Here is a 72,089-nt window from a genome sequence, read left to right as displayed (position 1 = left end):
ATAGTAGCAAAATTAAATAAAATGCAAGTAAATAAATTCTAATTAATAAAATTAGCACTCTATTGCAACTCCCCGGCAACGGCGCCAAAAATTGATGGAGTGCAGAAGCTGGTGAATTAAAAATTTATTTAAATGGTTACGTTGCAAGTATAGTTCTTAACTCACCGAAAATCTGTCTATCAATTTAGAAATATGTCACAGAAAGTTTAAATTAAAATTACTGGGAGTTTTAAGTCCCAAGTCATCTCCCAACGAGTTGCAGAAAAGTGTGCTGTTTTATTAATCAGATATTCCAAAAAGTTGAGCTAAGTAAATTGGGATTTAAATTGAGGTATTTTAAATAATATAAATAAAAGCCTTGACTGGGAATTGATTGGTTAGAATCTCTATCATTGACAGAATGATTTCTAAGATTAATTTATAATTAATGGTTGCTCTGTTTGGTTATCCCTTACTAGGTAAGGGAAAGTCAAACAAGTGGGAATGCCAGATCTGTTCACAAGTTGCAACCCACTTAGTTCAAAGGGATTGGCGTCGGTGACAGAATAGCAATCCAACATTTAACCCAATTACAAATTTTTCCTTCAATCCTTCCAACTCAAGAGTTCCTTTTAATCAACTCCCCATCAAGTAATGAAACTACTCACGCATTGTAAATAAAGAATCCGTAGCACATGAAAGGGAATTAAAAGAAGACATGATTATTGGAATTGAAATTAAATTAAAAAGAAATAATCCTTGCATTAATTAATCATAAAAGTATCAGAATAACAAAATTGAACATAACAAAGAATATGGAAGAATAAAACCAAGTTAAGAGAACAAACTAGAGTGATGAAGTCTTGATGAGGAAATAACTCTTCTCAATGTTCCAATGCTAAGACCAATTGAAAATTAAAATTCTAAAAACTAGAGAGAAAAACCTAAGAGAGTGAAAAACTAGATCTAAAAACTACTGAATGAATGTGTCTCTGTTGTTTCTGCATATTCTCTGACTCTAGTCTGCTGTTCCGGGCCGAAAACTGGGCCGAAGTAGGATCCAAAATCGCTGGTTTCGGATTCTGCAGATTATGCAGATCGCGCATGTCACACGATCGCGTCGTCCATGCGGACGCGTCGCTTGCACTTTTCCTCTTCACGCGTTCGCATCGTCCACGCTACCGCGTTGCTTGTGCTTTCCAATCCGCGCGGCCGCGCAAGCCATGCGGCCGCGTCACTGCGAATTGCGCTCCTTCGCGCGGTCGCGTGAGCCATGCGACCGCGTCACTTTTCGCTGGTTATCTCCTCAAATTCTTGTGTTCCTTCCATTTTTGCTAGCTTCCTCTCCAATCTCCGTCTCATTCATGCCCTATAAAGCCTGAAACACTTGACACACAGATTACGGCATCGAATGGAATAAAGGAGAATTAAAATTAAATAATTAAAGTCTCTAGGAAGCAATTTTCAAACATGTAATAAATTCAGGAAGGAAATCTAAATGCATGCTAAATTGATGAATAAGTGGGTAAGGATCACGACAAAACCACACAATTAAACACAATATGAATTATAAAATAGTGGTTTATCAGGCGCCAGCTTAGGGACTTCTTGAATAGGTCAGGGCCTAGGATGTTGTATGTATATATATGTATATAGTTATTATCTAGCTATATCTAGAGGTGTTCTAACTAAAAGTCTATACTCTAATAAAGGCTGGATCACTAAATGTTGTTAACTGCTTGTAATTGATTTATGTGTGCTTGTTTATAACTGTTCTACCTGTTATTATTTGTGATTAATTATAAATGATTCTATTTATGAATCCAAACATTTTCAAAAAAAAAGTACCTCGCAAACTAACTACGCTTTTGACAACGAATTAGGCTCATATAATAAATAATAGATAATAATTAGGATGACAAATTGGTAGCGCTCAGTTTCTGGTATGTCCTAGGCGCACAGAAAATTGGGTTGTTACCCGTGGTTGCTGACAGCTCGTCAATTGGAGCTCCGGATCAAAAGTTATTTGAGATTGAATTTGGTACCAAGGGTTTGAACCCTTGCTTGCTCCTCCCCTCAAAGATTTCAACGTGTTTCATAATGAAAGGGGGAAGAGAGAGCTGAACCTCTTTTTTTCATTGGGCTGGGTTGGGCCTTGGGCCCAATACGCGCCCAGTCAACCCGTTCGGCCCAATCTTGGGCCAAATTCTATAAAATTAGTGTCAAAATTCTTATTTTAATTAGTTCTACCTCACTAAACCATAAAATTCTATTTTTTAATTTATTTGGTTAATAATTAATTAATTAACTAATTATTCACTAATTTCATGTATTTTATATCCAACCACTATTTTGTTCTGTCCCTCACAGCAAATGGGAAGAGCATGATCTTGTAGACATCCAAATTCATTTTGTTAGTCTTCACAGTGTAACAGATCTGCAAAAAGTTAGAGATAAACAAATTCGGGTTTTCCTACGGGAGTCCATAAAACTGGCAGTTTTATTGCACCAGAGTGATCAACTGTGTCTTCATCTTAAAATTATTAGCACCAATAGCAGGTACTGAAATACTGCGCCCATAAAAGTTAGGAGTAGGGGCAGTGTAGGAACTCAATGTCCTCCTAGCTTGTGCATTCGGATTCCCTCCATTAAGATCCATGGTGAGCTCTTCAGCTTCCTTCTCAAAAGTATCCCTGAGGTTCTTACCGGCTCTGCAGGGTCTAGCTTGTTGCAAACGCCGTCTCAAGGTCCTTTCAGGTTCAGGATCAAATTCAAGAAAGGGTTCTTTATCCCTGTTCTTACTCATAAACAAACAGAAGACACAGAAAAGTGAGGATTTCTATGTCAGAGTATAGAGAATTTCTCGTGAGATATCCTATGTAAAAGGAGATAAAATAAAAGAAAGCAAACATTAAACTAGAAATTTCGAAAACTACTAAGAGAAGGTAAACTAAAATTTTCGAAAATTAAACAATAAGAAATTTTGAAGTTTTTTAAAAAAAAAGAAAAATTACTAAAGAGACACCAAACTTAAAATAAAAAAATTAAGGAAAAATAAATAAAACTAAATTCAACAATTTAAAGGAAAATAGAATAAAAATAAACAAGTAAAACTAAGAAAAATACCAAATCTAAGCAACCAAACAACTGGTAGTTGTGAACTACGTCAGTCCCTGGCAACAGTACCAAAAACTTGGTGCAGAATTAGAATGTCCACAACTAAACCAGCAAGTGCACTGGGTCGTACCAAGTAATATTTCAGGTGAGTGAGGGTCGATCCCACAAGGACTGAGGAACTGAGCAACAATGGTCAACCGATTGGCTTAGTTAGGCAAATAGAAAAGTTGGTCTTGTGGGTTGTAAAAGCATTAAACAATGAAACCAGAATAAAGAAAGCAATTATGCGTTTGGTGTGAAAAGAGCGAGAGAAAACAGTTAAGGTATCAGAGATGTTTACTTTTTAGGATTAAAGTTTCTTACCAACTATTTTAATCGTGCAAGATTCATTTCATGACAAACTATAATTAACTAAACCCTAATCTCTTAGTGATTTAGTCTCCTCTAACTTTCATCAACCGCCAATCTCTTGGTCACTTGACTTCGATTAGAGGGTTAAGTGCAAATCTAGTTTATGGCTACAAAAACCTAATTACCCAAGGTTAATCAAGTTATATGTCACATATCTAGATAAGTCCATGTAATAAGCAGTTTAGGAGGAAATTACTTTCAAGCTGTTGTTCATGTGAGAGACCTCTCTCAAGGATCACATGAACGCATATAGAATAAAGGTCATACTCTTGTTCCACCCAAATTCAGAAAATTAAGAACGAAAGTAATCCTTGAGATTGAATCAATGCATTAATTAAAATAGAAATAAACAGAGCTCCTAACCTTAACCAAGAAGTTTAGTGGCTCATGACTTATTGAGAAACAAGGGTTCTGAAAAGTGCGAAAGAAGGAAAGATCTGAATGTCTGATCCCCCCTAAAGGGTGAATCTTTTTTCTTTTATATCTAACCTAATTTGATTTGAAAATAAAATAAAACAATAAATCTTAAAACTAAAAGATATTGTTTGTATATAAAAATTACAAAAGTAAAAGATACGATAACTAATAAAGGCTAAATCCAACTAGAGATGCTCCAAGAGTGGGCTTTGAACTCGGACTGCCTAGCGCTAAATGCCAGCTGGGCATTTAGCGCCCAAAAGGGAGCATAGACGTTACTCTTGTGAAGCTTGCTGGTGCTAAATGCCAGTTGGCGTTTATCCCCAAAAGGGGGGCAAGGACGTTACTGACGTCAGGATTTTTGCCAGTAAAGAATTTCATAAAAACAGTCGCGTTGTAGATATAGTCTCTAAACCGACAGAAATCCCTTCATACAAACGTTTTGGTTGTCACAAGTAACAAACCACTTTAAAAATTGTTAACCAAGTATTTAAACCTCGGGTCGTCTTCTCAAGGAATTGTAGGGAGGTATGTTCTTATTATTGGCTATGAAAAAGGTAAAATTGGGGTTTTGGAAGTAAGGGGGCAGTATGTTGCACAAAAAATAATAAGAAAAATAAATACATAACTATAAAATAAACTCTTGGCAAGGTATGGGAACTGGAGGTCCTATCCTGGTTATCCTGATCAATTTTAATGAGAATTGGATTTTTCTCCCACTTTGTTAACCTCTAACTATGAAGGTAAGTTAAGTGGATAAATTAATTCTGATTCCTCAGGTCCTAGTCTTTCCTTGGGAAAGGCTAGAGTTATTGGAATATGAATTAATGAAATGAAGAAATCCAATTTTCAATCAACAATGAGTTTGATAACTCTAGAGTCACCAATTATTTAACCAAAGCCAAAAGGGAAACTATCTAAATTAAATTAAAAAGCATTCATAAATAAAACAATCATAAACTGAAATACCTCAAATATCATTAAATAAAATATTCAAATCTTAACATGGAAAAGTTCATAAATTAAATTGGGATAAAAAAAAATAAAGAACCTGGGATTGAGAGTCACTCCTAAAACTAAGAGAAGTCCTAAATCCTAATCCTAAGAGAGATGAGAGAACCTTTCTCTCTGAAAACTACATCTAAAATAATAAAAAGAGAATTATGAATAGCCTCCTCTGAATGGATGCAATCCCTCTACTTTATAGCCTCTAATCTGAGTTTTCTGGGCCGAAAACTGGGTCGAAAACAGCCCAGAAATCGCTGGAGAAGAAATCTGCCACGCTGGTTTTTCGTCACTGCGATGCGGCCGCATGGAGCACGCGGTCGCGTCGCCTAGCGTCAGGGCCACTATAGCATATTATATATCAAATCGAAGCCCCGGACGTTAGCTTTCCAACGCAACTGAAACCGCATCATTTGGACCTCTGTAGCTCAAGTTATGGTCGTTTTAGTGCCAGAGGGTCAGGTTGACAGCTTTGCAGTTTCTCCAACTTCTTGTATTCCTTCCACTTTTGCATGCTTCCTTTCCATCCTCCAAGCCATTCCTGCCCTATAATATCTGAAAACACTTAACACACATATCAAGGCATCTAATGGTAATAAGAGAGGATTAAACATAGGGAATTTAAGGCCAAAGAAGCATGTTTTCAATCAAAGCACATAATTAGGAAGGCAAATGTAAAACCATGCAAATAGTATGAATAAGTGGGTAAAGAGTTGATAAAAACCACTCAATTGAGCACAAGATAAACCATGAAATAGTGGTTTATCAGTTACTCTTGTGAAGCTTGCTAGCACTAAATGCCAGCTTAGCGTTTAGTGCCCAGAAGGGATGCTTCAACTTTTCTCCTTTTAGCTCAAAACTCTACCAACTTGCTTCGAATTACACCTAAATTCATAAAAATACTAAAACAACTCAAAGTAGCATCCGAGGAGGATTTTTGCACTAAAATATCATGAAACTTAATAATTTCTAACTAAAAACAACTAGAAAATAAAGGAAAAAAAGGTACAAGATGCTCATGCATCACTGTGGCAAATCTCAAAACTAGCAATGGGAAGGGAATGTTGAAATTTTATTTCTGGTTCACCTTTCACATCGACTCATAAATCAAAGGTAACATAGCTATCTTCTTACCCTCTAGAATAGCCCAAATAAGCATAGTAACACAGAGTTGAATGTGGGTGGCATGGGTGCTAGGTAACATATAATCAACCACTATCTGCTGCCATATCCGTGCCTCGAGAGTAAGATCAGAGCATGCAATACAGATAGGGATAGCTTTTTTTCCCTGCACTATACTCCCAACAGTCCTCAGGATGGCCAATCTTCTCCAAAATAGGATCCAAAGGGATCTTGCCCTTAATCACATCTGCCTTAATCTTCTAATAGGTATCTCGACTAGGCGAGATGTGAGAAATCTTTAGGAGGGCTTCAAAAGCTTGATTGGATATATCCAATCGCTTCCCATAGAGGAATACCGTCTTCACTTCCCATGCCAAGAGATTTCCATAGAATTCCTTTACCATTGATTCATTGATTTCCATTGGTTGCTCAAGAAATCCCCACTGAAAGGAGGCAATTCGGTCATGGATAGCAACCGCATACTTTTTCTGTACATGGAGCTTTTGCTCCCAATGTATGGCTCTTTGCTCAAGCTTTCCATACAGAATGTTGGCCTTTTCATTTGCGAAAGTATCTGACTTATCACTCCAGAGATCAGAAGGACAAGGAAGAATGCCTCAAGGGGTCGAGGATGATGTAGTCGGCTCTTTGTTTTTGTGGTGCATCCTAAAAGGATCAAAAGAATAGAATTCAAGATCACAAGCTAAGTGGTACAAAAAGACAAATGAGGAAGCAAACACAATGTAATCAAGTAACAAACACTTAATTGAGGAAAATTGTATAAGTGTGTAGTTCAAGAAAAGACAATGTGTATCATAAATGTCCGCGCAATTAGAACACACATTAGTATGTTAAAATGGCAACCACACAATCAGAAAATAAAGCCCAAGTTTCTCAATTAAGTGGCTTAAGTTACAAGTCATATGATAAGAAAAGAGTGTAGCACAAGAAACCTTAAGCAAACACAACCAAAAGGGAATTGAATTCGTTGAGAAAAATGGATATTGAAATTATGCAATTAAATGCGCAAGATTATATAGGATAGCACAACAAACAATAACCAATTCAATCAAGGAAAAAAACCATTTATTTATCCCAAACAATAAAATAATCACATGAGCAAAGTAGTTAATTTGAAGCAAGTTAATTTTGGGTTAAGACCATGTCAAGTTGATTCAACAGCTTCAAAATATCAAGAACAAGCACTTTGTTATATGATTGTAATGATTTGAAAATCATGATGAATAAAGAAGTCAATTCAATTCATTAAGTTCAAATAATTTATTAAAATTACACCCACTATGCAACAAAATATGAATGTTTAACCATATTGGTGTTTGCAAGCCAAACCATTGAATAAATGCATTGCCAAATTCAATTTCAAACATCGTCAATATTACCTCGAAATTGCACAATTCACTAAAAATTTGCCAAATAAGAATAAAGTTCAAGACATATGGTGGCCACAACATATGAATCAAACATAAATTTCACTCAGGCAATATGACAAATAGTTGGCGTGTAGTGTGCTTATTCAACAAATTTGAGCCAAATTCATGTAACATACAACCCAATAATCAGCAAACAACACTTGCAACTCATATGACAAACTACCAATCTATCTAATCTAATATAGTTACTAAAATTAAATACTAAAATGCAATTTAAACTAAGAAAAAGAAATAGAATGGATAAAAATAGGAACCTGAGTGATTAAGAGATGCAGAATGGGGGGAGATATTGTAGTGGCACTAGGATATCGCCACTGCCAGAGTCACGTCGGGCTAAACTTTGCTGAAAAAAAGCCATGCAAATCTGGGTTGCTGAGGTTGGGAGCAGAGCTCGAACGTGAATGGAAGTGGAGGAAGAAAGAGAAGAATATAGGAAAGGAGAGAGAGAATGCGATGGTGGTCGCAGTGGTTGCCAGTGGCAACGGGGTTGCTGGACAGATATGGTGGAAGGGTGGGGTTTGGGTGTTGGGTAAGTTAGGCGAGGAAGAAGAGAGAAAAGGGAATAGGGGTATATGATGCGATAGAGTTTCTATTTGAATTCATGCCTTATTCGATGAGTGTGCGTACACACACAGGCCCGCGCATACGCATGTTAGGGGAAAATGCAGGGTGTGCGCACGCACAATTGTGTGCAGGGAGGCTGAAAACGGTGTTGTGTACGCACACTGAGGAGTTTTTTTTAGAAAAAAGGTCATGGGTGCGTACAAACAGATGTGTATGTGCGCACGCGGCAGGGAGGCCGAAAACGAGATCGCGTATGCAACCATGTATGCGTACGCGAAGATCAATGGAATTGGGGCATGTGAGCATACGCATAGGTGTGTACGTACGCACAAAACTCTGTTTTCACAAGATTTTAAAGGCTCTAAGGCACCAAACATGATATCCAACAAAGGTTTTCAACCCCAAAACATGTAGTACCTCAAAAACACATGATCGAAACTAAAATTCAATCAAACTAAACTTGAAATCAAACTAAACCTAAGCTAGCTAAGAGAAGAAAAATTCAACCAAACAAAAGCTACAAACAAAGAGAAGTTAGAAAGATGTTACCATGGTAGGGTGTCTCTGATAAACCACTATTTCATGGTTTATCTTGTGCTCAATTGAATGGTTTTTATCAACTCTTTACCCACTTATTCATACTATTTGCATGGTTTTACTTTTTCCTTCCGGATTTTGTGCTATAATTGAAAACATGCTTCTTTGGGCTTTAAATTTGCTATGTTTAATCCTCTCTTATTACTATTCGATGCCTTGATATGTGTGTTAAGTGATTTCAGGGAATACAGGGCAGGAATGGCTTAGAGGATGGAAAGGAAGCATGCAAAAGTAGAAGGAATACAAGAAGTTGAAGAAATTGCTAAGCTGTCCAGCCTGACCTCTTCGCACTCAAACGGTCATAACTTGAGCAACAGAGGTTCAAATGATGCGGTTCCAGTTGCGTTTGAAAGCTAACATCCGGGGCTTCGATTTGATATGTAATCCGCTATAGTGTTCGTATATCAAAACGACACACACACGTGAATCACGCGGATGCGTCGTTCTACAGAAAAATCAGCGACCTGCACGTGGCATAATTGATAAGGATAACTAGGATAGGACGTCCAGTTTTCATATCTTGTCAAGAGTTTTTCTAGTTATTAATTTATTTTTCCTGTAATTTATTTTCTCTGTTCAACCTTTCAAAAACCCAAAAATATTGTTCTCCATAACCAATAATAAATCATACTTCCCTGCAATTCCTTGAGAAGATGACCCGAGGTTTGAATACTTCGATTATAAATTTTATTGGGTTTTGTTACTTGTGACAACCAAACTTTTGTACGAAAGGATTCTCTGTTAGTTTAGAAACTATACTTACAACGCGATTATATTCTTGTGAATTTCTTTACCGATATTCGTCAAAATGGCGCCGTTGCCGGGAATTGCAAACGTTTGCCTTATTATTGGTTATTGTAAATATTTGCTTTTTGCTTATTTATTTGTTTTTTTTTTTTTGCTTTTGTTTTTAATTTTTATTAACTACTATGAATTCTCACCCCTCTGGCTTCATGTTTGATTCCAATGTTGTTGTAAGTAATGGAAGCTATAATGAGAACATGCATCAAGGTTAGAAGAATCAAAGATGGGAGGAGCCACAAGAATTTGATCAACCTTCTTGGCAACAACCCCCTCGAATGCGCTATCACCAACAACCATTCTATGATGCATACCAAGACAATAGTTATGGTGGACCTTCTCGTGACAACCAACCTCCACCAAATTACTATGGTCAATAGCCATTCCATGGTGTGTACCAAGATGATAAATATGGTGGATCCCCTTGTAGTTACCAACAAGCCCCACCATATGCCTATGAACCCCCTCTTCAACATAACTTTAGACCACCATACTCACAAGCCCCTTTCCACCAGTCACATCCACATGACCCTAATCCTTATCCACCATACCAACCACCATATGAGCCGTACTTGCAACCACCATCTCAATATACACCATCTCCATATCCTTCTCAAGAGAAACCACCTTCCTACCATGCACCCTTTCTCCAAAACAATGAACCCTCCTATCCATCCCAAACCTCCATGGAGAACACACTTACCTCTCTCATTGGTCTCACCTCTAAACTCCAAAATCTTATATCTCGTATGAACCAACCCTCTACCCCCAACAATCAACCCTCAAGCTCTAGTGCACTTCCTTTTCAACCACAGAATGATCTCTCCATCCCATCACTACCATTTATGGAAGAGCACCCACATCCATCAATCCAAGAGCAACACGATCCAAATTATGCTGTTGACATAGAACAAGAAAGAAGGGATCATCTTAGGGATGCAATGGATCGGTTGCACGCAGCCTTATTTCCAGAGGAGCAAGAGGAGACCCAAAAGGTAGAGATAATGAAGACCCTTGAAGATGAAGGAGTAGATGAAGGGATTTGTCATGGAAAGGTAATCATCAAGGAGGAGTATGATTTTATGCTAAAACAACTGGACAAAGCTGTAATAGTTAAAGAGGGTGTGGTTGAAGACTTAGGAGATGCAGAACCTCCAATTGAACCTTAAGTCATGGAGCCTCCTTCCAAGATGGTTGCATTTGATGTTGCGGATGGTGTACAACCTCCAAGGCATATCATGGTGGAAGACTTGGAAGAGGTTGATCAAGAGATGGAGGTTAAAGAAGAAGAAGCACAACCTCCCATACCCTTGGTGAGCAATGAAAAAGAGATTGAAGTGGAAGAAAGCTCCCAAGAGGAAGAGGTTGATATTAAAGAAGCTTGCAAAGAGGTGGAGACTATCAAAGAAGAGCACAAAGGAGTGGAGCTTGCAAGATCATTGGAAACACCTCTCCTAAGGCCATTACCATCCAATACAACGTTCAAGTGGGTAAAATCCTTATCCTTGACCTTTACTTTCCCACTTGAATATGGGCTACTGGAGACGGATGGTCAACTTAGAGCTCTTTGTGGCATTAAGAGTAAGAGGAAGATGGTTAGTGGTTGGAGTTGTCAAGCAAGGTTCAACATGGTTGTGTGCTCAAAGTTTAAACGCGAAGTTTGGTGTAAAGCTCAATTTAATGGGTCTAGGATGTTGTTTGGCTGCTTCAGTAAGAATTCAGACTACTTGCCACCCAGATGAAACAATATTGCTCAACAAGAAGACGGGTGCAAAAGCAAGATTTGGGACCCCGAAATTCAGTCTAGCAATTAATACTCTTGGGGCCTTGTCACTTGCTTTAACTTGCTTGAAGGCTTTATGCAACTAGTGTGAGATCTCGGAGGATATTGGAATTCCAAACGTTGGTGGGGATTCCTGGATGAGTTCAAGCACAAGCCTCCATGACAAGGAGCACACCAAATTTCCAACTTAAGGACTATAACTAAGAGTGCTAGGTGGGAGACAACACACCATGGTATATTCTTTCCTTTTTGTTCTTATCTTTATTTTATTTTATTTTCATTCGTGTTCATTCATAATTTCTACATAGTCATCTGCATTCTGTATTCTGCTATTTGCATACTACATAAAAAAAATTGCACGCGACGCGCGAGCATTGCTGACGCGTCCGCGTCATAGGTGCCTTGGACACGAGAAGAAAAGAAGCAGAGAGTCACGCGAAAGCGTGGCTGGACGCGTGCCTTAGGCACAAGCATGCCCACGCGAATGCGTCGCTGACGCACCCGCGTCATTTTGGAAAATAGCCTCTCCATGCGTGCGCGTCACCCACGCGCACGCATGACCCTGCAAAATCGACGTAAAGAGGTATATCGCAGCAAGTTATGATGGAGTGGGGCTGGAATGGTGCTGGAAGCACCAGCCCTACCACGCGAAAGCGCGCCCCACGCGGCCGCGTGGTTTCCAAAATATGGCCATTCACGCGTGCGCGTCACCCAAATTATTGGCAATGTGCGTTTAGAACAAAGACTTGTGCACGCGTAATGCTGCTTTCGCGCCAATAGCACAAATCAGATCATGCGTCCGCGTGACTCACACATTTAATCATGCATGCTAAGTGTTTGTGAAAAAGCCCATATGGCATTATGCATTTGTACTTACTCTATTCTCCTACTCTAATGCCTGTTTTTCACAAAACCCTTTCATTATTTTATTAATTGAATATAATTGTCAATACAAACAGATTGTTAGTTTGAAAGAGTTGATAATCAAACTTGGACATTTAATGCTTGATCTATGCTATTCATGCCTTTGCCAGCATGCCAATAAACATCTTGCATCTAATTGCCATAATATGCACTTGCTATATTTCCATTGATGAACTTATCACATGTAGTCGCAACCATGTGTTAACGACATCCTTCTTTACCGTGCATTGATTATCACTTGTCCCATCCTCTTCCTTGCTCTAACCCTTAGTTTTAAAGTTACTTACTTTTTCCCTTTTCAGGATGGCCACCAAGAAGGGTATAGAGAAAGCTACTCCCAAACCACCGGCAAGAAAAGGAACAAAAAGAGCACCAGCTGAGGAACTACAAGCCCCGTCCACTTGCACATCTTAGCATGCACCGAGGACGGTGTAATCTTTAATTGTGGGGAGGTCGATACCAACTTCCGTGGGTTAGTACCTTCTTGTCTCAATACCAATGTTTAAATTTTCTTTGTTAAATGAGTTGTTGAATTTGCATGTTTGTTTGATCTTTGTGCATATTTTACCACTTGGTTGAAGTAATCTTTTCTTTTTCAAGAAACTTTTTATAGCATTTCACTAATTTGAATTAAACTTTTCGAAAAATTTGTTTGAAGATATTTTAATTTGGAACATGGTTTTAGAGCTCGAACACACAAAACCAGTGAGATTTGAGCTTAATTGCATGGTTACATTATTTAACCATAATATTTTATTCTTGTGTGTTTCCTTCTCTATGATTGCAATCTTTGCTTTGTTCCATTCTATATGTCCAATGTTTAGTGTATTTAAATGTATGCATATGATTGAGGCCATTACTTGTTTAGCTCACTTATCCCAAATAAGCCTACCTTTTAAATTGCCCTTGTCAGCCACTTTGAGTCTTTTAAATCCCATTTGTTCTATATTTTACCACATCACTAGCCTTAAGCAGAAAAACAAATTAGTTATCCCAAATAGAATCTTTGGTTAGCTTAATATAGAGATTGTGTGTTAATTAAGTATGGAAAAACTGTAGGAACATGGGTTAATAAGGGAATGTGTTATGTTCTTAATTTAATAAAATATTAGAAATTTGGGTGCCTACTCATGTGAGACCAGAAAAATTAAAAATCTATGTGCATTGATAAGTTATATTTATTTTTCTATTTAAAAAAAATAAATAAATAAATAAATAAAAAATAAAAAAGAAAAAAAATCCAAAAAATATTCAATAAATAAGTAAATAAATAAGGGGACAAATTACCCCAATGCTAAGTTAAGTTAAGAAAAAGATCAATGCATATGTGATAAAAATTAAAAGAAAGGTTGATGCATGAGTATGAGATGAAAAAAATAGAAATTTTGGGTAGCTAGGCATGATTTTAGAGTTATATAGAGTATGTGTATGTTAGGTGAGAGCTTAGACTAGTCAAAGATTCAATTCATAGCTCACTTAGCCATATATATATCCTCACCTTTACCTTAGCCCCATTACAAACTTGAAAAGACCTCATGATGTTTGTATTGGTACATTAAATACTTGTTGATTGGTTAGATGAAGAACAAAATTTAGAAAGTATGACTAGAGAAGAGTAGAGTGATTAACCCTAGACACTTGAGAGAGTCAGAGTGATAAACACTACCAGTGAGGGTTCAACGCTTGATTCTATGTTCCCTGCTTTCATGAGCTATCTTCTTACAAGTTTACTTGTCTGTTATTGTGTGATTTAAATTAGTGGAATCTGATTTATATTTGTCTTGAAGAATTTATTTACTTTTAACCAAGTAGGTAGAAGCATTTCACATTTAGTTGCATTCATATAGATAGGATTGCATTTCATACATTTTACCATTCCTCTTCACTCCCTTATAGCTTCTCTTGAGCTTAGCATGAGGACATGTTGATGTTTAAGTGTGGGGAGGTTGATAAACCACTATTTCATGGTTTATTTTGTTCTCAATTGAGTGGTTTTTATCAACTCTTTACCCACTTATTCATACTATTTGCATGGTTTAACTTTTTCCTTCCAAATTTTGTGCTATGATTGAAAACATACTTCTTTGGGCTTTAAATTTGTTATGTTTAATCCTCTCTTATTACCATTCGATGCTTTGATATGTGTGTTAAGTGATTTCAGGGAATACAGGGTAGGAATGGCTTAGAGGATGGAAAGGAAGCATGCAAAAGTGGAAGGAATACAAGAAGCTGAAGAAATTACTAAGCTGTCCAGCCTGACCTCTTTGCACTCAAACGGTCATAACTTGAGCTACAAAGGTCCAAATGATGCGGTTTCAGTTGCGTTAGAAAGCTAACATCCGAGGCTTCAATTTGATATATAATCTACTATAGTAGCCGTACAGAAAAATGACACGCACATGTGAATCACGCGGATGCATCGTTCTACAGAAAAATCAGCGACCTGCACGTGGCAAAATTTGCCCCCAGCGATTTTGGGCCGCGTTCTGACCCAGTTTTTTGCCCAGAAAATACAGATTAGAGGCTATAAAGTAGGGGAAATACATCCATTCATTCACACAACATAAATAATTCATAATTTTAGGTTTTACATGTAGTTTCTAGAGAGAGATGCTCTCTTCTATCTCTCAGGATTTAGGATTTAGGATTTCTATTAGTTTTAGGATTATTCTTCTTCATTCCAGGTTCAATGTTACTTTAATTTATGTTTCTCTTCTACTTTTAGATACTCTAATACTTTTACTTGTATTCTTCTTCATTCCAGGTTCAATGTTACTCATGTTTCTCTTCTACTTTTAGTTTGATTGTGAGTGGTGTGGACTTTGTGGTTGGTATGATTGATGGTGGGGTTAAGGTGATTGATGGTAAGCTTGTTGGTTTTGGGATGGTTGATAATGATAAGCTTGTTGAGGTTGGAAAGGGTGATTTTGAGAAGGTTGTTGCCATCTTTGATTGGAGTTGTCTCTTCACCCTTGACCTTGGTTGCCTCCATATTAGTATGACCCTTGATTGCTTTGATTGAAATTGGACCTATGAGGATTAGGATTTGCCACCACCGATGTGTTATCTTCTTGAATTTGGGGACACTCATCTGTGTAGTGGCTATTGCAAGCACATATACCATAAGGTCTAAGGGTCCTTCAATCCTAGGAGGTTGAGGTTAAGCAAGTAACGTTGGTGGAATTTGTTGATTTTGGGAGATTTGTCCCAAGAAAACGGTCATTTCTCCGAGTGTCTTGGTCAAGATGGCATCACCGGAGGGAGAAACATCACTTAAAGACTTTGGTTGGGTGTTTCTTGCCCTCAATTGTTGTGTTAAATCCGCCAAATTCACAATGACTTCCCATGCTTCTTCCGCGGTCTTGTGCTTTGTGAGAGATCCTCCACTTGAGGCATCAATGAGAAGCTTATTTTGAGGGACTAAACCTTGGCAAAAGTAGCTAATGAGCATCAAATCATCAATGCGGTGGTGAGGACAAAACTCCAACAACTTCTTAAATCTTTTCCAATATTCATAAAGTGTCTCTCCATCTCTTTGCATAATGCATAAAATAACTTTTCTCAAGCGATTCATCTTTTGAGGTGTAAAGAACTTTTCAAGGAACTCTTTTCTCAACAATTCCCAATTAGTTATTACCTCATCCGATTGGGTGTAGAACCACTCCTTTGCTTTTCCCTCTAGAGAGAAAGGGAAAGCAAATACCATCACGGCTATTTCATCCGATCCATGTCTCCTTGCAGTTGAGCATACAACTTAAAAGTCTTTCAAGTGTTTGAGAAGATCTTCACCTGGTAACCTATAATATTTCGGAAGTAAGTTGATCAACCCCGTCTTAAGTTCAAAGTTTGCATATAGATTCGGGTAACAAACTTGTAATAGTTGTAAGGTGATGTTCGGAGCTCTCGCTTCCTTAAGAGTGACTCTCCGAGGTGATGCCGCCATGATCTTGTCACCTAATTCACTCACAGAAATTTTAGTACTTCCAAGAGAAGAATACAAGGTCCCCTCGTTAAAATGGAGAATGAAAATTGGTGCACGAAATTTGTGATCATCAACACTGGCGCGAATAGACTTGGATCTCTCAAACGTGAATCACACTTTGTCACAACTTCGCACAACTAACCAGCAAGTGCACTGGGTCGTCCAAGTAATACCTTACGTGAGTAAGGGTCGATCCCACGGAGATTGTTGGTATGGAGCAAGCTATGGTCATCTTGTAAATCTCAGTTAGGCGGATTCAAATGGTAATAATAGTTTTCGAAAATAAGGGTAAATAAAACTTAAAATAGAGATAGAGATACTTATGTAAATCATTGGTGGGAATTTTAGATAAGTGTATGGAGATGCTGTGTTCCTGTTGAATCTCCGCTTTCCTACTGTCTTCCTCCAATCATTCTTACTCCTTTCTATGGCAAGCTGTATGTAGGGCATCACCGTTGTCAATGGCTACTTCTCATCCTCTCAGTGAAAATGGTCTAAATGCTTTGTCACAGCATGGCTAATCATCTATCGGTTCTCGATCATGTCGGAATAGAATCCATTGATTCTTTTGCGTCTGCCACTACGCCCAATAATCGCGAGTTTGAAGCTCGTCACAGTCATTCAATCCCTGAATCCTACTCAGAATACCACAGACAAGGTTTAGACCTTTCGGATTCTCAAGAATGGCCGCCAATAATTCTAGCTTATACCACAAAGATTCTGATTAAGGAATCCAAGAGACATGTGCTCGATCTAAGGTAGAACGGAAGTGGTTGTCAGGCACGCGTTCATAGGTGAGAATGATGATGAGTGTCACGGATCATCACATTCATCATGTTGAAGTGCAACGGATATCTTAGAATATGAATAAGCTAAATTGAATTGAAAACATTAGTACTTTGCATTAAAACTCGAGGTACAGTAGAGCCCCACACCTTAATCTATGGTGTGTAGAAACTCCACCGTTGAAAATACATAAGTGATGGTCCAGGCATGGCCGAGAGACCAGCCTCCAAAACGTGATTAATAGTCTCCTAAGATGAACAATAGATTAAAACTGAGACCAAAGATGTCTAATACAATAGTAAAATGTCCTATTTATACTAGACTAGTTACTAGGTTTACAGAAATAAGTCTAAATGCAGAAATCCACTTCCGGGCCTACTTTGGTGTGTGCTTGGGCTGAGCTTGAGCTTTACACGTGCAGAGGCTTCTCTTGGAGTTAAACACCAAGTTGTAACGTCTTTTTGGCGTTTTACTTTGGTTTGTGACGTGTTTCTGGCGTTTTACTCCAGAATGCAGCATGGAACTGGTGTTGAACGCCAGTTTGCGTCATCTAAACTCGATGAACTATTATATATTTCTAGAAAGCTCTGGATATCTACTTTCCAACTTAGTTGAGAGCGCGCCATTTGGAGTTCTGTAGCTCTAGAAAATCCATTTCGAGTGCAGGGAGGTCAGAATCCAACAACAGCAGCAGTCATTTGTCAGCCTGAATTAGATTTTTGCTCAAGTCCCTCAATTTCAGCCAGAAAATACTTGAAATTACAGAAAAACACACAAACTCATAGTAAAGTCCAGAAATGTGAATTTTTCATAAAAACTAATGAAAACATCCCTAAAAGTAGCTAGATACTACTAAAAATAACCTAAAAACAATGCCAAAAAGCGTATAAATTATCCGCTCATTACAACACCAAACTTAAATTGTTGCTTGTTGGTGGATGAAATTGTGATCTATTGTCTTTGTACTTGTATGAAATTTAATAATTGGCTCTATTTGAATTCACAACTCCGTTCAACTAACCAGCAAGTGTACTGGGTCGTCCAAGTAATAAACCTTACGCGAGTAAGGGTCGATCCCACAGAGATTGTTGGTATGAAGCAAGCTATAGTCACCTTGTAAATCTCAGTTAGGCAGATTTAATGGTTATGGATTTCGAAAATTAATAATAAATAGAAAATAAAATAAGATAGAAATACTTATGTAAATCAATAGTGGGAATTTCAGATAGGTGTATGGAGATGCTGTGCTCCTCTTGAAACTCTACTTCACTACTCACTCTTCCAATCCTCCTTATTTCTTTCCATGGCAAGCTGTATGTAGGGCATCACCATCATCAATGGCTACTTTCAATCCTCTCGGGAAAATGGTCCTATGCGCTGTCACTGCACGGCTAATCGTCTGGAGGCATCACCCTTGTTGATAGCTACATCCCATCCTCTCAGTGAAAATGGTCCAAATGCTCTGTCACAGCACGGCTAATCATCTGTCGGTTCTCAATCAGGTTGGAATAGAATCCATTGATTCTTTTGCGTTTGCCACTAACGCCCAGCCTTCAGGAGTTTAAAGCTCGTCACAGTCATTCAATACCGGAATCCTACTCGGAATACCACAGACAAGGTTAAACTTTCCGGATCCTCATGAATGCCGCCATCTATCTAGCTTATACCACGAAGATTCTATTGGGGAATCTAAGAGATATGCGCCCGGCCTAGAGTAGAACGGAAGTGGTTGTCAATCACGCGCGTTCATAGGTGAGAATGATGATGGGTGTCACGGATCATCACATTCATCAAAGTGTTGTGCAATGTATATCTTGGAATAAGAATAAAAGAGAATTGAATAGAAAGTAATAGTAATTGTATTGAAACTTGAGGTACAGCAGAGCTCCACACCCTTAATCTATGGTGTGCAGAAACTCCACCGTTGAAAATACATAAGTGAAAGGTTCAGGCATGGCTGAATGGCCAGCCCCCAAAACGTGATCAATAGTCTCCTAAGATGAAGGATAAAACAAAACTGAGACCAAAGATGAAACGTGGTCAAAAGACATCTAATACAATAGTTAAATGTTCTATTTATAATAAACTAGCTCCTAGGGTTTACATGAGTAAGTAATTGATGCATAAATCCACTTCCGGGGCCCACTTGGTGTATGCTTGGGCTGAGCTTGATCTATCCACGAGCTGAGGCTTCTCTTGGAGTTGAACTCCAAGTTATGACGTGTTTTGGGCGTTCAACTCCGGATCATGACGTTTTTCTGGCGTTTAACTCCAGACAGCAGCATGTACTTGGCGTTCAACGCCAAGTTACGTCGTCAATTTCCGAATGAAGTATGGACTATTATATATTTCTGGAAAGCTCTGGATGTCTACTTTCTAACGCCGTTGAGAGCGCGCCAATTGGAGTTTTGTAGCTCCAGAAAATCCATTTCGAGTGCAGGGAGGTCAGATTCCAACAACATCAGCAGTCTTTTTGTCAGCCTTTTTCAGAGTTTTGCTCAGGTCCCTCAATTTCAGCCAGAAATTACCTGAAATCACAGAAAAACACACAAACTCATAGTAAAGTCCAGAAATGTGAATTTAACATAAAAACTAATGAAACATCCCTAAAAGTAGCTTGAACTTACTAAAAACTACCTAAAAACAATGCCAAAAAGCGTATAAATTATCCGCTCATCACAACACCAAACTTAAATTGTTGCTTGTCCCCAAGCAACTGAAAATCAAATAGGATAAAAAGAAGAGAATATACTATAAATTCCAGAATATCAATGAATATCAATTATAATTAGATGAGCGGGACTTGTAGCTTTTTGCTTCTGAATAGTTTTGGCATCTCACTTTTTCCTTTGAAGTTTAGAATGATTGGCTTCTCTAGGAACTTAGAATTTCGGATAGTGTTATTGACTTTCCTAGTTAAGCATGTTGATTCTTGAACACAGCTACTTATGAGTCTTGGCCGTGGCCCCAAGCACTTTGTTTTCCAGTATTACCACCGGATACATAAATGCCACAGACACATAACTGGGTGAACCTTTTCAGATTGTGACTCAACTTTGCTAAAGTCCCCAGTTAGAGGTGTCCATTACCCTTAAGCACACTCTTTTTGCTTTGGATCACGACTTTAACCACTCAGTCTCAAGCTTTTCACTTGGACCTGCATGACACAAGCACATGGTTAGGGACAGCTTGATTTAGCCGCTTAGGCCTGGATTTTATTTCCTTGGGCCCTCCTATCCATTGATGCTCAAAGCCTTGGATCCTTTTTACCCTTGCCTTTTGGTTTTAAGGGCTATTGGCTTTTTCTGCTTGCTTTTTCTTTTTCTTTGCTATTTTTTTCGCCATTATTTTTTTTCTATTTTTTTTCACAAGCTTTTGTTTTTCACTGCTTTTTCTTGCTTCAAGAATCAATTTCATGATTTTTTAGATCATCAATAACATTTCTCTTTGTTCATCATTCTTTCAAGAGCCAACAGTTTTAACATTCATAAACAACAAGATCAAAATTGTGCACTGTTCAAGCATTTATTCAGAAAACAAAAAGTATTGTCACCACATCAATATAATTAAACTAAATTCAAGGATAAATTCGAAATTCATGTACTTCTTGTTCTTTTGAATTAAAACATTTTTCTTTTAAGAGAGGTGAAGGATTAATGGATTTTATTCATAGCTTTAAGACATGGTTACATACTAATGATCATGAAGTAAAGACACAAAACATAGATAAACACAACATTAAAAACCGAAAACAGAAAGAAATAAAGAACAAGGAATGAATCCACCTTTAGTGGCGTCTTCTTCTTGAAGGACCAACAATGTCCTTAAGCTCTTCTATGTCCCTTCCTTGCCTTTGTTGCTCCTCCCTCATTGCTCTTTGATCTTCTCTTATTTCTTGGAGAATGATGGAGTGCTCATGATGTTCCACCCTTAGTTGTTCAACATTGTGGCTCAAATCTTCTAAGGAAGTATTGAGTTGTTCCCAATAGTTGTTGGGAGGAAAGTGCATCCCTTGAGGCATCTCAGGGATTTCTTGATGATGAGCTTCCTCATGCATCTCTTGAGAACCGTGAAGGGCCTCTCTTGCTTGCTCCATCCTTTTCTTTGTGATGGGCTTGTCCTCTTCAATGGAGATGTCTCCTTCTATGATAACTCCAGCTGAGTAACATAGATGGCAAATAAGGTGAGGAAAAGCTAGCCGTGCCATGGGTGAGGGCTTGTCGGCTATTTTGTAGATTTCATTGGAGATGACCTCATGAACTTCTACTTCCTCTCCAATCATGATGCCATGAATCATGATGGCCCGATCCACAGTAACTTCAGATCGGTTGCTAGTGGGAATGATGGAGCGTTGAATGAACTCCAACCATCCTCTAGCTATAGGCTTGAGATCCAGTCTTCTTAGTTGGACTGGCTTGCCTTTGGAGTCTCTCTTCCATTGAGCTCCTTCCACACATATGTCTATAAGGACTTGGTCCAACCTTTGATTAAAGTTGGCCCTTCTAGTGTAGGGGCGTTCATCTCCTTGCATCATGGGCAAGTGGAATGCCAACCTCACATTTTCCGGACTAAAATCTAAGTATTTCCCCCGAACCATTGTGAGATAATTCTTTGGACTCGGGTTCATACTTTGATCATGGTTTCTAGTGATCCATGCATTGGCATAGAACTCTTGAACCATTAAGATTCCGACTTGTTGCATGGGGTTGGTTAGGACTTCCCAACCTCTTCTTCGGACTTCATGTCGGATTTCCGGATACTCATTTTTCTTGAGCTTGAAAGGGACCTCAGGGATCACCTTCTTCTTTGCCACAACATCATAGAAGTGGTCTTGATGGCTCTTGGAGATGAATCTTTCCATCTCCCATGACTCGGAGGTGGAAGCTTTTGTCTTCCCTTTTCCTTTTCTAGAGGATACTCCGGCCTTAGGTGCCATTGATGGTAATGGAAAAACAAAAAGCTTATGCTTTTACCACACCAAACTTAAAATATTGCTCGCCCTCGAGCAATAGAAGAAAGAAGAGAAGAAGAAGAAGAAGAGAATATGGTAGAGAGGGAGAGATGTAGGTTCGGCCAAGTGGGAGAAGAGGGGTTTGTGTTGTGTGAAAATGAAGGAGAATGGAAGGGTATTTATAGGGAGAGGGGGTAGTGTGTATTCGGCCATGTAGGGTGGGAATGGGTGGGAAAATATTTTTGAATTTTTGAAGGTAGGTGGGGTTTATGGGGAAGAGTGGATGGATGTGAGTGGTGAGGGGTGTGATTGGGAAGAGGAATTGAGGTGATTGGTGAAGAGTGTTTGGGAAGTGTGACATGGGGAAGAGTAATCACAAAAACTAGGATTAGGAGGTAAGGTGGGAATATGGTAGGTGGGGATCCTGTGGGGTCCACAGATCCTGAAGTGATCCTGTGGGGTCCACAGGTCCTGAGGTGTCAAGGAATTCCATCCCTGCACCAAATAGGCATGTAAAATGCCTTTGCACACCATTCTGGCGTTTAAACGCCCATTGGTGCACATTCTGGGCGTTCAACGCCCATGTAAAGCATGTTTCTGGCGTTGAACGCCAGTTTCATGCTTGTTATTGGCGTTCAGCGCCAGCTTTTCTTCTCTGGGCACATTCCTGGCGTTCAGCGCCAGAATGTTGCTTGTTTCTGGCGTTCAGCGCCAGAATGATGCTCTGTTCTGGCGTTGAACGCCGGCCAGATGCATCTTACTGGCGTTGAACGCCAGCCTGTGCTTCCTCCAGGGTGCGATTTTTTTCTTCTGCTATTTTTGACTCTGTTTTTAATTTTTATGATTTTTTCGTGACTCCTCATGATCATGTACCTAATAAAACACAAAATAAAAATAAAATAAAAATTAGATAAATAAAATTGGGTTGCCTCCCAACAAGCACTTCTTTAATGTCAATAGCTTGACAGTGGCTCTCATGGAGCCACAAGGTGATCAGGTCAATGTTGTGTAGTCCCAACACCAAACTTAGAGTTTGGATATGGGATCTTAACACCAAACTTAGAGTTTGGTTGGGGCCTCACAACACCAAACTTAGAGTTTGACTGTGTGGGCTCTTCTTGACTCTGAACTGAGAGAAGCTCTTCATGCTTACTCTCTTTTGTCACAGAGGGATGACCATGTGCCTTAAACACAAGGTAGTCCCCATTCAATTGAAGGACTAATTCTCCTCTGTTGACATCTATCACAGCTCCTGCTGTGGCTAAGAAAGGTCTTCCAAGGATGATGCAATCATCCTCTTCCTTCCTAGTGTCTAAGATTATGAAATCAACAGGGATGTAAAGGCCTTCAACCTTAACTAACACGTCCTCTACTATTCCATAGGCTTGTCTCAATGACTTGTCTGCCAATTGTAATGAGAACAAGGCAGGTTGTACCTCAATGATCCCCAGCTTCTCCATTACAGAGAGTGGCATAAGATTTATCCCTGACCCCAGATCACACAGAGCTTTTTCAAAGGTCATGGTGCCTATGGTACAAGGTATCAAAAACTTGCCAGGATCTTGTTTCTTTTGAGGTAGAATTTGCTGAATCCAGGTATCCAGTTCACTAATGAGCAAGGGAGGTTCACTTTCCCAAGTCTCATTACCAAATAACTTGGCATTCAGCTTCATGATAGCTCCTAAGTATTGAGCAACTTGCTCTCCAGTCACATCTTCATCCTCTTCAGAGGAAGAATAGTCTTCAGAGCTCATGAATGGCAGAAGGAGATTTAATGGAATCTCTATGGTCTCTATATGAGCCTCAGATTCCTTTGGATCCTTAATAGGAAACTCCTTCTTGTTTGAGGGACGTCCCAGGAGGTCTTCCTCACTAGGATTTTCGTCCTCCTCCTCCCTTGTGCATTCGGCCATATTGACTATGTCAATGGCTTTGCACTCTCCTTTTGGATTTTCTTCTGTATTGCTTGGGAGAATACTGGGAGGAGTTTCAATAACTTTCTTACTCAGCTGGCCCACTTGTGCCTCCAGATTTCTAATGGAGGATCTTGTTTCACTCATGAAACTGAAAGTGGCCTTTGACAGATCAGAGACTAGATTGGCTAAATTAGAAGTGTTTTGTTCAGAATTCTCTGTCTGTTGCTGAGAAGATGATGGATATGGCTTGCTATTGCTCAGCCAGTTGCGTCCACCATTGTTAAAGCCTTGTTGAGGCTTTTGTTGATCCTTCCATGAGAAATTTGGATGATTTCTCCATGATGAGTTATAGGTGTTTCCATAAGGTTCACCCATGTAATTAACCTCTGCCATGGCAGGGTTCTCAGGATCATAAGCTTCTTCAGAAGCTGCCTCTCTAGTATTGTTGGATGCATGTTGCCATCCATTCAGATTTTGAGAGATCATGTTGACCTGTTGAGTCAACACTTTGTTCTGAGCCAATATGGCATTCAGAGCATCAATTTCAAGAACTCCCTTCCTCTGAGGTGTCCCATTATTCACAGAATTCCTCTCAGAAGTGTACATGAATTGGTTGTTTGCAACCATATCAATGAGTTCTTGAGCCTCTTCAGGCGTTTTCTTCAGGTGAATAGATCCACCTGCAGAATAGTCCAATGACATTTTCGAAAATTCAGAGAGACCATAATAGAATATATCTAATATGGTCCATTCTGAAAACATGTCAGATGGACATCTTTTGGTCAGCTGCTTGTATCTTTCCCAAGCTTCATAGAGGGATTCACCATCTTTTTGTTTGAAGGTTTGAACATCCACTCTCAGCTTGCTCAGCTCTTGAGGAGGAAAGAATTTGTCCAAGAAGGCTGTGACCAGCTTATCCCAGGAGTCCAGGCTATCCTTAGGCTGTGAATCCAACCATATTCTAGCTCTGTCTCTTACAGCAAAAGGGAAAAGCATGAGTCTGTAGACTTCAGGATCAACTCCATTCGTCTTTACAGTCTCACAGATCTGCAAGAACTCAGTTAAAAACTGATAAGGATCTTCAGATGGAAGTCCATAAAACTTGCAGTTTTGTTGCATTAAAGCAACTAGTTGAGGCTTAAGCTCAAAATTGTTGGCTCCAATGGCAGGAATGGAGATGCTTCTTCCATCAAATTTAGACGTTGGCTTTGTGAAGTCACCAAACATTCTCCTTGCATTATTATTATTTTCGGCTGCCATCTCCTTCTCTTGTTCGAAAATTTCTGAAAGGTTGTTTCTGGATTGTTGTAATTTAGTTTCTCTTAATTTTCTCTTCAGAGTCCTTTCAGGTTCAGGATCTATCTCAACAAGAGTTCCTTTTTCTCTGTTCCTGCTCATATGAAAGAGAAGAAAATAAGAAAAGAAAGAGGAATCCTCTATGTCACAGTATAGAGATTCCTTTACGTTAGTAGAAAAAGAAGGGGGGTAGAAGAATGAAGAAGAATGGATTCGAATTTTTGGATGAAGAGAGGTGAAGAGAAGTGTTAGTAATTAAATAATTAAATAGAAGAAGAGAAGAGAGAGAGAATTCGAAAATAATTTTAAAAAAAGTTAGTGATTTTCAAAAATTAGAGATAAAATGTAATTGAAATTAAAATTTAAAACAATTAATTAATTAAAAAGAATTTTTGAAAAAGAGAGAGGTATTTTCGAGAATTGAAGAAGGAAAAGTAGTTAGGTGGTTTTGAAAAAGATAAGAAACAAACAAAAAGTTAGTTAGTTGATTGAAAAAGATTTGAAATCAAAATTTAAAAAGATAAGAAGATAATAAGATATTTTGAAATCAAATTTTGAAAAAGATAAAATTTTTGAAAAAGATAAGATGAGAGATAAAAAGATTTTAATTTAAAAATTTGAAATTACTTACTTCACTAACAAGAAACTACAAGATAAGATTCTAGAACTTAAAGATTGAACCTTTCTTAACAAGAAAGTAACAAACTTCAAATTTTTGAATCAATCACATTAATTATTAGTGAATTTTTGAAAATATGATATAAAAGATAAGAAAAAGATTTTGAAAATATTTTGAAAAAAATATTTTTGAAATTTTTGAAAAATAGAAAAAAAAATGAAAAAGATATCATTTTTGAAAAAGATTTTGAAAAGATAAGATTTTTAAAATTGAAAATTTGACTTGACTTGTAAGAAACAACTAATTTTGAAAAATTTTTTGACTAAGTCAACTCAAATTTTCGAAAATTATGAGAAAAATAAGGAAAATATATTCTTTTGATTTTTGAATTTTTTAATTATGAGAGAGAAAAACAACAAAATTACTCAATGCATGAAATTTTTAGATCAAAACAATGAATGCATGCAAGAATGCTATGAATGTCAAGATGAACACCAAGAACACTTTGAAGATCATGATGAACATCAAGAACATAATTTTGAAAAATTTTTGATGCAAAGAAAACATGCAAGACACCAAACTTAGAAATTTTTAATGCTTGGAAAATATGAATGCAAAGATGCACATGAAAAACAAGAAAAGACACAAAACAAGAAAACATCAAGATCAAACAAGAAGACTTACCAAGAACATCTTGAAGATCATGAAGAACACTATGAATGCATGAATTTTCGAAAAATGCAAGAAAAATTTTTAAAAGCATGCACTTGACACCAAACTTAAAAATTGACTCAAGACTCAAACAGGAAACACAAAATATTTTTGATTTTTATGATTTTCTAATTTTTTTTTTGGATTTTTATTTATTTTCTTTTTTTTTCGAAAATAAAGTTTAGAAAAACGAAAAATAAAAGAAAAATTTTGAAAAAGTTTTTTGAAAAGAAAATTACCTAATCTGAGCAACAAGATGAACCGTCAGTTGTCCATACTCGAACAATCCCCGGCAACGGCGCCAAAAACTTGGTGGACGAAATTGTGATCTATTGTCTTTGTACTTGTATGAAATTTAATAATTGGCTCTATTTGAATTCACAACTCCGTTCAACTAACCAGCAAGTGTACTGGGTCGTCCAAGTAATAAACCTTACGCGAGTAAGGGTCGATCCCACAGAGATTGTTGGTATGAAGCAAGCTATAGTCACCTTGTAAATCTCAGTTAGGCAGATTTAATGGTTATGGATTTCGAAAATTAATAATAAATAGAAAATAAAATAAGATAGAAATACTTATGTAAATCAATAGTGGGAATTTCAGATAGGTGTATGGAGATGCTGTGCTCCTCTTGAAACTCTACTTCACTACTCACTCTTCCAATCCTCCTTATTTCTTTCCATGGCAAGCTGTATGTAGGGCATCACCATCATCAATGGCTACTTTCAATCCTCTCGGGAAAATGGTCTTATGCGCTGTCACTGCACGGCTAATCGTCTGGAGGCATCACCCTTGTTGATAGCTACATCTCATCCTCTCAGTGAAAATGGTCCAAATGCTCTGTCACAGCACGGTTAATCATCTGTCGGTTCTCAATCAGGTTGGAATAGAATCCATTGATTCTTTTGCGTTTGTCACTAACGCCCAGCCTTCAGGAGTTTGAAGCTCGTCACAGTCATTCAATACCGGAATCCTACTCGGAATACCACAGACAAGGTTAAACTTTTCGGATCCTCATGAATGCCGCCATCTATCTAGCTTATACCATGAAGATTCTGTTGGGGAATCTAAAAGATATGCGCCCGGCCTAGAGTAGAACGGAAGTGGTTGTCAATCACGCGCGTTCATAGGTGAGAATGATGATGGGTGTCACAGATCATCACATTCATCAAAGTGTTGTGCAACGTATATCTTGGAATAAGAATAAAAGAGAATTGAATAGAAAGTAATAGTAATTGTATTGAAACTTGAGGTACAGCAGAGCTCCACACCCTTAATCTATAGTGTGCAGAAACTCCACCGTTGAAAATACATAAGTGAAAGGTTCAGGCATGGCCGAATGGCCAGCCCCCAAAACGTGATCAATAGTCTCCTAAGATGAAGGATAAAACAAAACTGAGACCAAAGATGAAACGTGGTCAAAACACATCTAATACAATAGTTAAATGTTCTATTTATAATAAACTAGCTCCTAGGGTTTACATGAGTAAGTAATTGATGCATAAATCCACTTCCGGGGCCCACTTGGTGTATGCTTGGGCTGAGCTTGATCTATCCACGAGCTGAGGCTTCTCTTGGAGTTGAACTCCAAGTTATGACGTGTTTTGGGCGTTCAACTCCGGATCATGACGTTTTTCTGGCGTTTAACTCCAGACAGCAGCATGTACTTGGCGTTCAACGCCAAGTTACGTCGTCAATTTCCGAATGAAGTATGGACTATTATATATTGCTGGAAAGCTCTGGATGTCTACTTTCCAACGCCGTTGAGAGCGCGCCAATTGGAATTCTGTAGCTCCTTAAAATCCATTTCAAGTGTAGGGAGGTCAGATTCCAACAGCATCAGCAGTCCTTTTGTCAGCCTTTTTCAGAGTTTTGCTCAGGTCCCTCAATTTCAGCCAGAAATTACCTGAAATCACAGAAAAACACACAAACTCATAGTAAAGTCCAGAAATGTGAATTTAACATAAAAACTAATGAAAACATCCCTAAAAGTAGCTTGAACTTACTAAAAACTACCTAAAAACAATGCCAAAAAGCGTATAAATTATCCGCTCATCACTTGTCCCCAAGCAACTGAAAATCAAATAGGATAAAAAGAAGAGAATATACTATAAATCCCAAAATATCAATGAAGCTTAGTTCTAATTAGATGAACGGGACTAGTAGCTTTTTGCTTCTGAACAATTTTGGCATCTCACTTTATCCTTTGAAGTTTAGAATGATTGGCATTTATAGGAACTCAGAGTTCAGATAGTGTTATTGATTCTCCTAGTTAAGTATGTTGATTCTTGAACACAGCTACTTTTATGAGTCTTGGCCGTGGCCCTAAGCACTTTGTTTTCCAATATTACCACCGGATACATAAATGCCACAGACACATGACTGGGTGAACCTTTTCAGATTGTGACTCAACTTTGCTAAAGTCCCCAGTTAGAGGTGTCCAGAGCTCTTAAGCACACTCTTTTTGCTTTGGATCACGACTTTAACCACTCAGTCTCAAGCTTTTCACTTGGACCTGCATGCCACAAGCACATGGTTAGGGACAGCTTGGTTTAGCCGCTTAGGCCTGGATTTTATTTCCTTGGGCCTTCCTATCCATTGATGCTCAAAGTCTTGGATCCTTTTTACCCTTGCCTTTTGGTTTTAAGGGCTATTGGCTTTTTCTGCTTGCTTTTTCTTTTTCTTTCTTTAGATTTTTTTTTCGCCATTTTTTTTTTTCGCAAGCTTCTTCTTTTTCACTGCTTTTTCTTGCTTCAAGAATCAATTTCATGATTTTTCAGATTATCAATAACATTTCTCTTGTTCATCATTCTTTCAAGAGCCAATAATTTTAACATTCATAAACAACAAGATCAAAAATATGCACTGTTCAAGCATTCATTCAGAAAACAAAAAGTATTGTCACCACATCAATATACTTCTTTTTCTTTTGTTTTAGAAATATTTTTCATTTAAGAAAGGTGAAGGATTCATGGAATTATTCATAGCCTTAAGACATAGTTACTAAATACTAATGATCATGTAGTAAAGACACAAACATAGACAAACATGAAGTTCAAAAATTGAAAAACAGAGAAATAAGAACAAGGAAGTTAAGGAATGAGTCTACCTTAGTGATGGTGGCGCCTTCTCCTTGAAGGACCAATGGTGTTCTTGAGCTCATCTATGTCTCTTCCTTGCCTTTGTTGCTTGATCCCTAGTGATTTTGGTGCTCCTATCCTTAGTTGCTCCCAATAATTGTGCGGAGAAAAATGTATCCCCTGAGGTATCTCAGGGATTTCTTGATGAGAAAATTCCTCATGCTCTTGATGAGGTCCATGAGTGGGCTCTCTTGATGTGCATTCAAATGCTCTACTACTGAGCTATGGACCCTTGAGATGAATCTCTCCATCTCCCATGACTCGGAGGTAGAAGCTTTTGTCTTCCCTTTCCTCTTTCTAGAGGTTTCTCTGGCCTTAGGTACCATTAATAGTTATGGAAAAACAAAAAAGCTATACTTTTACCACACCAAACTTAGAATGTTGCTCGTCCTCGAGCAAAAGAAGAAAGAATAGAAGAAGATGAAGAATATATGGAGGAGAGGGAGAGAAGTGTGGTTTCGGCCAAATGGGTAAGAGAGGGTTGTGTTGTGTGAGAATGAAGAAGGAAGGAGGGGTTTATATAGTGGAGGGAGAGGGGTTTATGGTTCGGTCATGTAGGGTGGGTTTGGGTAGGAAAGAGATTTTGAATTTGAAGGTAGGTGGGGTTTATAGGGAAGAGTGGCAGGATGTGAGTGGTGAAGAGGTGATAGGGAAGAGTGTTATGAAAAGGTGTGAGAGAGAGGGAGAAGGTAGGTGAGGATCCTGTGGGGTCCACAGATCCTGAGGTGTTAAGGATTTCTCATCCATGCACCCTTTAGGCATGTAAAATGCCCTCTATATGCAATCCTAGCGTTTAATGCAAGACTTCAGCATGTTTCTGGCGTTAAACTCCACTTTCATGCTTGTTTTGGGCGTTCAACGCCAATCTGCAGCATGTTTCTGGCGTTGAACGCCACTTCCATGCTTGTTTCTGGCGTTCAACGCCAGCTTTCCTCAGGGTGCATTCCTGGCGTTTAAACGCCAGACTGCTACTTGTTTCTGACGCTAGCTTCATGCTCTGTTCTGGCGTTGAACGCCAGACAGATGCTCCTTACTGGCGTTTAAACGCCAGTAAGCTCTTCCTCCAGGGTGTGCTTTTTCTTCTGCTGTTTTTTATTCTGTTTTTAATTTTTGCAATTGTTTTGTGACTCCACATGATCATAAACCTAATAAAACATAAAAGAACAATAGAAATATAGATAATTAAAAATTGGGTTGCCTCCCAATAAGTGCTTCTTTAATATCAATAGCTTGACAGTGAACTCTCATGGAGCTTCACAGATGTTCAGAGCATTGTTGGGACCTCCCAACACCAAACTTAGAGTGTGAATGTGGGGGTTCAATACCAAACTTAGAGTTTGGTTGTGGCCTCCCAACACCAAACTTAGAGTTTGATTGTGGGGGCTTTGTTTGACTCTGTATTGAGAGAAGCTTTTCATACTTCCTCTCCATGGTTGGAGAGGAAGATCCTTGAACTTTAAACACAAGGTGGTCCCCATTCAATTGAAGGACTAGCTCTCCTCTATCAACATCAATCACAGCTCCTGCTATGGCTAGGAAGGGTCTTCCAAGAATGATGGATTCATTCTCATCCTTTCCAGTGTCCAAGATTATGAAATCAGCAGGGATGTAAAGGCCTTTAACATTCACTAACACGTCCTCTACCAATCCAAAATCTTGTTTTATTTACTTGTCTGCCATCTCTAATGAGATTCTTGCAGCTTGTACCTCAAAGATCCCCAGTTTCTCCATTACAGACAGTGGCATAAGATTTATACCTAACCCCAGGTCACACAAAGCCTTCTCAAAGGTCATAGTGCCTATGGTATAGGGTATTAAGAATTTACCAGGATCTTGTTTCTTTTGAGGTAAAGTTTGCTGAACCCATGTATTTAGTTCACTAATGAGCAAAGGAGGTTTATCTTCCCAAGTCTCATTACCAAACAACTTGGCATTCAGCTTCATGATGGCTCTTAGATATTGAGCAACTTGCTCTTCAGTTACATCCTCATCCTCTTCAGAGGAAGAATAGTTCTCAGAGCTCATGAATAGCAGAAGGAGGTTTAATGGAATCTCTATGGTTTCTATATGAACCTCAGATTCCTTTAGGTCCTCAATAGGGAACTCCTTTCTGTCTAGAGGACGTCCCATGAGGTCTTCCTCATTGGGATTCACGTCCTCCCCTTCTTCTTTGGATTCGTCCATTTTGATTATATCAATGGCCTTGCACTCTCTTTTTGGATTCTCTTCTGTATTGCTTGGGAGAGTACTAGGAGGAGTTTCAGTGATTTTCTTACTCAGCTGACCCACTTGTGCCTCCAAGTTTCTAATGGAGGACCTTGTTTCATTCATGAAACCTAAAGTGACCTTAGATAGATCAGAGACTATGTTTACTAAGCTAGAGGGGTTCTGCTCAGAATTCTCTGTCTGTTGCTGAGAAGATGATGGAAAAGGCTTGCTATTGCTAAGCATGTTTCTTCCAGCATTATTAAAGCCTTGTTGAGGCTTTTGTTGATCCTTCCATGAGAAATTTGGATGATTTCTCCATGAGGAATTATAGGTGTTCCCTCACCCATGTAATTCACCTCTGCCATTGCAGGGTTCTCAGGATCATAAGCTTCTTCTTCAGAAGATGCCTCTTTAGTACTGTTGGATGCATTTTGCCATCCATTTAGACTCTGAGAAATCATGTTGACTTGCTGAGTCAACATTTTGTTCTGAGCCAATATGGCATTCAGAGCATCAATTTCAAGAACTCCCCTCTTCTGAGGCGTCCCATTACTCACAGGATTCCTCTCAGAGGTGTACATGAATTGGTTATTTGCAACCATGTCAATGAGTTCTTGAGCTTCTGCATGCATTTTCTTTAGGTGAATGGATCCACCTGCAGAATGGTCCAGTGACATCTTAGAAAGCTCAGATAGACCATCATAGAATATATCTAAAATGGTCCACTCTGAAAGCATGCCAAAAGGACACTTTTTGGTCAATTGCTTGTATCTTTCCCAAGCTTCATAGAGGGATTCACCATCTTTTTGCTTGAAGGTCTGAACATCCACTCTAAGCTTGCTCAGCTTTTGAGGAGGAAAGAACTTGGCCAAGAAGGCCGTGACCAACTTATCCCAAGAGTCCAGGCTATCTTTAGGTTGTGAGTCCAACCATGTTCTAGCTCTGTCTCTCACAGCAAAAGGGAAAAGCATGAGCCTGTAGACTTCAGGATCTACTCCATTAATCTTAACAATATCACAGATCTGTAAGAACTCAGTTAAAAACTGATAGGGATCTTCTGATGGAAGTCCATGAAACTTGCAGTTCTGTTGTATTAGAGCAACTAGTTGAGGCTTCATCTCAAAATTGTTTGCTCCAATGGCAGGGATTGAGATGCTTCTTCCATAAAAATTGGAAGTAGGTGTAGTATAATCACCAAGCATCCTCCTTGCGTTATTGTTGTTGTTATTATTTTCGGCTGCCATCTCCTCTTCTTTTTCAAAAATTTCTGTAAGATTTTCTTTGGATTGTTGTATTTTAGCTTCTCTTAGTTTCTTCTTCAGAGTCCTTTCAGGTTCAGGATCTGCTTCAACAAGAATGTTCTTGTCCTTGCTCCTGCTCATATGAAAAAGAAGGGAACAGAAAATAATAATAGGGATCCTCTTTACCACAGTAGAGAGATTCCTTTATGTGAGTAGAAGAAATAAGAATAGAAGAATGAAGAAGAGAAAAATTTTGAACACAGAGGAGAAGAGAGGGTTCGAATTTTAAGATGAAGAGAAGAGTGTTAGTAATTAAATAAATAAATAGAAGAAGATGAGATAGAGAGAAATTCAAAAATTGTTTTTGAAAAATAGTTAGTGATTTTCGAAAATTGAGAGAAGAAATATAATTAAAATTAACATTTGAAATAATTAGTTAATTAAAAGAATTTTGAAAAAGAGGGAGGTAATTTTCGAAAATTAGAGAGAGAAAAGTAGTTAGGTGGTTTTGAAAAAGATAAGAAACAAACAAAAAGTTAATTAGTTAGTTGAAAAAGATTTGAAAATCAATTTTGAAAAGATAAGAAGTTAGAAAAGATTTTTGAATTGATTTTGAAAAATATATGATTGAAAAGATATGATTAGAATTTATTTTTGAAAAAGATTTGATTTTTAAAATTAAAATTGATTACTTGACTAACAAGAAACTAAAAGATATGATTCTAGAATTTAAAGATTGAACATTTCTTAACAAGAAAGTAACAAACTTCAAATTTTTGAATCAATCACATTAATTGTTAGTAAAGTTTTCAATTTTCAAATAAAGATAAGAAAAAGATTTTGAAAATGAAATTTAAAAAAAATTTCGAAAATAATAAAAAAATGAAAAAGATTTGATTTTTGAAAAAGTTTTAAAATGATAGGATTTTTAAAATTAAAAATTTGACTTGACTTATAAGAAATAGCTAAGTTTTAAAAATTTTTGATTAAGTCAACTCAAATTTTCGAAAATTATGAGTAAAATAAGGAAAAGATATTTTTTATTTTTCAATTTTTAGTGATGAGAGAGAAAAACACAAATATGACCCAAAACATGAAAATTTTGGATCAAAACCAATGATGCATGCAAGAACACTATGAATGTCAAGATGAACACTAAGAACACTTTGAAGATCAAGATGAACATCAAGACTTATTTTTGAAAAATTTTCAAGAAAAAAAAAACATGCAAGACACCAAACTTAGAAATTTTCAATGCTTAGACACTATGAATGCAAAAATACATATGGAAAACAACAAAAAACACAAAACAAGAAAATTTAAAGATCAAACAAGAAGACTTGTCAAGAACAACTTGATGATCATGAAGAACACATGCATGAATTTTCGAAAAATGCAAAAGTTTTTAAAACATGCAATTGACACCAAACTTAAAAATTGACACTAGACTCAAACAAGAAACACAGAATATTTTTGGTTTTTATGATTTTATTAATTTTTTGGTTTTTTTTTTCGAAAATTTATTTTTAGAAAAACGAAAACAAAGACAATTTTTTTTTGAAAAATTTTTTGAAAACTTTTTAAAAAGAAAATTACCTAATCTGAGCAACAAGATGAACCGTCAATTGTCCAAACTCGAACAATCCCCGGCAACGGCGCCAAAAACTTGGTGCACGAAATTTGTGATCATCAACAATGGCGCCAATAGACTTGGAGCTCTCAAACGTGAATCACACTTTGTCACAACTTTGCACAACTAACCAGCAAGTGCACTGGGTCGTCCAAGTAATACCTTACGTGAGTAAGGGTCGATCCCACGGAGATTATTGGTATGGAGCAAGCTATGGTCATCTTGTAATTCTCAGTTAGGCGGATTCATATGGTAATAATGGTTTTCGAAAATAAGGATAAATAAAACTTAAAATAGAGATAGAGATACTTATGTAAATCATTGGTGGGAATTTCAGATAAGTGTATGGAGATGCTGTGTTCCTGTTGAATCTCCGCTTTCCTACTGTCTTCCTCCAATCATTCTTACTCCTTTCTATGGCAAGCTGTATGTAGGACATCACCATTGTCAATCGCTACTTCCCATCCTCTCAGTGAAAATGGTCCAAATGCTCTGTCACAGCACGGCTAATCATCTGGCGGTTCTCGATCATGTCGGAATAGAATCCATTGATTCTTTTGCGTCTGTAACGACGCCCAACAATCGCGAGTTTGAAGCTCGTCACAGTCATTCAATCCCTGAATCCTACTCAAAATACCACAGACAAAGTTTAGACCTTCTGGATTCTCAAGAATGATCGCCAATAATTCTAGCTTATACCATGAAGATTCTGATTAAGGAATCCAAGAGATATGTGCTCGATCTAAGGTAGAACGGGAGTGGTTGTCAGGCACGCGTTCATAGGTGAGAATGATGATGAGTGTCACGGATCATCACATTCATCATGTTGAAGTGCAACGGATATCTTAGAATAAGAATAATCTGAATTGAATAGAAAATAGTAGTACTTTGCATTAAAACTCGAGGTACAGCAGAGCCCCACACCTTAATCTATGGTGTGTAGAAACTCCACCGTTGAAAATACATAAGTGATGGTCTAGGCATGGCCGAGAGGCCAGCCTCCAAAACGTGATCAATAGTCTCCTAAGATGAACAATAGATTAAAACTGAGACCAAAGATGTCTAATACAATAGTAAAATGTCCTATTTATACTAGACTAGTTACTAGGGTTTACAGAAATAAGTCTAAATACAGAAATCCACTTTCGGGGTCTACTTTGGTGTGTGCTTGGGCTGAGCTTGAGCTTTACACGTGCAGAGGCTTCTCTTAGAGTTAAACGCCAAGTTGTAACGTCTTTTTGGCATTTAACTTTGGTTTGTGACGTGTTTCTGGCGTTTTACTCCAGAATGCAGCATGGAACTGGAGTTGAATACCAGTTTGCGTCATTTAAACTCGAACAAAGTATGAACTATTATCTATTGCTGGAAAGCTCTGGATGTCTACTTTTCAACGCAGTTGAGAGAGCGCCATTTAGAGTTCTGTAGCTTCAGAAAATCCATTTTGAGTGCAGGGAGGTCAGAATCCAACAGCATCAGCAGTTCTTTGTCAGCCTGAATCAGATTTTTGCTCAGGTCCCTCAATTTTAGCCAGAAAATACCTGAAATCACAGAAAACACATAAACTCATAGTAAAGTCTAGAAATGTGAATTTTGCATAAAAACTAATGAAAACATCCCTAAAAGTAGCTAGATACTACTAAAAATAACCTAAAAATAATGCCAAAAAGCGTATAAATTATCCGCTCATCAAGAATCACGGTTAGAAAGTGCGGTGAATTGGGTTGCTCTTCAAGAGAATCTGATTCACTGTGCACAAATGTTAACCGGTGTCGAGCTTGCCTGAGATGAGTTAAAGTGTTTTCAATCTCAGCATCAAAAGGGGCTAAGCTTGGGTCTGGAAGCGACCGTGTCATTCAACAGGAAAATCATAGAAATCATGCAATTATCAAAACCAAACAAGAGTAAAAAAGTAATCAAAAAGCAAGCTAACAATTAACAACTACCAAAAACTACCAAAACAAAGGAACTAGCTACCAATTAGTGTCAAATGGCAAACAAAAAGAAAATATTCACACTATTTATATATTCACAACAACAAAAAATTTGGCACTCAATTGCATAAGTTATTCAGAAACGGTGCCAAAAACTTGACAATAGCCGGATCATCGATTAGGAATTTCTTAAGGATAAAAATCGCGTTACAAGTATATTCCCAACCGTCAAAGTAACTTCCGGTAAAAGTCTAGAATAAAGAGTGTCACAATTCAATTCAAATAACTGGGAGTTTTACCTCTTGGGTCGTCTTTTCACAGAACTAGCAATTACGAGTGCACAAGTTTGGTTGTGAAATTGGGGGTTTCCAAGCATAGAGCAAAAATTAAAGGAATTAAAGAATCAATAGCTAAAACAATGAATTAATAAGAATAAAAAATAACAAGCAAGTAAGTGAATAATAGTAACGTATCAATAATAGCGCAATAATGAACTAATAAGGAATCAAAGAATAATTAATGCTAAATAGGAGAGAACAAGGTCAAAACTAGTGAAAATGTGGTTCAATGCATAGGAGGAACCTTGGCTTGGGGTTGGGGATTAAGGAATCCTTTCCTTGTCATAATCACAACTATGGCAATTACAATGAGTTAATCCTACTTAGTTAACTCTTAACATCGAGAGTAAGTCAAGTGAGTATAATTGTTCTTAATCCACAAATTCTAGCTAACTTACTAATTTACTTAGTAAAAAGCTAGCGTTAGTGGAAACAAGAGCAACTAACAATCCAAAATTACCATTAAATGTCAGACATTATGACTCTAATATCCTATGTATCTATTTTCCAAGCCAAGGAGTGAAAATCTATTCCATATTCAAAATTGACATTTTCACAAACATTTAGTGGGCATAATGACCAAACATGATAAAATTGCAAAAATACTTAAAACTATAACCAACCATAAAATACTTAAAACACTAATATAAACCTTAATTAAACCCTAAGAAGGTTGAGAGAAAATCTTAAGAAAAATGCCTCGTGTTATACTGTTGAATAACAAGCCCTCAATTATCTAGTTAGAGAGAATTCGTGTGCTTGGGAGTCCCTGATAATTAAAAAGAAACCAAGATTTTAAAACTAAACTAAAACTTCCTAAAAACTATCTAATATTGTGTATGTATGATATGGTATGTTGTCCCCTTATTAGCTCTTCTATTTCAGCTTCAGACCTTGTAAAATTGGGCCAAAGGCCCCCAAAATCGTGAGTCACATGACTTTTTAATGAAGTCACGCGGCAGGACTTGTGCGTACGCACAGGGTTGTGTGCATACACACACTGGCTGAATCTCATCTTGTGCGTATGCACAGGAAGGTGTGCACATTGGTGTGCTCTTCTTCTTTGTTTCTTCATGTGTTCTCCCATTTTGCATGCTTTTCTTCCATTTTTCCCAAGCCATTCTTACCTATTGAACCTGAAATCACTCAACAAAATATATCAAGACATCGAATGAAATAAAAGTAGTATTAAATTGATCAATTAAGGCACAAAAAAGCATGTTTTTACATTTAGGTGTAATTTAGAGAGAAATCACAAAAGTATGCGATTTAAGTGAATAATTGTGAGTTTATATGATGAAATCCACTCAATTCAAGCTAAAATTTACCATCAAATATGGACTCATCACTTATTTCTGTAAATATTTATAGACTTTATTATTTATACTAACAGCCCCGACTCACAAGAGTCATCGGACACACCTGTGATCTTACTGCTTGCTTGTCCTAATGCGGAGAACTCAAAGATGATCACGCTAGTTCCCATCTACAGAATAAGAGAAAGTAAGGGGCGAGAACCCAAGGTTTCTAGTAGGTTACTAAGCAGAAAACTAGGGGTTCTATAGCCTTAGTTAAAATGTTTGTGTAGTTGTGTCGATAAGTCACGCAAACAAGGACATGCACAAGTATACAGCATAATAGTAAACAAGCAAAGAATCATGAAACATAGATAAATCACAGTCACAAAAAAATGCAGTAATCAAGTATGATGCATGCTTGGTCCTATGCAAGCCATAAGCTCACGCGTCAGTTGATTGCTCGCAACCTAACATTACTCGGGACTAAGCCTGAATATGGTTTTCCCAACTGTGTATGTTCTACATACGTGCCTAATGGACAAAGCCACGTGCATTTTGGCAATTGCCAATCGTCACAGAGCTTGACACCATAGTATGCTAACAGTTGGAGAAACAGGTTTTGACATAAAGTGGGCATCCCCACATCTTATGGTTCTAGTTCTGTCGAAGCAAACACTCCTTCCCAGATAATTTCTTAGCACATTAGGGTTTACAATTTTCTTTTTTCCACGACACTTTTCAAATAAACTTTATCCCTAAGGGACTTCTCTGTCCTTTTCTTTTATAAAAACTTGTGCTCGGTCTCTTCTCTTAAAATCTCTTAGCTTTTATCACATTTATTATTTTGTACTTGATACTTTTATATATTTTTAATTTTGCCCTTTTGTACATAATTTCTCTTTTTACTATTTTCTTTAGTTTTTTAGTGACGCTTTCACCACTGATGTTATTACTTTACCATTTTATCTTCGTATCCTACCGTACAAATCAGACCCGACCCGCCCTAGTCAGAAGATGGATACCTAATCTTCCAGCCACCATGCCGTCACCACGAGAACGAGGCGTCGCGGTTGGATGCTTCCACTTCGCCTCCTGAAGTTGAAGACTTCGCCGGCTCCACCGCTTCTTTCTGGTCATCGCAAAGGAGAAAGAAGGACCGCACTATCTTCAACTGCAGCTCGCCATGCCACTAGCTGCCGTGGCACGCCTCGCCTCCTCCGTCTCCGTTTGCTCGTCGACTCTCGCCGATTCCACTGCTGCGCATTGGACCGTCGCGTTTCCTGACCCTTGCTCAGTTTGCTGCTTGTTTCGGAGTGTCTGGAACGGTCCTGGTTCTTGGGTTCGAGCATGACCCGCTTCTGTTTCGCGACCTTCATTCTCTTTTTCTTTTTTAATTAGACCCGCGTGCCCGCCCTGTTTTGAAATTCTGAAAATCTTCAACCTCGCTTCTTCAGAGCTGCTCATCGTCCCTGGGTGTTGCAAGAAAACTTCCATTTCCGTCCTACTCAGCGCTACAACGGCGACGTGCGAAGAAGAACCTTTTCGCCGCCTGGCCAAGCGATTTCCCATCACCGTTGCTTCCTTCTTGCAGGCCTTGTGGATTGATCAACTCGGTTGTGGCAGATCGTCCGGTGCTTCCGGTCACCGCCTCGTCGCATCTGCTCCGCCTCGTTGCATCTGCTCCACCTCGCTGCTCCAGATTGAAGAACATCCTCTATCGCTACTTCGGGTAAGAGTGGTCTAGGTGGAATCAAAGTTTGCAGTCTTGGAGATCTCATCTATGTTGAGAATTTATTTTTATTTTTATTTTGTCTCAGCAATGTTATTATTCTATTAGGAGCAAAGCTTGAAGTGGACTTTCCCTAGATCGTTGGGTGATCCACGTGGCCCATTCGCGAGAATTTTCCCTCCTTTGCACCAGAGAAGAGCCATCTACATTTTTGGTTGCAATAACAATAACGAACCTATCACGTTTATTTTCTTTGCAGTGACGAGCAAACAAAAACCATCCCCGTTATACTGTTTCGGGTAAGCATGTGTTACCAAAATAATCTCACACACACACATATTTTTAAGATCTGCGGTCGTTATTATACTGCTTTGTTTTTTAAAAAGGAAGATAAAAATCTTTTTTAGGATGATACTACTTGGTAGTTGCAATGTCCCTTACCATGGGAATGCACACCTAGTGTTTGATGTAATTCCTCGTAACACATGGGTGTGCTTCTTCTTTCTATATTTCCAAGATCACATTCTTTTTCGCCTCTTACTCCATTTCCATACATTCCTATGCGTGCCCACCTATTGCAATCTGTGTGTAAAGCAGTTAGAACTTTTTTCCCCATTCGTGAACATGCTGCCATAGTTGTATAGTTGCATGGATTATGGATAGGGAGAACTATGCCGTGTTCTGAAGTTAATGCATAGGGATTAGTAAATAAGTTAAGAACTTGTACAAATTTATGCTGCTTTAACCAGTTGCTACAAATTTGGAATGGCTGGCCTTCAAAATCTAACCAAATATAACCTTGTTCATGCATATTAGTTTTATGCTGCAATGCATAAGTCTTGATTATCTAGCTGTCAAATCTTATTATTCTATCATATGAATGCGGTTATTTATAGAGCTTTGGTTTCATTGTCCAAAGGACTTATTTTTTCTTGAGGTCCAGTTCATGCTTGTCATTTGTTTGAAAAAGGTGATCAAGTTAATACTTAGAATTTTGAGGATTATTAAAGTATGATGTTTGTGATTTTTAATGTCGGAACTGTTAGGCTAAAGCCTGTCATCTTGATGCCGTTAACAGACCTTGCAATCCACCTTGCTTGAGTAAATTTTCTTGAGAATGTATTAAATATTCTCTAATATAGAATCTAGTCCTCAAATAGACACAGTCTGACATACTTTTGTAAATTGAGCATAACTTTGTAGATGCTTACTCTTTTAATATGGTTTCAATGCTATGGTAAACCCACTTAAACTGATGTTTGGGTGCAGAGGAGTGTTTTGTTCTTGACTTCTCATGGTTTTAGCCATGATTGTTTGTCACTAAAGCCTGTGCAATACATGTATTAGTCACGACGATGCTAATTTATCATTATTCTTCACTTCTCTCTCTCACAAGCATGCACATGAACAGAAGACACTTTATCATATTAGCTTTTCTGGGAAAATTGACGTTGATGTACTTCTAGTTCCCCAACTTGGACTTAATACAGTTTCTACAAGTTTTAATCATAGTTCCAAGAGTAAATAGTTACAAGAACTGAGAGAGAAGAAAGATTTTGTGCCATCGAGAGCAATTGGTAACTCTACAAAATCATTGATTAGTTGTTAAGACTAATGAATTCAAACTTGTTGTTTAATTATGCTTCCTTATTGTACATATACATTTTAGGGACTATAGATCCCAACCATAAATGTGATTCCTGAATTTATTAAGTCATATACTGGTTTTATTGTCCTTATTATATTTATGCAGTTCCATAAATAGGAATTTTTTTGCTGAAACTTTTATTGTTGCTTGTGATACTAATTGTGATTAATGTAAGTTGTCTCATAGGCACCCCAGGTGAAGCTTTGATGACTGGTACTCCGGCAGTTAGCAGCTTAAGAGCAGCTTTCTCGTATTGTGTACAACAAGTGCGTAGCTATGATTATCATCACTATCTTTGCCTTCTTGAACTGCCCCCATCTATGCGGAAGGCAGCATTTGCACTCCGCGCCTTGAATGTTGAAACATCTAGAGCTATGGATGTAGCTTCAGATACCAGGATCGGTCTTATGCGCCTTGTATGGTGGCAAGAGGCCATAGACAAAATGTACTCCAATAAATTGATTGAACACCCAACAGCGCAGGCCCTTTCGTCTGTGATAGCAGAGACCAAGCTTAGTAAGACATGGTTGAAACGATCTGTTGAAGCCAGGATCAATGACGCAAGAAGAGAGGACACTGAAATGCCAGAAACCATTCAAGAATTGGAGAAATATGCTGAGGACACAGTATCAACCATGCTTTACTTGACCCTTCAAGCTGGTGGGATCAATTCAACTGCAGCAGACCATGCAGCCTCACACATTGGAAAGGCCAGCGGCATTCTCCTTCTCCTCAAATCACTGCCGTATCATGCAAGCCGCAACCGCCATTTTTCTTACATACCAACTGAAGTGGCATTCAAGCATGGTTTGATAGTTAAACAAGGCGGTCGAGACGAGGTACGATTGGATCCTCGTGAGGGGCTTCGCAATGCTGTTTTCGACATGGCATCGGTAGCCAATGCTCACTTACAGAAAGCTCGGCAGTTGGCCAAGAGTGTCCCTGCTGAGGCAGTTCCAGTGCTCCTGCCAGCAGTGCCTGCTGAGGTTATCTTAAATACCCTAAGTAAGTTCCAATTTGATGTGTTTGATTCAAGGCTAGCAAAAGGAGTTCTGGGAATACCCCCTTTGTGGTACCAACTCAAACTGAAGTGGGTTTCATGGAGAGGAAAGTACTGAGAAGTTATGTTATGTATCCTATCTCAAATGTTAGAAATTTTTCATAAAATTTCCCCCTGATTAGAAGAGATAGCTTCTATATTTTGTGTCTTAATAAAAGATACGTTTCTTGTGTTCAAAGACAATAACTAAGGTGATATTAACTTATTAAGTATCTCTGGAGATTATTTGATTTCAAATTTCAATCTCAAGCATTAGTTTGTACTTGATCCATATTTCATTATTTCATGTACCTTGTTGACTTATTTACAATTGCTATTTAGTCCAACAAATTTCTGTGGAGGTTGATGGATACAACTTACCCAGCTGGCAGCCAGGAAACACAGGACCCACGAAACGTTAAATCAAATATGAAATCATTAATCTAAGACCACATATTAGGGGCCAAGTTGAAATAACAAATGTTCCTCAACTAATCTTGTGGTGTGGTTTTAACCAATTAAAACTAAGCTTGACACATAATATATAATTAGATATTTTAATATTTCAATTCAATCCTTTTCTTCTAAGAATGCAATACTATCATTCCTAGATTCTTTCAATATTTAAACGATAACTCCTGAAAAAATCTCGTTTTAAAAAATGTTGTTGTGGTGTTCATAATTGCCTGTCGTTGTCATTCTTATATAGAAAAACAATCGAGGTTAGTAGGCCGCAATAATAGTTCAATGGGAAAAGATTATTAATATAGGACAAAATATGAAGCATCAAAATTCTTGTGCTACCTTTCCTTCTCAAGTATGTTGTTTATTGATTAGGAGAAATCACGAGCTCATAATCTTAGTTTGGACCTTATCACATTTATCAGAAATTTGACTAAAATATGCAAATAGAATAATAATACACACTGCTCACCGATCTTGTGATGAAAGATGGAAAGCAAACACAGTACCAGAGATATTCTATCTAATTGCTTAATGTTTATTATAATTATATATATGCAATCACCAACAAACAATTTTAATTATTTTTAAAAGTAAAATATAGCTATAAAAATTTTCAATGAAATGTGAAATACATGTTGAAATATCGAAGTAATGGATTTCGGTTGTTATTCTATTGTTTCTGTTTCGTAGAATATTTTAGTATCCACAATCATTTAATAGATGCCAAGTTTATTATAATAGATATAATATTTATATTTATCTATGATATAGAATTAATGGATAGAAGCTCCGCCAAGTTTCTTTATTAGAATATATCTAATTCTCTGTGGAATTAGTGGATAGAAGCTCTGCCATGTTTCTTTATTATAATATATCTAATGTTATCTGTGGAATTAATGGATAGAAGCTCTAATATTTATACTTTCGGTATAAAATAAGAGGTCGACAAAGTATTTTTTTTTTTTTTTTTGTGACTTAAAAGAAAAACACAACAACTAAGAAAGAAAAAATAAATAAGAAATTGCTTAAGAAAGGTAGTCTCGCTGAATACTATTCTCAAACTCTTTTTAAGGCAACGGAAGTTCCAATTGGAGAGAAAGGGTTCTCATTGCAGTCTTTGTCATGATGTCTACTACTGTATTTACATCTCTCAAGATCAATCGAAGATTAGCACGCCATTTCCAAGACATGATATCTCGAATTTTTAACACCAAAGGATTAATAAACCCAAAGCAATCATGTAAATTATTGACAATAGTAAAAGCCTCCACACAGTCTGTTTCGCATATAATGTCTCTTTGTCCCGAGTTCCATACTAAAAGAAAGCCTCTCCAAATAGCAAATAACTCTCCTTGCAAAATGTTACGACTCTCAATTGTTCTCAGACAACCTCGTTGCCACCTTCCCTTCCAATCTCTACTAACACAAGCAAAACCAACTCGAGCACCATTGCCAGGATAGCTAGCATCACAATTAATCTTAAAAGTACCCACTGAGGGGGGAATCCAATAGCCACTAATGGTGGAAGGGATAGACAGTCGTTGCAACTCAAAAATATTTCGGAACTCTTTTTCTAAGGACAAAGCCATACCAATCACCTTGTCTGTGGTCCAATGCTCATGAGGATGAAAGATCTCGTTATTCCTCGAACGCCAAATCCATCAAAGACCAGAAAAGAATCTAAAGGGGCGTTGTTTGCTGTTATGTAAGAACCAACTCATCAAATCCACTGGTTGATCGGAGATCCCTAAAACTTGCCAAACTAGTTGGACTTTTGGACAATCCCGAATACAATGTAAAATCGATTCCTGACTTGAGAAACATCGTGGACAGCTATCCGTGTGCGAAATGTTCCTCCTAAAACAAAATGCAGCAGTAGGAAGAGCCTCCCGAAGGCATAGCCAGGCCAAAAATTTGTGCTTTTTCGGAACATGTTGACGCCAAAGCCAAAGCCAATTACTCCTATCCTCCTAACTAAACATCTTCTTACTGAGACACAAATAACCACTACGAGTATCATAAACTTTTGAAGCCGCACCAGTCCAACACTAACCGACCTCTGAACCAGCTTGAACATCCGGGTTGTAAGAGTTAATGTTGCTCTGCAGAGACTGATTCAGAGGAGAATAGATATTCTCAAAGTTCCACTGTCCAGATGACCAAAGGTCCAAGATCCTGAGATCCGAATAAAAAATGTGAACATAATTCATCTCCTGACACAGTCGCCCCTCTCTTCTCCATTTAGAAAACCAAAAGTTCTGATCTAAATCCCCAATGCACCAAATAAAACCTTCCTTCAGGATATCCCAAGCTCGACATATACTCTTCCAAACATAAGATCCCCTTCCTCGAGACCGACTGAAGCAATCATCCTTAGAAGAATGGTATTTTTCCGTCAACAGTTGAACCCATAGCTTGTCCAGATGGTGAAAAAGTGCCAAACTAGTTTTTCAAGAAGAGAAATATTAGCACAAAAAGGATATCTAATTCCCAGACCTCCAAACTTCTTAGGGGTGACCAACACTTTTTAGTTAACTAGATTCAGGCCTCTATCATCAGCTTGACCCTTCCATAGAAAGTTTTGCATCTTGGATTCGATCTTATTAGTTACCCCTTTAGGGAAGAGAGATACTTGCATGCGGTAAGTAGAAATCGCAGTCACTACCGAGTTAAGCAAACAGAGTCTTCCTGCCTTATTAAGCAATCTCCCTTTCCAGCTGGCTAGCCTTCCCCGAATCTTGTCCAGAACATCGTTGAAAGTTGTGCGTGTCACCCGAGAGTGATTAAGGTTCACCCCTAAATACTTGCCCAAGTTCTGGACGAATCTGATGGAGGACACTCCAGTGAAAAATCTCTTTTCTTGTCGCTGAAACATTCCTGGAGCATAGTACTTTAGATTTCTCCACATTAACCTTCATCCCAGAGGCTCTGCAGAAATTTTCCAAAGCTACCATTACAGTTTGAACTTGCTATTTTTCGGCTTTACAGAAAAGAAGCAAATCATTGGCAAACATCAAATGAAAAATTCTTGGACCCCCTCTAGAAACCGCAACCGGCTTCTACAAGCCCTTATCAACTTGCTGATTAATAGAACAGGACAATCTCTCCATACACAACACAAACAGATACGGTGATATAGGATCTCCTTGCCTAAGACCCCTGCTCGGAGTGAAGCTATTTAATCTATCCCCATTCCAGAGGATAGACAGTGAGAAAGCAGTGATACAACGTATAATCAGATTGACTGTTGGAGGAGGAAAGACAAAACTCACAAAGGTCTGTTTCAGAAATCCCCAATCCACTCTATTATACGCTTTCTCCAGATCAATCTTAAAGGCCAGGGTACCTTTCTTTGACTTTGTCTTCTTCATGAAATGGAGAACCGCTTGTGCTACAATGATGTTGTCTAGGGTTCCTCTCCCCGGGATAAACCCTCCTTGAAGGGGCTCAACAATCTCTTTGAGATGGGGACGAAGTCTATTGACCAGGACCTTCGTTATAACTTTGTAAACCACATTACAAAGACTAATAGGTCGGAAATCCTTCATGAAAACCGGGTTTTCTACCTTCGAAATAAGAACCACAAGAGTTTCCATCATCCTTGGATCTATATCTAAACCAGAGAATACATGACGAACCATAGTCCAAGCATCAAAACCAACAATCTCCCAGTATTCTTTAAAGAAGAAAGCCTGAAACCCATCAGGGCCCCCGGCGCCTTAAAAGAAGGCATATTGAAAACAGCTGACTTAACTTCTTCCAAAGTAACTGGCGCTGTGAGGCTACAACAGGCTTCATTATTCAGGGAAGGCAGCGGCACATCACCAAGACAACCTAAATCTACATCCTCCGACTGGCAGAATAGGCATTTATAAAAGGATTCAGCTTCCCTTCTAAGGACATCCGGGTCCGTTTCCCACACCCCATCTTGAAGAAAGAGACCATGAATCTTATTATGTTTTCTCCGCACAAGAGTCTGGACATGAAAGAACTTGGTATTTCTATCCCCGAATTTTACCCACTGCTCTCTGGATTTCTGAAACCATAGAAGTTCCTCCTGCACAAGCGTGTTATTAAATTCCTCAATCAGCTGTTGTTCTTTTTGCCGTATAGACAAATCTTCCATTACTTCTAGTCGCTTCTGAAGGAAATTAATCTGTCTCTCCAATTCGCATTTCCTAATAAAAATGTTACCGAACACTTTAGAATTAAACTCCAAAGAGTTCTTCTGCAATTCTGAAAGCTTGCTATGCATCTCTCCGTAACTAGCCTGCCATGACTGGTTCACAATATCTCTGTAACCCGGATGAGTTGCCCAAGCCACAATAAACCGAAAAGGTCTATTCTTTTTCAGTTGGGGATGACCTGTACAGCGCACTAGAATCAGACAATGATTAGACTGAAACCTATTTAAAATTTCTGCATAAGCCTCTGGAAAGAGAGATAACCATCCACTGTTGATACAAACCCAGTCAAATTTTTTCGCCACCTCAACACCATTTTTAACCCTTATTTACCAAGAAAACCGTCTTCCAATAGTTTGTAAGTCAAACAGATCACTATCCCCTAGAGAGGCAGCAAGCCGATCTGCATGGCGACTCGAGAAGAGACAACCCTTAGATTCATGAGAGAATAGTACTTCATTAAAATCACCAAGAACAATCCATGACCCACAGAAAGACGAAGACTGAGTAACAAGATAATCCCAGAGCAGAACTCTGGTATTAAACTGAGGACTACCATAGATACCACTGCACCTCCAAATCACATTATTTACCTGAACCTCGACTGTAACACACTGATCGAAAGCATCAACCCATTTGCAGTGAACACCCTGCATTGCAGAAAGGAACCAGATACCCCCCTTATGTCCTGACGCCTCCACTATACCAATAGGGTGATAACCAAGTCTTTCCCAGAACAATTTCAAGTGTTGAAAAGGAAAGTGAGTTTCAACCACAATGAAAATTACAGGTTTAAATTTCCTAACCAGCTCTTTACAATTCACCCGGGCTAACTTATTAGAAGCACCCCTAATATTCCAAGCTATTATATTTAAGCTATCCATAATATAAAATATAAAAATATAAAACAAAGAAATCAAAGTGCTTCACCAACCTCAAACCGAGGCTTGCCCAGCGAAAGTAACTCCCGCGACCTTCATGTTTGCCAGATCTCCATCTAATATCTCTTTATTCCCGCCTACCAACGCAGCAACAGGCGGCAATGCGCCTTTCTTCTCCAATAGAACCGCCACGGTTACACCCTTCTTTACGGCTGCAAGAATACATGGCAATGCTTCCACCATCGTGCCTCCACTCTTTTCAACTGGCGAGCTCTGTAAGGACACCAGCCTTGGTCGTTTTCGGAGAGAGGAGCCGCAAGGCACTGGGGTGTGTGATAAACCCCATTTTTAGGGTTTATCTTGTATTGAATTTAGAGTATTTTGATAACCTTTTCTCGCATTTAACCTATGAATTGGCATGGTTTTGTGATCTCTCCCGTAATTGTGCTTAAGTGTAAAAACATGCTTTTTAAGCCTTATTTTGATAAATTCTAGTTTCTTTTTGATTCCATAAGATGCCTTGATATGTTTGCTAGTAATCTCAGGTTGAAATAGGCTAGTCATGGATCAAGGGAGCAAGGAAGAAAGCATGCAAGTGGAGAGAAGCACACAAAGCCAAAGAATTGATCTCGACCATGCACGCGCACGCGCACAAGGCGCTCGCGCGCACATTGCAGAATTGGCCAGGGACGCGCACGCGTACCGTGCGCGCACGCGTCGATGACAGCACATGACCTCATTAATGCAACACGTGCCTGGCACTTTTAGAGGGTTTCTGAACCCATTTTTGGTGCCAATTGCTAAGGGAAAGGAATAAAAGGATGAAGGATCAAGGGGAAGGCATCAATTAATCAATCAAGGAATCAATCATCTAAGTTTAGCATAGAATATACTTAGGATTAGTTTAGAGTTTTAGAGAGAGAAGCTCTCACTTCTCCCTAGAATTAGGATTAGGTTTAGTTCTTAGATCTAGGTTTTACTTCATGTTCTCTTCTACTTCTACTTCCCAATTCTTTGTTGTTACATTCATCATTCTTCTACTCCTTTGTTGTAATTTCCTTTATATTGTTCTTATACTTTGTTGTAGATCTACTATTGCTACTTCCATTTTCTTTCAATTCAATAAGAGGTAATTCATAATAATTGTTCTTCTTTGCTTTTCTATTGTTGATCTCTTGTTTTTTGTAGTTGTAGATTCCTTTAATTCTTGCATTTAATAATGTTTACTTGTATTGCACTCTATGTGTTTGATGAAATGTCTCTTTTAGTTTTAGTGTAGGTTTTGTCCCTCTTGGCCTAGGTAGAGTAATTAGTGACTCTTGAGTTATCTAATTCCTTTGTTGATTGATAATTAGAAGTTGTTAATTGCTTTGAATGCCTCTAAAGCTAGTCTTTCCTTTAGGAGTTGATTAGGACTTGAGGAATCAAATTGATTCATCCACTTGACTTTCTTTCATGGTTAGAGGTTAACTAAGTGGTAGCAATGAACAATTCTCATCACAATTGAGAAAGGTAACTAGGATAAGATTTCTAGTTCTCACATCTTACCAAGAGCTTTGTTAGTTATTAGTTTGTTTTCATTGTCATTTACTTTCATGCTTCTTATCCAAAACCCCAAAATAACTCATGACCAATAACAAGACACTTTATTGCACTTCCTAGGGAGAACGACCCGAGGTTTGAATACTTCGATTTATAAATTTAGGGGTTTGTTACTTGTGACAAACAATCTTTTGTATGAAATGATTATTGTTGGTTTAGAAACTATACTTTACAACGAGATTTTATTAGTGAAATTCTAAACCGTCAAAAATCCAATCATTAAAATGGCGCCGTTGCCAGGGAGTGCAATGGTGTTATGTTATTGGTTATTGTACATATGTGAATAGTGTGAATATCTTGCTTTTTGCTTTATTTGCTAGTTGTAGAATTTTATTTTCCCTTTCCACCATGAATTCTCACTTTGGCTATGAGTGTGATTACAATTATGTTGTAGGAAATGAGGACTATAATGAAGATGTGCATCAAGAATGGGACAATCAAAGGTGGGAGGAACCATATGCATATGATCAATCTTCATGGCAACAACCTCCACCAATGCACTATGAAGAAGAGCCATTCTATGATGCATATCAATCCAATGGCTATGGTGAATCACCTTGTGACTTTCAAGAACCACCACCATATGTCTATGAACCATATCCTCAACATAACTCTCAACCATACTCACAAGCCTATTCTCACCAAACACTTCCCTATGAACCCAATCCATATTCACCACACCATCCAACTTTCGAACCATATGAGCCATACATGGAACCCAAATTCCAAGATTACTACTACCAAAAACCACCTCGATGCACACCACCTCCACAATTTCACCAAGAAGAACCACCTTCCTACCATAAACCATCCTCCCAAAGTAATGAACCCTCCTACTCACCCCAAGCCCCAATAGACGATCCTCTCACTTTGTTACTCCAAGGACAAGAAGCCATGAAGCGGGATACACTTGAGTTTGTGACCAATTTGACCAAGGTGGTGCACACTTTAGCCCACCAATGTTTGAATACTCAAGGTACTTCCATGACGACATGTGAAAAGTCAAAAGAAGAGCAAGGTATGAAGGAGAGATCGGGCAATCCGGTAGAGAAGGAGAAGCCAAGTTTTACGTTGGAACAATTGGAGGAGCCAATGATCATTGAAGAAAAGGAAGAAGTGGTTGAAGATTTGGGAGATGTTGAAAGTCCATGGGAATGTAGCATCATGGGGAACTCTTCCAAGAAGCTTGATATTGATGTTGAGGAGGGTGCGCAACCTCCAAGGCATACCATCGCCGTAGATTTGAAAGAAGCTTATCAAGGGATGGATTCAATCATGGAAGAATTTCTCTCTACAATGGAATCCTCTCCCCTTGGACATGAAGTTAAAATTATAAAAGAGTGTGCACAACCTCCCAAGGAAGACGGAAACGGCATGGTGTATATTGAAATTGAAGACTATGAAGAGGTTGCTCAAGAGATGGATTCATTTATCCATGAATTCCTATCCCAAATTGAATCACCTCCCATTGGCCAAGATGAAGTTCTTGAAGACAACACCAAGCCAAGCAAAAAAGGGGATAAGGTTGAAATTGAAGAAGTTTGTGAAGAGGTGGAAACAACCAAAGAAGAGCCTAAAGAAGTAGACCTTGCATTGTCTAAGTGTGGGGAGGTCTCCCTCCCTAAGTTCACATTCACGTGGGTAAAACTCTCATCCCTAAGCTTTACTTTCTCACTTGAATATGGTTTAATTGAAAATGATGGTCAACTTAGAGCTCTTTGTGGAATTAAGAATAGGAAAGAGTTGTGTAGTGGTTGGAATTTCGGTATAAAAATCATAAAGGCCAAGACTCTAAGGTTTATGAATAAGGATGGTACGAAAATCACCATATATGGGCTTAGAAGGAAGCATTGGCGGAATAAAGAGAATTCTATGTGTCAATCACCCTTATGTCAACCACCCACCCGACAAAATCATGAAACTCAACTAACGGATGGGTGTGAAGATAAGATATGGGATCTCGGTTCGCTATGTGAAGACCAACTATGGGAACTCATATCTTGGGTAGAACTTTGCCCAAGCTTGATGAAGATGGTTGGAAATTCTGTCAACCAATTGAGAAGCATGGATCCTTGGAAATTCAAGGATGAGCACAAGCATAAGTCACCATGACAACAAGCATCTCAAAATGTCCAACTTAAGGACTTAAACTAAAAGTGCTAGGTGGGAGACACCCCACCATGGTAAATTCTTTCCACTCTCTTTTAAATTTGCTTAATAAGTGATTTGAGTTACCATTGTAGGTAGATGCTTCATATAAACTTGTTTGTACAACTTAATTGTTAGCTTAGTCACATGTATGTTGTGTTTAGTAGTAGATGAATAATATCATATTACATTTTTGTGAATTGCACTTTTGTGTTTGGTAGTAGATGCATAAGAAGTTGTAAGCAGTATGGGGAGCACTTCAGCATATTACTTTCATAAAAAAAAAAGAGAGAAGGGGGGTGGACGCGCGCGCACACTGTACGCGCACGCGTCCCTGAGCTGATACATCATCACCCACGTACCCGAGAGTTGGGCCTCTCTTGGGCAACCATTATGCCATGAGCCCAACCTGACCCACGCTGACGCGCACTACGTGCGTGCGCGCAGATTATGAGAACATGGAAGTTCACGCGGACGCGCACCTGCCGCGTCTGGGTCGATCCACTGCTGCAATTTTTTTTAGCCAAGCTCCAGAGAGTTGAGCCGGCTCTGGGCCAACTTTAAGCCCCTGCCCAACTCGAACAGCGCGGACGCGCACTTGCCGCGTGCGCGCCCATATACCCAAGGAGGAACAGACGCAAGCGCACGCATCGCGCTAGCGCGCCTTATCACAAATTACCAACGTACGCAGACGCGCACTTGCCGCGCGCGCGTCCCTTACATGATGCTGCCACTCTAGGCCTTTGCCCCGAGAGTTGGGCGTGCGTCAAGCCCACTCTAAGCCTCAGGCCCAACCCCATGTACGCGTGCGCGCACTGTACGCGCACGCGCCGTTGCATAGTCTGCCAACCCACGCTAGAGCGCACTGCACGCTCACGCGTGGATCTCCATTTTTCTCGATGTACGCGGACGCGCAAGGTGCGCGCCCGCGTCGATTCAAAAAAAAGATAACCCTAACACGCGACGAGCGCTGCGCAGTCGCGCACTTTCCCCCTTCACACCATTTCCATCTTCTTCTTCCCACTTCGGCTGCCGCTGTTGCTCCGCCGGCAGCCATCACCGGACGGCTATCCTCTCTTCCTCTCTCATCACCACCCAACCCCTCTCTCTCTCTCTCTCTCTCTCTCTCTCTCTCTCTCTCTCATCCAGTTCACCCCACCGCCGCAGCAACCACCGTCGCTGCCACCCCGCGGCCGACGACCATACCCATCAACCCCGCTCATTCTCTATCTCTCATCCGTTCACCTTGCCTTCACTCTCTCCTCCTCCTTTCGGTTAAACACCCAACCACCGCGGCAGCCGTCTTCACCGCCACCATCCACGGCGGCGCGAACCTCTGCCTCTGCGTTCACAGTTCGTCCCCCGTCCATTTTCGGTCAAGCCCAATTTTTTTTTCCGTTCACTGTTCTTTCCCCGCTCCCAGGTTCTTATTTTTAACTGTTCAATTTTGTTAGCTTTTGTCATTTTCTGTTAGTTAATTTGAATTCAGTTTGCATGTTAGGATTAGTTAGAAATAATTGCGATTAGGTAGCTAAGGCTGGATAGAGGATTCTAGGCCTGATAAGTGCTCCGTTTGTGTTTATTTTCTGCTTGTTCATTTGTTTGATAAGTGCCATGTTTGAGTTGCTCTGTGTGCATTCTGTGTTGCCTGGATGCTATCTTGTTGTTGCTTTGGATAATTGACAACGTAGTCATGATTGTTTGTGCCATTTTGCAATCCGGGAACGTCCTATTTTAAGCCGAAATGCTGCCCAATTTTCGGGGAATTTAATTTCATTTTGCTCTCTATTACGAATTTGGGCTACCTTTCGTTATTTTCGACTTCCGGGATTTGCATGATATGTTGTGACCATGATTTGTATGCTTGAAATGTTCATTTCTCATCATGCTCCTAAATTTTAACCCCATTTCTTTTCCTCTAACTCACTGCCCCCTTTTCCTTCCCAACTTGCATTTTAACTCTTTTAACCATTCTTTTGAGTATTGATGATGAACATGCTCATTCTTTATGAATTGTGATCATTAATTGAATTTTGGGATATGGCTGTGTTTTCTGTTCTTATTTGTTGGCCATATTTCAAGTCTCATTCACATCATGTTTGCTTGTCATCTATTCTACATCCTAAATATGCTTTCCTTGCTTTGTGCTACATGCTTTATTGCTTATATTCTATTATATTTCTTTTTCAGGATGTCGGATAAGGGAAAGGCTATAGCCACCTCTTCCAAGAAAAGGAAACACTCTACACCCTCTATTCCCTCCATCTATAAGAATTATGCTAAGAATCCTCTAAATGACGAAGAAAAGAAAAATCAGCTGTTACCTTCTACTGACCCGACTAAGTTCCCCAATCTCTACTGTGAGCTTCGACTTTCCAAGTACCGGACGACAAAACTGAATACCGAGAAGAAGCTTGTTCTTTCCAATGATGTCCGACGGTCCATTACTAGTCGGATCCTTGAATTGGGTATAGACTTTGTTGACCGAGATTTGGGGGATATCAACATATCTTGGGTGAAGGAATTTTATTGCAACTTCTTCCGTCCGACTTTGGATTCAGTTCAGTTGAGGGATAGAGAGATCATGATTACTGAGACGGCCATAGAGGAGGCTTTGCAGTGCCAACATATTCCTGATGTCACTTGCGCCCATCAGCAGGCCAAGTTAGCCATACACAGCATGACCTTTGATTATGAGGCACTTAGGAGCGTCATTGGTTTACCGGATGCTACATGGGTTATGGATGCAAACAATACCAAGCCTAAGGGGATGCTATTTGCTCACTTGACTAGAGAGGCCAGGACTTGGCAGATGATCTTTGCCCACTACGTCTTGCCTACCACTCACTTCTCTGAGATCCCGATGGAGATGCTTCTGCTGATTGGCTGTGTTATGGAGGGAAAGGATGTTTATTTTCCTCGACTTATCCGGCAGTGCATGTGGCGGGCGCATATTCGTGGCCTACTTCCATTTCCTACTTTGGTCACGAGTATGGCTGCCCTAGCCGAGGTCCCTTGGTCAGATGATGATGTGTTACCACCACCCCCTGATGCAGATGACAGAGAGGTCACTATTCCTTGGGACGGTTGGGTACATGAGAGGCCGCCAGCTAGACGCCGTTCCAGGGCTAGAGCGGTAGTGGGGACAGCTGGACAGTCAGCCTCTACAGCAGCACCATCCTCCTCTACAGCCGCAGCTCCCTCTTCATCGACTGTTCCACCTGCAGCACCTGAGCCTACTTATTTACTGGTCCAGCGTCTATTTCGGTTTCTAGAGCGCGAGAGACTCCATGTCAGACGCCGATTGGATCAGATGGACCAGGCGCTTATTTCTCTGGGTGCTGAGTTACCTCCGCTTCTCGACTCTCCGGCCTCCGATGAGCAGGATCATCAGGAGGAGGATGCGGAGGCACCGACTCAGCAGGATGCCCCTCCAGATGCTCCAGACACCACAGAGACACACCAGACTCATGAGGAGCCGGTCCCACAGCCACAGCCACAGCCAGAGCCCACCGTTGTACCTCCCATTGATCCTCCGGTTTAGCATCGAAGACGATGCTTGATCTTAAGTGTGGGGAGGGCACCGGTAGCATTATTTGGGGACTGGTGAACTTTTCGGCTACTCTCCTAGTTATCTTATTTTGCATACCTATTGTATATATTTTGATGCATTTTGAGTTTATTTTGGACACCTTTACTGCTTATTTTGGATTTTAGATATTTTGATACTTTTGATGCTTGTGGATATCTTTAGATTACTTTCAGTTGGATTTTTCTTTATACATTTTTGCATATCTTTCTTTTTAGTTTGTGGTTGTGATTAGAAATCATACTTTGAATTGTAAAACTTAGTCACCCTTTTTGCATAAGAAATTGGTTTTAAGCGGAAAGGAAAGGGTAAACTAAGGAAATTTTTGGATTTTTCAATCACAATAATACTTAGTCAAACATTGAGATTTTTTCAAGAAATTTAAATATAGGGCATTAACCCAATTGATTGAAGGAAAAATTTTTGGTGAAACTTGCTTGAATTCATACTTTGTGAAGCATGTATTGAATTGAGAACACAAGCTTGTGAGACTTGAGCCTATTGATATGGTTACATTTTATAACCACTTATTTTCTATTCTTGTGTGAAATTGTTCTCTTTCTATGATTATGATCCTTGATTTGCTTGATTCTATATGTCCATTTATTTCTTGTATTCATGCATTTATATGATTGAGGCCATTATTTCATTAGCCTACTTACCCAAATAGCCTACCTTTTACTCTCCATTGTTAGCCAATTTGAGCCTACGATTAACCCACTTGTTCTTAATTTTAGCACATTACAAGCCTTAAAGCGAAAACAATAAATGTCCTTATTTGGATCTTTGATTAGCTTAGGCTAGAGTGTGTGAGTATCATTCAAGTGTGGAAACTTTGGAATACTGGATGGGATAAAAAGGGTAGTACACTTTCATGTTTAGGAATTGGGTACATACTCATGTATTGATTAAATGTATAGACCTTATGCATTGATGTTCTTGTGTATAGTTTGGAAGAAAAAGGGAAAAATGAAAAGAAGAAGAAATAAAAGTGAAAATGAGAAAAACAAAAGAATAGAAAAGAAAAAAATAATAGAAAAAGAAAGAAAAAGGAAGAAAAATAATAAAAAGGGGACAAAATGCCCCAAAGCAAAGCTCAATAAAATCAATGCATAAGTGTTGTGAAATAAAAAGGGGACACATGAGTATGTGAAGAAGTGAGAAAAATGGGTAGTTAGAATAGTTTGAACTTGTATAGGTCATTATATAGTTAGGTGGGAGAGTCTATGCTAATCAAAGATTCAAATCCTAGTCCACTTAACCATAAATGATCCTACCTTGACCCTAACCCCATTACAACCTAATTGAAAGACCTCATGATGAATGTATGCATGTATTGAATAAGTGTTGATTGTTAGAAGAAAATCAAATTTTGGAAAGCATGATTAGAAGAGAATTGAGTGAATTAATCCTTAAACACTTGAGTGAATAGAGCGGATACACATCCGGTGAGGGTTCAAAAGTTCAATCACATGTGTTCACCCATATTATCTATATTCTTGCAAGCTTGAACTCTTTGTGATAATTCAATACAATTGTGGTTTGGACTTAATTCCTATTGCCTAGCTATTGTGCTTATGCAAGTCTCTTGGGAATTGATTTGTTTGAGCTAAGCATTTGCATTTACTTTAGGTAGTTGCATTTAGATAGGACTCATATAGTTTAGTTTCATTCAATAAATGTCATACCCCTTAGTTCCTTCTTATTTTAGCATGAGGACATGCTAAGGTTTAAGTGTGGGGAGGTTGATAAACCCCATTTTTAGGATTTATCTTGTATTGAATTTAGAGTATTTTGATAACCTTTTCTCGCATTTAACCTATGAATTGGCATGGTTTTGTAATCTCTCCCGTAATTGTGCTTAAGTGTAAAAACATGCTTTTTAAGCCTTATTTTGATAAATTCTAGTTTCTCTTTGATTCCATAAGATGCCTTGATATGTTTGCTAGTAATCTCAGGTTGAAATAGGCTAGTCATGGATCAAGGGAGCAAGGAAGAAAGCATGCAAGTGGAGAGAAGCACACAAAGCCAAAGAATTGATCTCGACCATGCACGCGCACGCGCACAAGGCGCTCGCGCGCACATTGCAGAATCGGCCAGGGACGCGCACGCGTACTGTGCGCGCACGCGTCAATGACAGCACATGACCTCATTAATGCAACACGTGCCTGGCGATTTGAGAGGGTTTCTGAACCCATTTTTGGCGCCAATTGCTAAGGAAAAGGAATAAAAGGATGAAGGATCAAGGGGAAGGCATCAATTAATCAATCAAGGAATCAATCATCTAAGTTTAGCATAGAATATACTTAGGATTAGTTTAGAGTTTTAGAGAGAGAAGCTCTCACTTCTCTCTAGAATTAGGATTAGGTTTAGTTCTTAGATCTAGGTTTTACTTCATGTTCTCTTCTACTTCTACTTCCCAATTCTTTGTTGTTACATTCATCATTCTTCTACTCCTTTGTTGTAATTTCCTTTATATTGTTCTTATACTTTGTTGTAGATCTACTATTGCTACTTCCATTTTCTTTCAATTCAATAAGAGGTAATTCATAATAATTGTTCTTCTTTACTTTTCTATTGTTGATCTCTTGTTTTTTGTAGTTGTAGATTCCTTTAATTCTTGTTTAATAATGTTTACTTGTATTGTACTCTATGTGTTTGATGAAATGTCTCTTTTAGTTTTAGTGTAGGTTTTGTCCCTCTTGGCCTAGGTAGAGTAATTAGTAACTCTTGAGTTATCTAATTCCTTTGTTGATTGATAATTAGAAGTTGCTAATTGCTTTGAATGCCTCTAAAGCTAGTCTTTCCTTTAGGAGTTGATTAGGACTTGAGGAATCAAATTGATTCATCCACTTGACTTTCTTCCATGGTTAGAGGTTAACTAAGTGGTAGCAATGAACAATTCTCATCACAATTGAGAAAGGTAACTAGGATAGGATTTCTAGTTCTCACATCTTACCAAGAGCTTTGTTAGTTATTAGTTTGTTTTCATTGTCATTTACTTTCATGCTTCTTATCCAAAACCCCAAAATAACTCATGACCAATAACAAGACACTTTATTGCACTTCCTAGGGAGAACGACCCGAGGTTTGAATACTTCGGTTTATAAATTTAGGGGTTTGTTACTTGTGACAAACAATCTTTTGTATGAAAGGATTATTGTTGGTTTAGAAACTATACTTTACAACGAGATTTTATTAGTGAAATTCTAAACCGTCAAAAATCCAATCATCAATGTGTCGGGTTGAGGAGATCGACGTCTCACCAACACGGGAAGCGCTGTGTCCGACCTTGACTCGTGACCCGACTCTGGCGCGATAGGAGCTGGATCCATTCGTGTGAAAGAAGTGGATGGTAGGCCTGATTACTCTACCTGAATCGGTTCTGGATAGAGTGCCTCGTTGGACCTTGTTAGATTGCTTCTGGCCCAGCTTGGTTTTACCTTTCCTCACAACTTACTCCCAGCCTGGTTCATCATGCATGCAAGCCTCCTCAACGTTATTTCTTTCCAAATTATTAGCCTCCAAATCCTCTTGCAAACTCAGTGCAGGATTCTCACCAGTCACGCCACCTACTACATCAGGTTCTACTTCATTTGAATTGTGAATTTTGGGCTCAGGATGTGGCACTGCCGTGGTACCATCTCGTGGCTTGGTGGCATCGAAATCAGCACTCTTTCCTTTCCTAGAGACTCTACCCAAGCATTGTGCCATATCGTGACCATAACGTGCACAAGAATTACAAATTAAATTTAAAATTTCATACTCCACTACATGAGTTACGCCTTCCACAATGATATGCTTAATCATTGGCAATCTTAAATTTATTTGAACACATACTCGGGTATATCGTCCTCTCTCAGCCAACTTAATGGCTAAGTCCACTTTGGTGGCAACTCCTATTGCAGAAGCAATACGCATCATGAGAAGGATAAGTCGTAATTAGGATTTAATATTGAGCAAAGGATAAAATATATTTTTTATTTAAAATTTTTTTAAATATTTTTTATATTTAATTTATTTTAATTATATTTAAAGGTTAATACTATTAATACATATGATAACATAAAAGTTATATAGTGATGTGTCACTGATATGTCACCATATAATTGATATGTTATTTATTATCTAACTCAGAAATATAATTGAAATATATTAAAATGTTTGAGATAAAATTAAAATTACATATAAAAAATCTTTAAAAAAAATAAAAATATATTATTTAATATAGTCTTTTCTAAATAAAATTCATATTGATAATACTCTTAAAATGCATCAATTTTATTGAGGTTCGCTTAATCCAACATCATCTATCTTTTATTAAAATAATTTTTTTGTAAGTACAACATATTCTTCATAAACATTAAATAAAAACACTTTAGAAACATATCATTTTTATTATATAAAAATTACTTGAATATCTTTAACGAATATTTTTATATAGTTTACTAATAAAAATATATAGTACTTAATTGCCTGCCATAATCACATGTTAGTGAATTATTAAAGGTATTAGTAAAGAAATTTTTTAAGGCATTCGAGTTATTTTTATATAATAAAAATAATACAATTTTAAAATATTTTTATATTTTCTAAGAAGAATATGAAGTAATTACCATAATTTTTATTTGTAATAAAAAATATTATTGTATTATGAAAGTAAGTCTCAATAAAAATGATGTATTTAAAAAATATTATCTCAATATAATTTATATTTAAAAAAATATTGAATAATACATTCTATTTTGTTTTTAATATTTATATTTTATTTTAATTTTATTCATAACATTTGTTGCTAATTTTATTTCTGGCATTTCAATATGTTTCATTATACTTTTGGATTGAAAAATATATGAGATGACAATTCTATACTGATATATCATTGATGCATAAGTACATAAATGCCACATTAGCATTTCTGTTAATAGTGTTAACTCTTAAAGATATAATTAAAACATATTTAAAATATTAGGGACAAAATTAAAGCAAATTAAATATTAAGGATATTTTTAAATATTTTTAAAAATTTTAAAAACAAAAATTATACTTCATCCTTAAAAAATATGTGAAAGAGAGACTATAGAACTAACATACAACGTGCAATATTTTCAAAAATAAGTCATACATTATTAGCGTATATCATTTTTTTCTTCCTCAACCTATTTGCTACCTTGTTGTACCTTAACCCTTAGTCACTCACCTTTCTCTCTTTTTTCTCTTCTATTTTTTTCTTTTAGCCTCCTCTATCTCCCACAATTAAGGGTGTAATCGAGTCGAACTGAGTTACCTTTTGCTAAATTTGAGACCCAAACCAATTAAATTAGGTCGATTCAAGTTACATCGGATTAGTGTAGTGACTGGATCCGAATCGCTCAAATCCAAATTGGATCGGTTCGAATAATCAAGTACCCTAGAAATAATAGGGTAATCGAACCTAGAATTTGTTGCGTAACCGAATTACCCATACCCACTTACGCCTCTACACGCAAAATTTTTATCTTCCTCTTCATGGTTTTGAGCCTCCATCTAGAGTCGTCTCCTTCTCCATCAACGTAAGCACTGTCGTTGAAACCTTCTAGAGTGCATCAATATCCCCATGCAATTGTTGTTGCCGTCTATATTTGAACCTATATTTATTGCCATCCAAATCCTCATCATTCTTCTTGCATTTATTTAGACCTAACATTGATGCTATATCCAGCTAGATATGAAATCATCGCTTTCAGCACTTTGGTTTTATTTTCTCTCATTATTGTCATCACCTCCCATCTACTATGTCTCTTTCCTTCACCCTTCTTATTTGTTTTCTGCTACAACCACCACAATTGCAAGATCTGCTATATCATTGTGCTTATCGAAGAGTTGAAGTTATTGTTGTTGTCATTGCTGTCCAGATCTGAAATCGTCATTCTCACTGTATCCTCTTATTTTGCTTGCTCTTACCATTGTTACCATGTTTTCTTTTCTCTCATTCTCTCCTCTACCTTTTTGGCTCATTGCTACTGACACTATCTCTGATCTGTTTTGACATATTCAAAACAAAGAGGTGCTTCATGTTTTTTTTCTAATGTTTTCATGATAATTGTCTAAATTTGTATATTTTGATATATTACGATAAATATTTCGGATTTTTTTTAGTATAGTTTGGAATTTCTTATGGTATTATATTTTGTATGTTCATTTGAATGGCTTGAGTAGTTTAAAAATGTGTTAGGTTTATGTCTTTTAAATTTTTTGATTTTTAATTTAACATAAATTAATTTAATAATCTTTTTACTTTTGATGTTTTGATATAGGTGTTTCATCACGCTTGGATGTTCTTTTCAGTAATGTTTTGAATATTTTTTTATGGTTATCAGTGACTAAGAGAAGGGGTGGTTGAATCTTGGCCTCCTTTGTTGCTGAAAAACACTTTTGTATCATTAACAGAACTTTAAGAGATACTTTTACTTTTGTCTCCTGTTGAGAAACGAGACTCCCATTTTTGTCTCCTAAAACAGAATTAGAGTAGAGAGTCTCCTAAAATAGAATTAAAGTAGAGAGGAAGGAGTGACACACAAATATATCCTGATTTAGCTACTAAGTGTAATGTAACTTACATCCAATCTCCATCACAATTGTGATGAAATTTTACTATCTTTTTCACAAGATTACAAACACCAATATTTCCTTAGAATCTATCCAATCTTATATGGGACAAATTCAGATTCTAATCTAATCTGAATTTGACTAGGACTCAACCTAGTTTTCAACAACCAAGTGCTAACCCAACTTGCAAGGAAATCCCACAGGATTATGATACAAAACAGAAAGATGTACAAAGAACATCTGAGACATCTTATGGCTTTTTCTCATAGTTTAACTCACTGTCTTTTAACTCTCATTGGTTTTTTCTTACAAACCTCACCATATTTGCCTTTTTCAATGAGACACAGACAGAGTAAACTGAGAAAAAGAAATACAGCATGTAAATCATGAAGGAGAAGAACTCAACCAGCTTAGGTTGCTATGAGAATCGAATCATGTGCTCTGTTCTACTCTCTTGCCTTCAACCATTGGCCATTCACCGTTATTATAGAAGAGTGAAGCTTCCAAGTTTAAATCAAGTTCAACCCTATGCTGCCTTCTTCTCCAACATCAGAGCTTGCTGCGTCTTCGTCATTAGAGAGAGAAAAGACCGAATCCGAGACATACATTTGACCTTCTCTTTCATATTTTTTCTTTAAGCTATATAGATCTTGATCATTGAGCTTGACTTTGGCCCCAAATTTTGTTTTTGAGCGTTGATGAGTTTCTGACCATATTTGACTCCACTGTTTCCATGGTAGCTTGATTTGAGCTTGAGACTTGGTAGATTTTTTTACGGTTCCTTGGTGAAGCATAAATGGAGAAAGAAGACTTTTGACATCCTCAGACCCAGAGAGAATAGCTTCTTGATTGTAGCCCTTCTTCTTTGCTTAGATTTGGAAATAATTTTTTTGCCTTTCTCCATAACCTAGCTTCTGCAGTTTCTATTTTTTTTCTTTCTTCTTCTTTAAATGACGTGACCGAAAGAGAAGAAAGAGTTTGACTTTCAGTGGAAGCTAAGTGAGATTGAAATGAACTGAACTTGGAGTTTAAATTTCTTAGAGTGTGGGTGTTAGTGACTGAATATGGCTTGAATGGAATTTGAATTCATTTTTTTATTTTCTCATATTCTTATTTCTGGTGGGAATGTGTTTGAGGCTTTTGTTTATGATATTCAATGTTTGGATCATATTGTATGCTTATGAGGGCCAGATCTATTTTGGGCTCAATTTCATATTTTTTTGGTTGGCTTTAATCAAATTATTTTTCTGCACACTAAATCAAATACATTACACAAACAATTGATAATTACATAATAATATTTGTTCATCACTTTAATCATTTATTAGTTATCCAAACTCAATATTTAGATGCATTAAGTTTGAATTTTTTAATATTTAACCTCATATAAATAAATCTTAATAAATTTATAATTTTTGATGTCTCAATATAGATATCTCACTTTTAGGTATATTTTTTAGTAGGATTTTAGATACTTGATTAGATAAAATTTTAAATGCTAGATTATATAAATTTTTATATATTTGATTATTTAAAATTTTGGATGTTCAATTATATAAAATTTTAGATGCTATCATTTTTCCTTTGTTTTGGATGTTCTCTTACTTTTGAATTTATTTTCAATGGGAGTTTTGGAAGATTTTTTAATGTTAGATTTTAAATGTTCATTTGAATGATTTGAAAAATTTTGTTTATGTGTTAGGTTTATATTTTTTAATTTAAAACTTTAACTTATTTTTAAATTTTTAATTTGCTTAATTTTTTTAGTAAGTGATCACTAAAAAATATCTTTTGAGAGGAGGTAGCTGTCAACTGAGAGTAAAAATTGTGGTAATAATAGCAAGGATAAGAATGATATTTAGAGAACATAAAAAATATATATATAAAAAATTAATTCTAAATATAAGAGTAAAAGTAAAATTAGAAAATGTTAAAATTGACTAATGGATAGCTGGGTTTTTAACTAAATGTATATAATTTTAATATTTATTACCAATTAAAAGTTAAGAGTTATTCACTTGTTTGAATGATTTTATTTTTATTTTAATAAAATAAAAATAGACAAATAAAATCCAGTAGTTTGTTGGTTTTAGTACCAGAATGAGCTGGCACAAGGGTTTGCATTTTGTAAAGCAAAAGGGCTAAAGTCACTACAGTATTAAGTGGGAAAATATAAGAGATAGAGACCAAATGCAAACAAAAAATAAAATGAAAACAAGAAAAAGACAGAAATGGATCCTCTTCATTTTTTTTTCACTTGAGAGAATAAAGTGTGATCTCTCACTTTTAATTTTATAAGTGAAATCAAAAATAAATAAAAAAGAAGAAGTAATTAAGAATGCGATTAAATACTGAATACCATCTATTTTTTTTTTCACTGATCTGCTCCCAAAAAAAACAGGTTATTAATTGGGTCATTCCAATCCAAGTATCCAACCTCACTTATAAATTTATAATTTCAAATAAATGTTTAAAACCACAGGAAAGTGACATAATGCCGCCATAATTAGACACCCGAAAACTATTTTTCTTGTAATGAAAATAGTCAATACTATTACGGAATAGTTAACTCTTTTGGTGGGTTTTACGCCATTAAAAAATCATTTTAAGCAACAAACATAATAAAATATTTTTTTAATTTATTTTTGGTTTGTTTGTTTGGAGAAATTCTTTTGAGGAGAATCTTATTATTATTATTCTTGCTACACATTTCAATTTTTTTAGCAATTAAATTTAATTAAATTAGTTTAAATTCAACAAAAATTAATTTTATTAGTAAAAATATATCTACATACTTCAACAATTCTTTTTATGTCACTTCTTTTTTTTGTGTTCCTTTTTTTTCTCTTTTTTTTGTATGTTTTTTTTATCGTTATTTTTTTATTGCTGCTGTTGTTATATTTTTGTTTCTTTTCTTCCTCCTCTCTCTGATGATTCTGTAGTATTATGGTTTTTTCTTTTTTATTTGATTTTTTTTGTTTTTATTCTTGTTAAGAGAGTAAAACAAAAAAAATTATAAAAAAGATGAAGACGATGAATTTTTTAATATGACACAAAAATTTCTTAATTTTTTATCGAAATTTCTTAATCATGACCCAAATTATTTGTTAAGAGGGTGAAACAATAATTATGAAAATGTGAAAAAAGAAGACGATGAAAACGACTACGATGAAGAAGAGGAAAAGAAGGAATGAAAGTTTTGAATTGTGTAGAAAAATAACATCAAAATTTTTTAACCGTGACACCAAAATTTTTTAACTCTGACACCAAAATTTTGCTACAAAAACATATAAATGTATTCTTTAATAATGTTGCACTATTTTTAATTCTTTTTTTTGTTGATCTTTGATAAACCCATATTTCATGGTTTATCTTGTGCTCAATTGAGTGGTTTTTATCAACTCTTTATCCACTTATTCATACTATTTGCATGGTTTTACATTTGCCTTCCTAATTATGTGCTTTGATTGAAAACATGCTTCTTTGGCCTTAAGTTCCCTATGTTTAATCCTCTCTTATTATCATTAGATGCCTTGATATGTGTATTAAGTGATTTCAGAGATTACAAGGCAGGAATGACTCAGAGGATGGAAAGGAAGCATGCAAAAGTGGAAGGAATACAAGAAGTTGGAGAAACTGCTAAGCTGTCTAGCCTGACCTCTTCGCACTCAAACGGCTATAACTTTAGCTACAGAGGTCCAAATGACGCAGTTTTACTTGCGTTGGAAAGCTAACGTCTGGGGCTTCGATTTGATATATAATTTGTCATAGTGACCGTACAGATAGGCGATGCGAACGCATCATCCACGCGGACGCCTCGCATCTGCGAAAATCAGCGTGGCAGATTTCGCAAACAGCGAATCCTGGGCTATTTCCGGCCCAGTTTCAAGCCCAGAAAACACAGATTAAAGGCTGCAAAGTGGAGGAATGAGGGGAGACTTCAGATGCACTCATAATTCACTTTTCATAATTTAGATGTAGTTTTTAGTGAGAGAGGTTCTCTCCTCTCTCTTAGGATTAGGATTTAGGACTTCTCTTAATTTTAAGAGTGACTCTCGATCTCAGGTTTACTGTTCCTTTTTATTTAATTTCGTTTCTATTTTTAGTCACTTTAGTACTTTAATTGAAATTTATCTTTTGAATTTGGCTTATGACTTTCATGTTAGGATTTTCTTAATTAATGTTATTTGAGGTATTTCAGTTTATGATTGTTTTATTTATGAATGCTTTTTATTTAATTCAGATAGTTTCCCTTTTGGCTTTGGTTGAATAATTGGTGACTCTAGAGTTATCAAACTCATTGTTGATTGAAAATTGGATTTCTTCATTTCATTAATTCATATTCCAATAACTCTAGCCTTTCCCAAGGAAGGACTAGGACTTGAGGAATCAGAATAAATTCATCCACTTAACTTACCTTCATAGTTGGAGGTTAACAAAGTGGGAGAAAAATCCAATTCTCATTACAATTGATAAGGATAACCAAGATAGGACTTCCAGTTCCCATACCTTGCCAAGAGTTTATTTTATAGTTATTTATTTATTTTTCTTATTATTTTTTGTGCAACATACTGCCCCCTTACTTCTAAAACCCCAATTTTACCTTTTTCATAGCCAATAATAAGAACATACCTCCCTGTAATTCCTTGAGAAGACAACCCGAGGTTTAAATACTTCGGTTATCAATTTATTTAGGGGTTTGTTACTTGTAACAACCAAAACGTTTGTACGAAGGGATTTCTGTTAGTTTAGAAACTATATCTACAACGCGACTATTTTTATAAATTCTTTACTAGCAAAAATCTCAACGTCAAAATGGCGCCGTTGCCGGGGAATTGCAAACGTGTGCCTTATTATTGGTTATTGTAAATATTTTTCAAAAAAAAAATTCTTTTACTTGTTTATTTGTTTTCTCTTTTTTTCCCTTATTTCTGATAGCTGTTATGAATTCTCACCCCTCTCGCTTTGAGTTTAGTTCTAACTTTGTTGAAGGAAATAGAAACCACAGCAGGAATATGCATCAAGGTCAGACCAATCAAGGATGGATGGAGTCAAGAGGATCTAATCAACCCTTTAGGCAACAACACCCTCCAAGATATCATGGACAACGACCATTCTACAATGCATACCCAGCTGAAAGATATGGTGGACAACCTTGTAACTACCAACAAGCCCCACCTCGTGCCTATAGACCATCCTCTCAACATGACCTCGAACCACCACACTCACAAGCTTCTTTTCGCCATTCGTCACCATACAATCCTTATCCGCCCCAATACCAATCCAATTACTCCCAAGAACCACCACTCCCCCATACACATTACCCATATCCATCAAAGTCAGAATCACAGGTTAGCCTCGAAGAATCAATGAAACAATGTACTGCAATCCTTCATCAACTGGAGCAAGCAATAGTGGAGAAGTTAAAACAATTATCTTCTAAATGCTCAGCCCCTCAACAGACCCCCATGGCTTTATGTAGAGAATCCAATGAAGAACGCAATACAAAGGAGACGCTGGAAGCTCCAGTGGACAGCATAGAGCATAACTTCGTACTAGAACAAGTAGAGAAAGCTGTCATTGCAGAAGAAGAAGAGTCGGTTGTTGTGGAGAACTCCATCAAGGATGTTACAATTGACGCTGAGGAGGATTTTGCACCGCCTCCACTGCAAATATCTTATGAAGAACTGAATGGAATAACCCAGGACACAAGTTTCCTTGATGATGATGATCATGAGTCCTGTTCTCTTAGCGGCGAACTTGCATCCACAAGTGATTTCTTTGAGACAGAAGAATCTTCCCCGAGTGAATATGAAGATGATGCTAAGGTAGATCTTTCTCAACCTCCAATATATGACTTGAGCGATGATGAGGGAGAAATTGAAGACTCTGATCAAGAGATGGTTGAAGTGGAAGAATTCACAGAAGATTATAAGGGAGTAGAACTTACAGAACCATTGGAAACACCTATTCCAGGGCCGTTACCGCCCACCACAAACTACAAGTGGGTAAAATCCTTGTCTTTTATCTTCAATATTCCACTTGAATATGGTTTGCTTGAAACAGATAGCCAGCTTAGAGCTCTCTGCGGCTTTAAGAGTAAAAGGGAAATGGCTCATACTCAGAGCCGGTGTACAAGGTTCAATAAGGTTCCACGCTTCAACTCGAAGTGCAAGGATTGGTATCACGCTCAATTGAGTGGATCACGGAGAACGTTTGGTCACCGTGGTGAGAATCTAATTTCCAAACCGCCCAGATGGAAAAGTATAGATCAAAACGAAAGCGGATTTGGAACCAAAGTTTGGAATCCTGGAAAATATTCTGATATTCATCACCCCAGGAGCCTGAAAATCTGTTTGAAGCTGCTCAGAAGCTTCACATGCCTAGTTTGGGACCCCGGAGGCTATTGGCATTCCAAGCATTGGTGGAGATTTCTGGATGAATTTAAACACAAGCCGCCATAACAGGAAGCTCAACCAACGTCCAACTTAAGGACTTTAACCAAAAGTGTTAGGTGGGAGACAACCCACCATGGTATGATCGTTCCTTTTTCATTTTTTATTTAGTTTTAGTTGTTTTCAAGTTTTATTTTATTTTTCATTGAACCTGGAATTACTCATAACATTCATATCATTTTGCATTCTGCATACTGCATAATTACATATCTGCAAAAAAAAAGAAGTGGTGTGCGACGCGACCGCATCAATCATGCGATCGCGTCAATTGCGATAAAACACCCCCACGCGTCCGCGTCACTCACGCGGTCGCGTGCCCTGGAGATCGGCGTATAACCCCAACGTCCAGAAAATTGGGCTGGAATCGTGCTGCCCTTGTGCTTTTCGCACAAAAAAACCCACGCGATCGCGTCACATGTACATAACCAATTCCACGCGACCGCGTGAGCGACGTGACCGCGTCGCATGGACTGCACAACACCCTAGAAGGAGACAGAGAGTTGCGCTGACACGACGCTGGAATCATGCGTCTAGCACAAATTCCAGCGACGCGATCGCGCGACCCACGCGATCGCGTCCACCCCTCTCCTACCCCTCCCATGCGATCACGCAATCCACGCGATCGCGCCCACCCATTTTTCACCCCTACCACGCGACCGCGTGCCCCACGCGGCCGTGTGGGTTTCAGAATATAACCCCCCAGCCACGCAAACCCTATCAGTCGCGCGCACACCCCCCCCCCACCCTCTTCCCTCTCTCTCCTTCCTCTATCCTCCACCACCACCCAGCCACCATTGACACCACCCAACCACCACCCGGACGCCGCCGAACAGATAGTCACGCGAGAGCATGGCTGGAGCCGCGCCTTTAGCATCATTTGACCCCACGCGACCGCGTCGCTCACGCGACTGCATCATGTGGAACTTTGGCCTCCCACGCGGCCGCGTGCCCTGAAAATCGACGTCAAAAAGGTGCATGGCCGAAAGTTGTGCTGGAATTAGGGTGGACTCGTGCTAGAAGCCCAAGCCCACCCACGCGAACGCATGCCCCACGCGGCCGCGTCATTTTTCAAAAATGGCCATCCACGCGATCGCGTCACCCAAAATTTGGCAAAATAAGATTTTGAACAGAGAGTTGTGCGAGCGCGAGGCTGCCCTCACGCCAGTAGCATAAATTGTGTCACGCGACTGCGCGACCGCGTGCCCCACGCGTCCGCGTCGCTTGCGCCGCACAGCTTATCCTAATTTGCCAAATATCTTATCTTTTCTTCCCCAATCCTAATTTCTTCTATCTTTTCTTCTTTCTTCTTTCTTGCTTACTTTACTTCTTTCCCTTCTCATTCTTCTTATCTTTTATTTTATTTTACTTAATTTATTTGCATATCTCATTCATTGCATCTTAATTTTGTGCATATTATTTTTATTTTCTTTTTTGAATTTTTTATTTTTCCATTGGTGTTAAAAAAAATTCTTATTCTACTGTTGCATCTTTTCTTGAATTTATTTCGGTAACTTATTTTACACTGTGGGATGATATTAATTATCTGCCAATGCTAATCTTTTATGATACTTGCACTCTATTTGCATTGGCATGAACTTGTATTGATACTTCCATTACCCACTCTCCTCCCCTATGTTACAAATTTTATACCACTGGTATGCCATGGCTTCTATTATTTTCTCACGTACATGTTGAAGCTTCCATGTAAATGAGACCCTTATCATTTGGCATTAACCCACCCATACTTTATTTATTTTCTTATCTTTATTTCTGGGTTACTTTTCTTCCCTTTTTCTTTCAGGATGGCCACCCGGAGGGGAACTGGAAGATGTTTACATGGGGAGACAAACAAGTCCATCTGCACAATCCTTAAAGAAAGGCATCAGTTGGAACAACCCGTCCACCTGCACATCTCAGCATGCACCGAGGACGGTGCAATCTTTAAGTGTGGGGAGGTCGATACCGATCTCCATGGGTTAGTACTTTCTTGTCTCAACACCAATGTTTAAATTTTCTTTGTAGATTAGTTGTTACATTTGCATGTTTATTTGATTTTTGCATATTTTACCACTTGGTTGAAGTAATATTTTCTTTTTTAAGAAAATTTTTATAGTATTTCACTAATTTAAATTAAAAACTTTTTGAATAATTTGTATGAAGAAATTTTATTTTGGAACATGGTTTACAGCTTGAACACACAAAACCAGTGAGATTTTGAGCCTATTTGATTGGTTGCATTTTATCAACCAATATTTTAATTTTGGTGTGTATTTTTCTCTCTAAAATTGTGATCTTTGTCTTGCTTGATTCTATATTTCTATTGTTTAATGTATGCATACACTTATATGATTGAGGCCTTGTTTCACTGAGCTTACATACCCATATGGCCTTAACCTTTTCATTATCTATTGCAAACCAATTTTGAGCCTATTTTACCCCTTTGTTCTTTATTTTAGCACATCATTAACTCTAAGCAAAAAACAATAATGTCCTTAATTTGAATCCTTGGTTAGCTTAGAATAGTGAGAATGCTTATGAATTAAGTGTGGGGAAGAGTGGGTTTGGAAACATCTGGTTTGAGAATTGAGTATGTTAGAATTTTCTGAAAATGTGAAAGAAATGTTTAGAACATGTTCATGCATTCAATAAATTAATCATATGCATTGAGAAAAACAAAAGAAAAAATATATAAAAAAAAAGAGCAAAATAAGTGAAAGGGGACAAAATGCCCCAAAGTAAGTGGTGAAAGCAATGCATATGAGTTGTACTTGAAATTAGAATGCATGAATATGTGAAAAACATAGTTAATGGGAAGTTAGATTTTATATTATGATTACATGAATTGTCCTAAGTTAGGTGGAATAGTTTATGTTAATTAAGGATTCAAATTTTAGTCCACTTGGCCAAATACAATCCTACCTTGACCCTAACCCCATTACAACCCTTAAAAGACCTCTTGATTTGTGTATTGGTGCATTAAATTTTTGTTGATTGTTAGATGAAGAGCAAGCTATAGAAAGCAAGATTAGTAGAGAATTAAGAGAATTAACCCTAGACACTTGAGAGTTAGAATGATATACACTACCAGTAAGGGTTCAGTGCTCAATTCTATGTTCCCTGCTTTCATGAGCTATCTTCTTCTTGCAAGTTATTTATATTGTATTTTGTGATTTGAATTAGTGAAATCCAGTTCATATTTGTCTTGAAGAACTTATTTATTTTTAACCAAGTAGGTAGAAATATTTTGCATTTAGTTGCATTCATATAGGTTGCATCTCATACATTATATCATTCCTCTTCATTCCTTTATAGCTTCTCTTGAGCTTAGCATGAGGACATGCTAATGTTTAAGTGTGGGGAGGTTGATAAACCCATATTTCATGGTTTATCTTGTGCTCAATTGAGTGGTTTTTATCAACTCTTTATCCACTTATTCATACTATTTGCATGGTTTTACATTTGCCTTCCTAATTATGTGCTTTGATTGAAAATATGCTTCTTTGGCCTTAAGTTCTCTATGTTTAATCCTCTCTTATTACCATT

At 37.8% G+C, this 72,089-nt stretch overlaps 1 protein-coding gene and 1 non-coding gene across 3 annotated transcripts; both read left to right on the top strand.

Annotated features, from left to right (window-relative positions):
- The first annotated feature begins 32,515 nt into the window (after nucleotides 1–32,515).
- On the top strand, nucleotides 32,516–32,619 carry LOC130952080 (small nucleolar RNA R71). The gene has a single exon (XR_009074265.1). It is a non-coding gene; the product is annotated as a small nucleolar RNA R71 (small nucleolar RNA).
- A 6,487-nt stretch (nucleotides 32,620–39,106) lies between these two features.
- LOC130940769 (uncharacterized) lies at nucleotides 39,107–42,892 on the top strand. Of its 2 annotated transcripts, none has more exons than XM_057869004.1 (3): nucleotides 39,107–39,947; nucleotides 40,056–40,246; nucleotides 41,782–42,892. In XM_057869004.1, exon 3 carries the CDS (start codon nucleotides 41,802–41,804, stop codon nucleotides 42,711–42,713), a length of 912 nt encoding a protein of 303 aa, XP_057724987.1. In that variant the 5' UTR covers nucleotides 39,107–39,947; nucleotides 40,056–40,246; nucleotides 41,782–41,801; the 3' UTR covers nucleotides 42,714–42,892. The 2 variants fall into 2 exon arrangements, with proteins under 2 accessions (XP_057724987.1, XP_057724997.1); XM_057869014.1 differs by having other exon boundaries at nucleotides 40,036–40,246.
- Nucleotides 42,893–72,089: the final 29,197 nt, after the last annotated feature.

Source organism: Arachis stenosperma, chromosome 1, assembly GCF_014773155.1.
Source record: "Arachis stenosperma cultivar V10309 chromosome 1, arast.V10309.gnm1.PFL2, whole genome shotgun sequence".
NCBI lineage: Eukaryota > Viridiplantae > Streptophyta > Magnoliopsida > Fabales > Fabaceae > Arachis > Arachis stenosperma.
Note: the sequence above shows the minus strand (reverse complement) of the source record. Positions and strands in the feature narration are given on the sequence as shown.

Bases quoted from the DNA above. Each gene is read 5' to 3' on its own strand.
- LOC130940769 (XM_057869004.1), top strand. From the start codon at position 41,802: ATGACTGGTACTCCGGCAGTTAGCAGCTTAAGAGCAGCTTTCTCGTAT.